The following is a 72,089-nucleotide window of genomic DNA, read 5'->3' as shown; positions in this document are numbered from 1 at the left end:
AACATAATATAAAGATTCTAACTTTCTTAAATTCAACTAAACAATAATTAAGATCTAAATTAACAACTAAGAAATCATTAACAAACAAGAATTGAAATTAGATCTAAGCAATTTTAAATAACAAAATCGAAATTATCAAAAACTAACTATTTTATTTATCTAATGAATCATAAACAATAATTCCAATAACTAATCTAAAACAAGGAATGAAACTAATTAATGGAATGAAAACTAATTAATTAACTAATTCAAAAACTCAAAACTAGATCTAGATTATTCTCTAATGGCTACTTTCTATCCTCAGCTAATTGATACTTAAGAGTTAAGTCTTGTGTGTGGAAATGGAGGAGACCAGATCCACATTTTCGTGCATGGGCTGAAGGTCCATGTTTTGGGCTGGAAAATCGAGCCCAAAGCCCAATTTCTTCAGTCCATAGGGCCCTTTTCAGCTGGCTTTGACTTCAACAAGCTTTTCGTCCACTTCTGCTCCTCTGATTGGGTCAAGGTTTAGACCATTGGTAATCTCTTTCCGAGCTGGTCATTTTGATATAAGGTACGCCCAATTCTGAGGCCTGAGTCCAAAGATACGATCTTTGAAAGTTCTGCTGACTTTTGTGTGCTGTTTCTGCCCGCGTTGACTCAGACTTTTCAGCTTTTGGCTTTACAAAGGTTTTTTCTCCTTGAATCTTGGCCTTTAGTCACAGAACTTCTTATCAACCAACCCTTGCTCCTTTATATTGCCCAAGTGGCATATTTCTGCATATAATTGATTTCAATTCCTGAAATACATAAAAGCACGTAATCAGCATTAACTCTTATTTATTACTCACATAATTAGTCAAAAAGTATTATTGTTAAGGGGTTAAAACTACAGTTTTGGGCTCTTATCAAACCACCCCCAAACAACATTTTGCTTATCCTCAAGCAAATTTGAGAAATTAGCATAAGTGACCAAAAATGGAGTTTTAACTAATCTCATTTCGCCGAGTGCGATTGCATTGACCATATGCAACAAGGCCTTAAACCACTAGAAATTCCCTAGTGGAAGAGTTATAGCCTCGGGAGAGTTTCCAGCTAAGTTACTCACAAACTTCATCTATACTACAACGACTAAGAAATAAAACTATTATTTCCTTATCTATGTCTCAATTATCTATACATCTCACTACCAATGAATTAGAATAATCAAGTCGAAACCTAAGCTAATTTCTACATAATAATCAATCATCTACGAATAAACATATATACAATGAATAATACTATGAGATGAACTAGCAGGTTTGTTTCTGAAAACTCGGAATAGCGTCCTTAAGTAGGTCCTCGCATAAATGTCAAGACAAAAACCACTCTGATTTTTTCGCTCAAGTTTCACTACTCCAGTGTGTAGTGGGCACACTTTACCTTACAATCTCAATGACACACAAGGAAGTCAGAGTCGATCAAACATATCTGTCACTTACTATCACACTAACATATTCCTAATTGAGCTAGAGGTCTTTATTAGGTGTTGCGGGGATTAGGAGATGGTTTAAGAAGGAAGGAAATGGATATTCAAAAGGACAAGTTCTGAGATAATAGAGTTTTCATATTATGTAACTAGAGAAAACCTTGTTTTTTAGTTTTGCTTCTACACTTTGTTTCCATCCTTAGCCATATATATATATATATATATATATATATATATATATATATATATATATATTGGCTTTTTACTCCTTTGATTCTATTTTTGGAGTTCTAACACTTTATTTTCTTTTTTTTATTTATTTATTTTATTTGGATGGAAACATTCTTTTATTATCTAAAGCGACTATCAAATTCTTGATTTCAAAGGTTCTTCTCTTTTCTATTCTTCATCTCTATTCTCAGACTTATTCAAAGAATTGGGTAGGTTGATTTTTTTTATTTTGTTTTGTTTTGTAATAGGTTAAATGATTTGCGGTTTATGAAAGGCTAAAGAAAGGCTCAGAGGAGCGACTAGCGGAAAATAATTCATAGGTTTGAATTTCTGGCTATATCGATCCAAAGAGGGTCTAATTCTCGCTTAGGATATGGTATAGTAATCAACCAAGTGGACGTGTGATTTCTCTATCCGGATTTTACTTCTCCCTTGTGTCATTTCTCACATGTTTTACTCATATAAGGCTTTACGCTATATTCTCACAGGATTTGTAGAATAAGTACTCTAACCTAGATTTCATAAACTTACTGCCAACAATCATAGATACTCATGTAACATATTTATAGATAGATGTAAGGATCATTACCTACATATTAACCTATGTTTCTAAAAACTATTCTAATACAAAAGCTACGTGAGATTTCTAGATTATCAAGAGCCTAGAGAAGGAAAACAATACCAATATTTCTAAGTGTACAGCATAAACTTTTTATTAATATTTTTAAATTTTTTGAATTTTTTTAACTAAAAAACAAGTGCATATTATACATATCTATATCCTAACAGATGCCTTAATTACACGTGTTTCTATGCCCCCAAACAAGAAGCATGCTTTGTCCTCAAAGTATTTAAATAAATAGGGTAGAGAAATACCTTGGAAACGCATGAAATTCTGTATAATCTGCAAAACAAGGTTAAAATATACTAATATAGAAAATAAAAACTGACGCAACTCTATAAGAGTTCCACTCATTATGGGGTTAATGAGAATTAAATTGCGTGGGACATAAGCAGACACTAACTGAAATAAAAACTAACCTTAACTCCCATTTAAGCATTTTCCTCCTCATCCTCAATAAAGAAATGAGGTTCCTTCGCATCTTGCCACGCCATGGTAATTTGCCAGGCTTCACGCCACTTATCGTCTATTATAGCTAACCTGTCAAGCACCACTTGGTCGGATGGGGTGTAAGGCACAACCTGATAAGGTTGTATCCTCCACCCTTGCCAAGTCATTGCACATAACGATCGAATAATGCAATTGGTGGGTCTCACAATGTCGACCCCAACCCAATCCGTGAAATGGGCACAAAAAATAGGGAAGAAACATAGCATTATACGACAAATTAAAACAGGCATAAGAAGGTACTTATGCCTCTTACTATGGGCTCGGGCTAAACTAGACATTAGGGTCTAGGGAATATCATAGAGTGTACGTCCCCCAGCTAAAGCAAGGAAAATATCACAAGTTTCGTCATTCATAGAAGAATAATGTCATTCCCCTCTAATGTTTAGCATGAACCAAAACATAACAGTGCCCATGTTCATAGATAGGCTACCAAGGGTGACGTTATTAGCTAGCCAAGGGCGACGTTATTAGTTTTGAATTAATTTGAATACAGTTTGAATTCTTAGACTTTTTCAATTAGATTAATAAAGAAATTATTTTTCTTTTAATAATGTTTTATTCTTATTGTTCTTATTTTATAAATGATAGTTTAATGACTTAAGGCTAAACCTCCATTAGAGGGGTTTGAGGAAGCCTTGATGAAAACTTGATTGTGTTAGTATAGATATAGTTGTGATAATCTATTCCACTCTAGAAAGTAATTAGTTCACCAAGAGAATGGGTTTAATTGCTTCATGTGCTAATTATTAGTTGGTAGAGATTGCCATGAATAATTAGGGATTAGAAATATCCAAGATTTACGTGAAATCGTAAAGATTAGGATTACAACAAATTCTATGCTAGTTTATTAAGTCGAATCAATGTGGAATCAAATTCCCCTAATTCCTTCCCATATTCACATCGTAGTTTGAATTGTCGTAGTTTGATTTATAACATCTAAATTAATTAAATCACCATCTTAGTTAAATTGCAAATCTATTACACTCATCGTTTTGTTAGAGTACATGAACTAGGAAATGTTACATCTAAACGAGCTAGGAGTGGAACGAAATTTCTACTCCAAATATTGCATTGATAACGAAAGTAGAACTTTGATACATTAGAGTAAAAAATCATTTAGTTTTACTTATTCTTGAGTTTAATTAGTTAAGTCTAGGTAAAACTATCATTTTTATGTTTATCAGGTGTCTCTTGGTTGACATTGGTGAAGTCAACGCAAAGGCGAATTGTGTTATTCTTCTTTGGAATCGCTACTATGTTAGAGATCCAGTCTGGATAATCGACTTTCCAGATGAAGTCGACTTGTTTGAGTTTGTCGACCTCATCATTTATTGCTTTTTGAAACCTCAGGGATAGTCTCCTAGGTCGCTATCGAACTGGCCTCGCATTAAGGTTGACATTTAATCTATGACATACAACATTAGGATCTATACCGGGCACATCGATATACGACCAAGCGAAAACATCTTTATTCATGGATAAAAAATTCAGTTGGGCTTTAAGTGTAGGGTCAAGGTTAGCCCCTACATAGAGGAACTTGGGATCGTCTTCTGTTCCTAAGTTCACTCGCTCCTTTTCTGTAGTCTGAACTGATGCTTGTGACGATGAGGCGACCTCTGGGGAACTGATGTCTGGTGGTGCATTGTCGATCTGAGGCATGGAGGTCTTAGCTGCAGGAGTTAGAGTGACCTCTGTGGTTACGACAATAGGGGCTGATGTGACCTCTGTGGTCATGACAACAGGGGCTGGAATGATCTCTGGAATCGGTACTGGTTGATTAACAAATTCTGGGGCGACCTCTAGGGTCTTGACTGGTGAGGTAACCACTGCTGGATCGACCTCTGGGGTCCTGACTGGTGGATGCACAGGGAGTTGAGCGACCTCTGAGGTCTTGACAGACGAATGGACTTTTTTGTTAAAGCCCCCAGCGTTCTTCTTTGGTGCTTTAGATCTGACCTCAGCGACCAAATCTTTGGCCATCGTGTAGCTGATAACCCGTAAAAACTCAACTAAATTACTCTAACTTCATTCTTATGGTATCAATTTTTATTTCCTACTCTCACATATATATTCATTCAATATATAGAATATGGAATCGTTCCACTCTTAAACTAGCAAGACATAAGTAAATTCAATTAATCAAACACAAGGAAACAATGCTGAGAACAATGAGAGTACTGTTGTGATTTATTTAAACTTAAAACTAATTATAAATTTAACTAATTTAACTAAGAAATTAAAAGGTGAATTTAATGAATTGGAAGAACATAGAGGAGGGAAATTCCACCATGCAATTCGATTGGTTATTAGTTAGTCATCGAATCGAATATTGATCCCTAGTGAATACCAAGTCCTCTCAAATCAAGGTTCCACTAGTATGAGAGTTTTGCTCCACTACAAATCTCTTTGATGGTGGCTCTAAACTCTAGTTCATCATTACGAGGTTTATCTCTAAACACTCATAATAATGAACTTGAAATTCTATTCTAAATAACAACTACTCTAACAAGCAATCATCCTCACATGGCTTTTTTAACCTCCTCTAATGGAGTTTTTAGCCTAGTTTTATTGGATGAACAATATCAAAACAATAAGATGAAGACATTAAATTAAAGAGACAAGAATTGAATATTAAACTAAGGGTTTTTATTGAAGGATTTAATGGAGACTACAAACTAAATTATTCTAACCTAAACTAAACTAAAAGAGAGAGAGAGAGAGAGAATCCTAAACTATATTAAACTAAAGTGGGAGTAGCATTTTCTTTGTTTTAGCCTTAACCCTCTTTATATAGGAGAGGGTTAGGTTACAATTTCCTGCATGGGCTTTTAGGATAGGTTATGGACCCATAAATCAAGTCCATAACCCAATTGGGTAAATCCCAGACTTCTAATTCTGGTTGTATTACTGTAGCATCTAATTTCACCAACTTATACTACTCAGATCGAGTCAATGCTTAGACCATTGGAAAGAGATTTCTGAGCCGGTCATTTTGATATAAAATGGGCCTAATTCCGAGGCCTGAGTCCAAAGCTATGGCATTTTGAAGTTTTGTTGACTTTTCTTCAGCTTTCTAATCCGGTTTGACTTTTACTTAACAGCTTTGACTTGGGCTTTTTAAGGGCTTTTTCTCCATGAAACTTGGGCTTTCTTCATAAAACTTTCATAGCAATAACTTTAGCTCCTTTTAGCGCTTACTTAGTAACAAATTAATATTTATTCTACTCCAAAGCTTAAAATACACAAAATCACGATAACATTACTAACTCTTACTTATTAATCACATAATTGGTCTAAAACAATATTGTTAAAGGGGTTAAAACTACAGTTTTGAGCTCTTATCAAACCACCCCCAAATAGCATTTTGCTTGTCCTCAAGCAAATATGAGAAATTAGAATAAATGACCAAAAATGGAGTTCAAACTAATCTCGTTTCGCCGAGTGCGATTGCATTGACCATATGCAACAAGGCCTTAAACCACTAGGAATTCCCTAGTGGACGAGTTATAGCCTCGTGAGAGTTTTCCAGTGAAGGTACTCACAAACTTCATCTATACTACAACGACTAAGAAATAAAACTATTGTTTCCTTATTTATGTCTCAATGATCTATATATCTCACTAGTATTTAAACAAGAATGATCATTCTAAAACTTAAACTAATACATGCATAATAATCAAATCATCTTAAGATAAACAACTATACAATGAACTATAATATGAAATGTAATGGTAGGTCCATTTCTGAAACTTTTGGGTAGCGTGCCTAAGTAGGTTCTCACAAAGAATGTGTCAAAACACATAACACTCTGATTTTTCCACTCAAGTTTGCTAACTCCAGTGTGCAGTGGGCACACGTTTTCTCATAATCTCAATGACAATCCAAAGAAGCCAAGATCAATCAAACACATCTACCACTTACTATCACACCAACATATTCCTAATTGAGCTAGAGGTCTTTATTAGGTGATACGGGGCGCAGGTATTGGTTAAAAAAGGAAGGAAATGGATATTCAAAAAGACAAGTCTGAGAAAATAGGGTTTTCATATTATGTAACTAGAGAAAACCTTGTTCTTTTGCTTCTACATTTTGTTTCCATTCTTAGCCTTTTTATTTTGGCTTTTTGACTCATTTTATTCTATTTTTGGAGTTTTTACTTTATTTTCTTTTTCTTTTCTTTTCTTTGGATGGACACTTATTTTCTTTTTTTTTCTGAAGCAACTAACTAATTTTTGTTTACATTTCTCTTCTCTTTTCTTCACTCATCCCATTTCTCAGACTTATCCAGATAGGTAGGCTGATTTTATTTTTTCTTGTGTTTTATTGGGTAAAAGATTTGTGGTTTGTGAAAAGGCTAATGAAAAGCTTAGTGAGGCGACTAGCGAATATAAATTTCATATAGGTGCGAATTTCTGGCTAGATTGATCCAAAGAGGGCCTAAATTCTCGCTTAGGATATGGTGTGGTGATCAAGCAAGTGGATGTGTGATTTCTCTACTCAGAATTCACTTATCCCTTATGTCATCACTCGGATATTTCACTCCTATGAGGCTTTTAGGCTAGATACTCACAGGATATATATTAAGTACCCTAACCTAGGTCTCAGAAAAATACTGCCAAGTACAATCAAAGATGCTCATGCAAGATGTTCATGAAAAGATGCAATAACTATTACTTATATATTAATCTATGTTTCAAAAATTCAATCATAATTCAAGTACTACGTGAGATTTCTAGACTAATATTATCATGGAGAAGAGAACAATACTATTATCACTAAGTGCCTAGTATAAACAATATTTTTAATTTTTAATTTTTTATAAAGAAAAGTGCGTAATTTACATCCTAAAGTGCCTAATATTTGCAAATGTTTCTATCCCACCCCCAAACAATCGAACGCTTTGTCCTCAAAGTGTAAAAAGATAAGAAAAGAATTTACCATAGAAACGTGGCAAAAATTGGCAGTACCTGTAACAGAAATATTGTAAAGATGATATGATAACATGAAGCACAATTAAACTGTTATGTACTAACTAACACAAACTTTACTGGAGTAAACATGACAGGCAAAGGGTGGCAAAAAAATTTGAAATGAAATATCAAAATATGTCACCCCCAAACAAAATTAGAAAACTCTTTTTAAGTTTGAAAATGTTTGTTTGGCATATACTCCAGAAAGGTAGTATGTTATAAAAAATTATATGGGTCTTTTTAAGTCAGATTCCCCTAGACTTAATGTGGGGTCATTTTAAGTCAAATTCCCCTAGACTGTGCACACCCCCAAACAAGCAAGAACTGGGGTGGCACAAAATAGATGATGCATGATCAATTATAAACTAATAGCCGAAAGAGTTAGGTGTCTAGCCATAAAAACATGACACTAAATGCACCCCCAAACAGAATGAAGTTGTATAATTGGAAGCAATTATGTAAAAGAATGAAAGAAAACTTATGCAACCCATCAAAGAACATATGCAAACCATCATGTTGTAGCTGTTTTAAAGAGTTAGAATGACCCAAAAGATGAATTAGTGATATTTTAAGTGAGAAAAGAATGAAGTATGGATCTTGATGTCTTTCATGAGGCTTAGATGAGGGAAAATAAGATAACCTAGGTTTCTCACTACACTCGGTTAAAGCTTGGCTCTCAACTATAGAAATGGTGTACTCATGGGATTGTGTACTAGGCAAACACTCTTCACCGTGAGGGTTGAAAAATTTATAGAGGGTCTCTGAGGCAATAGGCTCAAGTGCAAATTCGAGGTTCTTCTTAAATGTTGGGTGAATGGATGGCTTAGTTATGCTAGATGGTTGGATTGTAGGAGGTGGTAACTCAGGTGGATGGTGGTCAGTTGATGGTTCATCAGTTGGTGGATCCTCACATGCTCTTAAGAAATCATAGAATTCTGCATCTAGCTTAGTTGAATCTATAAAGTTGTGGTTCGTGGGTTTATCTGTAAGAATTTCATCTATGTTTTCCATTGTTATTTCCTCAGTTGCCAAACTAAATTTAGATTCACATTACTCTAAAGATGTTACTTCCTTTAATTCCTGCACATTACCTTGTTCATGCCTTATATTAGAATTGTTGATTTCTATTTCCTCACTCTCGTCCTCTAAAACAATATAAGTTTCCTCAATGGCATCATGGTCATCCGAAACAAGTCCTACAGAGTCGTCTTCAAGAATGTCCTCATCCAGGTTATGTGTGGAGTTAATATAATGGTTAATGGGAGGGTCATGGGAAGGTAGTGGTTCATCTTGTGTGTCGCTCTCTGGCAAGGTTGAAAGTTCTGTGTTAGGTGAGGGGATCATGGAAATCATTTTGGCTAGATTCTAAAGCATAGTTTGGGTTTCTGCATTTTGTTCTCTAAACGTTTTTCCATTGTTGGCTATTTGTTAGGAAATTTGGTCTAGGAAAGGTGGCGAGCTAGATAGGTGGGTGATTTCTGGCATGGTAGAAAGGTCTGGCGTAGGTGAGGTTAGCATCAATCTTGTCTGTTCTAGGTTCTGAAATATTATTTTGTTTTGGGCCATTATTTTATCAAATGTTGTTAGTGGAGGGGAAGCTTGGTGGTGTGGTTTTGGTTGGTACGGTGTTTGATAGTCATAGTTATTAGCGTTTTAGTAACTCTGGTTGATTTCGTACTGTACTGGGTTAGGTTGACTCCATGTATAGTTTGGATGACTAGAAAACTCTTGATTGTATTGGTTACTATGAAAATTTGAAAATTGAGGCTCATAATTATTATTATATTCTATAGTAGGTCTAAACTCTTGGTATGATGGGCAATGAGAAGCCTAATGGTAAGGACCACCGCAGCATGAGCATGGTGAAGGGTTTACATAATAATCACATGATTGTTCGTCTACATATTGATATGCCATATTGGTTTTAAAAATATATTATAAGACAATTAATATGCAAACGAAACTCTAACTATAAATTTCTAGATAGGTATGTGCGTTGACGTTTACGAAAAAGAAGCCTGATTTTACTAGAATTAAACTCCTCTTACAAAATAGGCGAGGAGTGGAAGAAGGAGTACCTAAATGCCTCCTTGCTACGAGTTTGAATAGTGTCTTGTACACACGATCTCAATGTTTGTATAATGTTAGAAACACTGAATAACTTGAAGAAATGAAAATTTGGACTGACCTGTGAAAATCGGGCTGCTCTAGAAAAGGGAGCGGGTCGCGCTCAGAAATGACCTTGGTAGGGCGCGGGTCGTACTCCTGTCTAACTCAAGTTCTAGATGGTTGAGCGCGGGGCGCGCTTGGAAATAAGCTATCTAGGGCGCAGGGCGTGCTCGTGCTTGACACAATGTCCAGGCGGTTAAGCGCGGGGCGCGCTTGGAAATAGGCTATCTAGGGGGCGGGGCGCACTCCAAAAAATTTGAAATTTTTACAGTAGTTTGCTAAGATGTCTATCAAGTAGCCTGTAAATTTGAGATCAATCGGAGCTATGAACGTTCTTCTACTGCCCTTCAATATTTGTGGAACAGTTTTCGGACAGAATACAAACAACTGAATGGTTAACCAATCAAAATAGAGACAAAAATCACCAAACTTTTACTGGAGACTCCTGACAGATCATGGGTATTCCTGTAAAAAGTTTAGAGAAATTGGAATTCTACAAACCCTCTATTGGCTATTGTTCCAAAAATTAAATGTTTGCAAAACTGCAAAAACACACTGGAAACACTCCACGAGTTAGGAGGTAAAAACAAATAAAAAACTCATCAAATATTTATTGCAAACTCCTAACTTAGTATAGATACTCCTGTAAAAAATTTAGAATTTTTGAAACTGCCTAAGTAACCTTACTCGTCTGTTTTTCAAGAACTTACGGTTTGAAAACTGAAATGTAGCACTGTAAAGATCGTATTTGTTCACAAGGTAAAACAATTAGGAACATTCTGAAAATATTCCAGTAAATCAATAACACCTTAAATATTATACCAAACAATTTTCAAAATTTTCAGAAATTTAAAAATACCTTTACCGCAATATTCTTCGTTGTGATTCCGCAGACACAAGGGAGGGATGGCGCGCTCTGAACAAGGCAAAAGGGATGGCGTGCACCCCTGTGCTTAAAACAGTGAACAGTAACGAAAATATGAGAAAAAAAAAGAATGAAAAATGAAAAGGGTGGGTGGGTGGGTGGGTAAAGAATGGGGGATTGCCCCTTGGATTCAAACAATTGAATTCTTGTCTTGAACAAGATTAAGATGGCAGCGGCGCCATTTGATATCTCGTATAATCTCAACTAGATTACTCTAACTTCATTCTTACGGTTTCAATTTTTATTTTCTACTCTCACATACATATTCATTCAATATATAGAGTACGGAATCGTTCCACTCTTAAACTAGCAAGACATAAGTGAATTCAATTAATCAAACACAAGGAAACAATGCTAAGAACAATGAGAGTAGTGTTGTGATTTATTTAAACTAAAACTAATTATAAATTAAACTAATTTAACTAAGCAATTAAAAGGTGAATTTAATGAATTGGAAGAACATAAAGGAGGGAAATTCCACCATGCAATTCGATTGGCTATTAGTTAGTCATCGAATCGAATATTGATCCCTAGTGAATACCAAGTCCTCTCGAATCAAGGTTCCACTAGCATGAGAGTTTAGCTCCACCACAAATCTCTTTGATGGTGGCTCTAAACTCTAGTTCATCATTATAAGGTTTATCTCTAAACACTCATAATAATGAACTTGAAATTCTATTCTAAATAACAACTATTCTAACAAGCAATCATCCTCACATGACTTCTTTAACCTCCTCTAATGGAGTTTTTAGCCTAGTTTCATTGGATGAACAATATCAAAACAATAAGATGAAGATATTAAATTAAAGAGACAAGAATTGAATATTAAACTAAGGGTTTTTATTGAAGGATTTAATGGAGACTTCAAACTAAATTATTCTAACCTAAACTAAACTATAAAAGGAAAGAGAGAAAGAGAGAGAGAGAGAGAACCCTAAACTATATTAAACTAAAGTGGGAGTAGCATTTTCTTTGTTTTAGCTTTAACTCTCTTTATATAGGAGAGGGTTAGATTACAATTTCGTGCATGGGCTTTTAGGCTAGGTTATGGACCCATAAATCAAGTCCATAACCCAATTGGGTAAATCCAAGACTTCCAATTCTGGTCGTATTACTGTAGCACATGATTTTACCAACTTATACTGCTCAGATCGAGTCAATGCTTGGACCATTGAAAAGAGATTTCTGAGCCGGTCATTTTGATATAAAATGGGCTAATTCCGAGGCCTGGGTCCAACGATATGGCCTTTTGAAGTTCTATTGACTTTTCTTCAGCTTTCTAATCCGGTTTAACTTTCACTTAACAGCTTTGACTTGGGCTTTTTAAGGGCTTTTTCTCCATGAAACTTGGGCTTTCTTCATAAAACTTTTATAGCAATCACTTTAGCTCCTTTTAGCGCCTACTTAGTAACGAATTGGCATTTATTCAACTCCGAAGCCTGAAATACATAAAAACACAATAACAGTACTAACTCTTACTTATTAATCACATAATTGGTCTAAAGCAATATTGTTAAAGGGGTTAAAGCTACAGTTTTGGGCTCTTATCAGTAGATAGTGGGCTCGTTGCTAGTGCTGATATATAGGTCAGCGACTTTGTTTGCTGAAAGGATCTAGTTGCAATGATAAGCCTCAAGCTGATTGCTGTAAAGGTCCATCATTCCCCTAGGGCCAGGAAAATGGAGCACTTGGTGCAGTGTGGATGGTATAGCTTGTATTTGGTGAATCCAACGCCGTCCTAGGATGGCGTTGTAGGACGATTTTATGTCTAGAACGCTGAAACGCATATTGAAGCTGACTTTGTCTTCCTTGGATCCCACAGAGACTGGGAGTATGATATCACTAATTGGGTCGGCCCTGGAGCCATTGAAACCATAGAGAGGAGCTATTAGGTCTATGAAGACCGACTTGGGCAGGTTCATCTCTTGAATGGTATGTAGACAAGATGTCACACGAACTACCAGGATCTATCAATACTCGCTTGATTGTCCAATCGCCGATTTTGACATGGACAACTAGTGCATCATTATGAGGGAGGCAAACCTTGTTGAGGTCAACCTCTGTGAAAATTATATCACCTGAACTACGTGGGGCAGGTGTGGCCTGTGAAAAATAGGGGTATACTTCTTGAAGGGCGCCTACGTGCCTTCTTTTTTCTCTGGAAGATGTAACGGAATCATCTTGAAAAGTGATTATATGAATGGTTCTGTCATTATCTTGATCTGATGAGTGCTGATGGCGCTTGTGGTGGGAACGGTCTCTGGGACATCCTCTACTACAGGAGCGAGCTTGGACATTGTGGCGATTATGGCAAGGTGGAGATCTACTTCGCACCCTGCGAGCCATGAGTTTATGGTGCAAATCACCATCGACAATGTTGGTGTATTGCTTGATATGTCCTGATTCGATAAGGTCTTGGAGGTAATGCTTGAGCCCAAAGCACGCATCGGTCTCATGACATTTGGCTTGGTGAAAGGCACAGTAAGGCTTGCCAGGTCGATCTTCTGGCTGTCGTACATCAGGTCGGTAATATGTGACTTTCTTGATCTTGTCCAGTATGTAACTGGGAGATCGTGTGAGAACAGCGAACTCACGGTTATTGTTCATTCTATTCCCAGACTTTTGGAAGGTGGGGCATCATTGGATATTGCTGCTACCTTTTGTTCTTCTGATAGGCCTTGACGCTTCAGGCCTTCCTGTAGCTTAATGTATTTGTCTACTCGAGCATATAGCTCGGATAAGGTTTCTAGGCGTTCTTTCATCAGCGATCTGGAGAGCTCCGTGTTACGCACACGGCATGCATTAGAGAATGACAAGGTGGCAAATGACTCGTTGAGACCGCTTTCCATGCCTAGCAGTTCGGTTTTGAACTGACCTAGAAATTCACGAATGGTTTTACCGTCGCCAAGTGAGAGCTGGAATAGTGAATCAAGATCAACTTTTTTATGCCTGTTGTGGACATACTGACTAGCAAATAGATCTGTGAGTTGCTCGAAGTTCTTTATCGAGTTTGGCTCGAGTGAAAAGAACCAATCGAGAGTGCCATCTTTGAGACTGGCGGGAAACAAACGACAATGAAGGTGGTCGAACTTCGACGCACTGTAGAGTGCAAGGCTTTGAATATAGCGAGCCATGTGTGGACCAGGACATGTGCTACCATCATACATTGGAAAACGTGGTTGGATGAAATCTGGAAGAGAAGCTTTGCTAAGTACCTCAGCAGCGAATGGGGACGCGCTGTTTGTCATCAGCATCTTTTGAATAATCTGGGTGGCGTCTTTCTTAACTTCTTTTTGGTCAATCCTTTGTGACAGTTCGTTAATCTGTTGATTAACCTCGTTGATGTCGTCTTCTACTAAGGCACCTGGTGGATTCTGTGTGTCCACTTGCGTGCATAACATAACATTCTCCTGCCTGAGTAGGGTAATTTGCTCGTTCATCGTACCTAACTGACCTGCCAAACTCTAGATTTGAGCTTCGAGGCTTGCCATGCTTCGTGGGCTTGAGGATTTTTCTGTTTGGTTTTAGGATTTGTGAAGTGGTTTCTCAAGAAATCGAGACCACAGACGGCGCCAATGTAAGGAGCATTTTAGTCTTCCCTTACATACAAGATTAGGAGGAGAAGGGGGGTTGAATATTGGAAAGACCGAGTTTGTTGTTGAGCGAACTACCTACATATCTATCTCTCGATTCTGGGGAGAGAGAAGAATCAGGTCTGGCGTAGTTCATATGGGAGGTATTTAAAGATGGTGAAAGTGGATCCTTCTTCAACACGTGTAATGACAAACACAAATGTATGGTTGAGATCAAGAAGGAGTATTAAAATGGTGGTGGTAGGAATTTTGTAATGGTGGGGAGTGGTTACAGTGGTTCATAATTTGCGGTAAGTGATTGAGTAAGTAAGGCTTTAGTAATGATTGCTTCTAGAACATAGGCTGAGTCATGTAGTAGAACGTTCTATGTGAAGATGAGCGAGTTGATCTGTTATAGAACGATGTAGTAGCTCGTGGATGTGACTTGATGATGTAGGTCGCTCCATATGTAGTTCGGGGAACTAGGTCAGAGGTCGGTGTGATATTACTGCTATGCTGAACACATGCTTGATATTCCAGAATGAGGATATCACTCCCTCACACTTACAATACCATTCATCCTACTAGCCATGCAGCCCGACCTGTGGTCGGGCCTGCTATTTTAAAACTTATTATGTCTGGGCCTGTTAATTTTCAGGCTAAAGTATTCTGGTTGATGTACTTACTGCAAAAGCGCATTTGTATAATGAACACGCGGTAACAATTTATCGTCAGTTGTTTGACACTTCGAGTTATTCAAAATTTCAGACAGAAAATGGGCCAAACGCATCTTTTCATTAGAAGAGGGTCATTTTTTATGTGCTTAATGCATAAGCCCATTTTTGTATGATGAACAGGTGGTAACATTTTTCTATTTTATTCTGTTGGATCATGTTATAAACCTACCAAGATAAAATCTGACGCAATGGAATTACAAAATGAAGCAAGACATTTAATATTTCACAAAATCAAAATTACAAAACTTGCACTGAAACATAGTTGAGAGAACAACCATATATAACATTCAACTTGTGACTTACAAAATGTAATAGAATTATAAACACCACAATGAACAAACGTTAGCAAATGAGCTGCCTTGTTTGCTTGTTGACCCCTATAACAAATATCAACTTCCTCAAAACCACCCGTTAGCAATTTACACTCTCTTAATAAGTTTTCATACCAATTCTCCTTACTAGTAATATGTGCCACCTCAAGCGTATGGCCCATATCTCTGCCATGGAATTAGTAAGATTGCGAAAGTTTTACCTACGCCCTGCACTTTCCAATGCATCTCTCATCCCAATACTGATACCTACATAATTAGATGTAGCAACAACCATCAATGATAGTTTTTACCGTATCATGTGGTGGGGAAATTCATCTTTTATATATATTGTTTCCTTGCTTCGGCAGGGCAGTCAGGTACGTCCACTGTTTGACAAAGCTACTCCTTAGGCTTAACAATTACCCAATAGTAAACATTATTTGAATGACTTGAACAACATATTTAACACATACCATTTACAAATATTTTGTAGAGAACGCAAGACATTTTCATGACATTTATTTAAACTTATTGGAATAGTATCAATAGCAAAAGCACATAATTTAGTAAACATCGTAATGTGGTTCTATCAATTAAGTTTACCATTCATGATCAGATGATCTATATCCCTAGAACATATAATAAATACAAAACTTAAGACAGTGAAGCAATCTACATAAATTTCTGCATACAACGGAAAATAATTGGCTGCATATTCTCGATATGTTCTTTAACAGGCAACACATTGACTGTTTCCTTGGACAATACTGTGCCATGGCCGCTGGATTCTCCATTGCTCCATGAAGACGTCGTATTGTTTGTACTTTGATTGTATTCAATATCACTTGTACCGTTGTTGTTAATTGCTGCTTGTTCCTGCGATAACTATAGAAGATTGCAGAAGGAATTCACTTTTGTCATTAGCTTCTGTTCATCAAAACATGTGTGTAATCTGTTCCTGTGCAAACTGGCGGAGATTGAACATGGAGTTCACTCTTACCTTCACCTTTTGTTCATCAGAGAAGGTTGATGGCATTGAATCACCAAGTAGGTGGTGGTGGATCTCTTTTAGTAAAGTGTTGCTTGAAGGAGGCCTCTTTAATCCATTGCCTACCCTTAGTGGATAAGAATAATGATTCTGAAGAACTTGGTTGGTGGACTTCGCTGCATATATGTTCTGGCTGTTAATTGTTATACCCATGCATAAAGTCTTTGGGTGCTCAATGTCTTGGTTTCCACCATGATTTCCCACTCGAACACTATACAACTAAGTATCATTGACTGAGGGTCTTGGTGTTGGAACGAACATTTAAGCTTGCAGAAAAGGAACATAAGCAGGACCTTGGATACCAACATACTGTGGAAACTGGATGATGGAGGGAAGTTCTAGTTGTGGTCTATTGAAGTCAATAGTGTAGTCTTGATTCCCAGACATGTTTAGCTGGAAGTAAGGAGATCTGTTAACAGGGAAAGGTTGTAGGCTCAATTTCCTCAAGTCTGTATCACATTGTAGAATTTTTTCATAGTGTAGCTGGAAGGTACCCTCTTGGAAATGTAGATAGTGCCTCCTGAAGAAAGATCATGGCAGCCATGGACATTAGCTTAATAAACATACATTAAACATAACAAAAAAATTACATCATAAATAAAAGGCTACAAAGTTGAATTCTAAATCTAATCACCCAGAGACAATAATATGAAATGAATCCCTAATTCAAAATTGAGACAAAATACTAAACCGACTTAGCTAAATATCTAAAAACTTGGCTGAAATTATTTGGATTCAATTATAGAACTTAGTTTCTTCAGAAACCCCAAATTAAGAAACATCAATAACTAACAAAGTTACATTACCTGAAATGGAGGAGACCTTGAAATCTGCAGCAGGATTTCTTGGTTTATTCGACTCTTTCTTCTCAATATCAGTATGAATAGAGGCACTGCTCACTATCAAGGTGGGTTTTGAGAAAAAGAGAGTTTTTTAGAGAGGCCAAAAGGCTTCGGTTTATGTTTCTTTTTTTTTTTTGTTTTTAATTACTTAATTACCCCCGACGTACTATTCAAATATGGACGTGTATTTGGTTTTTTATTTCCTAAACATGTGCAAAGACTAAAAAGTTTTTTTTATAAATTACTAAACACACTAATAATGATGCTAACTTGGTCAACAACATAGTAATTATTTTTTAAGTGGGGACTTTTTTAAAATATTTGCTGACGTGGTCGGCCTATGGTGAGGCATGTTATAGAGGCATGATGGTTGGTGCATATTCAATTTTGCTGATGTTTTTGTAAAAGAGAACAAAAAGAAAAGCATAGCCTAACCATCAGAGAAGTTTATTGAGGTGGACTCTTGTTCAAACGCATGGTATCAACATAGTTCAAACGGATAAGATGTTACTAGCATGGTATCAACATAGTTCAAACGCATAAGATGTTACTATGTAGCAATTAAAATAAAAGGAAAAACAAAAAGTTAAGAAAACCTAAGTTTCTAAGCATAGTACTATATATGGTAATATTGGCTGTATTTGAGTCTTTGATTTCAAACCCAGGATTTTAGCCCAGCTTACCAATGCCTGTATAAATAATTGTATTTGGCTTATTAGGTATTCAGGTCCTAAAGTTTGGTTCAAGAGTCACTTTAAAGTTTTAAATTAAAATTATAGCGGTGTACAACCTATTTTCATCTTAAAAAGGGGAGCCTCATGGCGCCAGCCATTACGTTTGTCAACTAATACATTGAGCCGACTTTGGCACTGCTCTAGGGACACCATTCACAGTGACCAGTAACTGACACGCTAAAAGCTACATTGACACGGATACGTGTGTCCATACCCGACACAATATGTCTGACACAGCAAAACATCAAAAATTGAGGTATATCACATGGATACTTATTAGACCATGTAAAATAGCTTGTAACTATTTTCACTAAAAAATGCCTTTGGCGACCTTTTGACAACTTAGGCGATAATTGCAAGCATTTAACTCATTTACAACAATTTGGCAAACAAAATAAGTGGATTTAAATTGCATCACGATGGAACATCATTTTAGTCGACAAAATATCATCTCAGTTTAATTCTACACATAAAGAAATCAGTCATAAGAGTCGTTTATTAATCGATATTAGAAGTAATTAAAGGAAAATACCGCAAATGTGTCTTGGTCTATAAGAAAGTTAACTAGAGCATTTTCATAAAGGTAACTTCATAAGAAAAGCAAAATGAGAACTGATAAAAGTTCACATTGGATGAAAAAAGGTGCCTGCTTCATTTGTTTATTATTGTATAAATGTGCACCAATGTTGTAAAGGGATGCAATAAGGAATTTCATCTCTTTCAACGGAATCTAGCAGCTTAAGAAGATACAGTCGATGTGATGTACACTTTCTGAAATGAATGAAATAGAATTACATATATGACCAACTAATAACAACTTAATTTCTCCCTACAAAGCATTTCAATTAACAAAATGAGAACAACCTCAAGATTTTTATCTGTCCTGAGGGATATTGTGAAAGCTGCGATTGCTACATATAGCAATATGTTTCTACTCTCTCTAAACTTCTCTCTCTCCTTTTCAGATGTACAGCTGCAATTATTCACCAAGAATAAAGATATTTTGCATTCACACATTTAGTCTATGAGCATGGATTCATTAACAAAGGTCTCCACTGTTAAAATAAAAGTACAAACTACAAGATTACTTCTAGTGGAAACTGATTGAATGAGACTACCTGCAACAAATAAAGAACGCATCACAAAATTGTTGGAATGCATCCAGAATAAACATTAGCTTAGTCAAAAGCAGATTGAATTTCTCTTCAGCGAGAATAAGTTGGCTTGCTTTATTGACTATTTCAACCAATGGATGACAGACGAATGTTAAAGCATTCAAGTATGATGGGAAAGAAGACCTCGCCTGCTCACTCTTGCAACTTCTAGAACACTTGTGGAAATAAGTTTCCAAACGATGAAGCACGTCAGCTAAGTATAGCATATCTGCACTACCGGTTGAAAGTTGGAGCGGTGAATTAGTAAATCGAACTTTCAGATTTGTTACATTTCGGATGAAAATTTGTTTCCATAAAACACATGCCAACTGCATAAAGCCTCGAGAATTGAATCAACAGTACCAAAACCCATCGATAGTTTTGACAGTTAGATTCATCGAAATGCATAATTATCCACCTATAGAAACAAAAATGAAGAATCTAATCGTTTCCTATGATGGGGTTCACCCAAAATCCTAACTGCATATGATTTTCACCCAACGGTTGGAAATACTATTTGCATTTTGAAAAGATGGGGGGGGAGGTAATCACAACGGTACACCACCCTCCAGTCTATAAACGTCAATTATGGTTACAATTCTGGATGATATCTTAAGTTGAGAATCTCTGAGCCCCTGGACTCTGTTGCACATGCATATACATAAAGAAGATAAAACATTCAGATATTAGGATCATTTACCTTACTAAAATCACTTGCTATTTTGTGAGGACTGCTACCAACATCTTTACAATAATCTATGCTTGCAAATTGACACTTTCTTAGACAATAATCTACAATATCAACATATTCATTTACATTGTCTTCCACCCCAACCTGAAAAATTGTAAGAAAATGTTATGCTTCATATTCTACATCCATAAAATGGTTCAAACTTTGCACACTTCAAGAGATAGAGTAGTTAAATAAAATGTCATGTTACCTCCCAGTCATTTCTAATAAAGTCCATCAAACACTTCAACATATCAACAATAAGCAAATATTTACTTGACCATTGAGAGCTCAGAGTATAACAAATATTCCTCGCAATCTGCACATTACAAATTCCAAACACATAAGACCTAACTAAATCCACGTGTTAATAGAGAGAAAACATAAATACGTACATAAAACCTATTAAATTCACCTTAAAGAAATGATCCTTCTCAGATAACTTCCAACATTGTTTAAACACCGTCACACAACCTATGTACTAAATCTCCATCCAAACACGACTCCTCCTCTAACACAAACAACATGCATCTATAAAGAACATTCACAAACTCCAAGTTCCATTTCTCACACGCTTTCTCGTCTAGAATCTTAAACCACGGTTCAATTTGCTCAACCATTCCAAGAACTCTCCTATAAACACCATCTTCTTTTCTCTTACTATCGAAATTGTCAGAATCGTCTTCTTCAATTGTTGTTGATTTTCTGGTTCCATTTCTTCATCTTTCTTCTTCTGAATAATGTTGATAGTAATGTACAATGATTAGAGAAATAATGTAGAAGTCTACCTACATTCTTCAAATTAAAATTATTATGTTAACTACTGACATACTTGGTACAACTTTGCTTGAATCTTCCTTTTGGTCAGCAAAAAACGTAATCTGCCCCTTACCTCACCATATCTGGCACTTTCGGCGCATACAAATCCCCATCAGCCAAACTAATATAACATCACCTTCCATATATCCTTGAGAAAAAAGAGTAAAGATATAAAGAAATTCACATTAGATTACCTTGGTATAACTAAAAGAGATGGGAATGAAATACCAATAATAAATCCAAAGACAACTCCAATAATAGTTGTGAGTGCAAGCCTAGCACCATCACTTGATTTCTTATTTACTCCAAAGTTAATGTTAAAAATAGCTTTAAATGAATACAAACCTATAATCAGATTATAGTACTCGCCTTGGTACTGCTTCATGAATTTTTCCCGCCTCAGCATATCCTTTTCCATTTATGTTATTCTAGGCAATTTAAAAGTCCCCTTGAGAAGATGTGCCAGCCATCTACACCTCATCTCAGATGTAAAAAGATTTGCTATACTCTCGGAGTAGCCAATAATCGCTCATTGTGGAATTCGAGGATGTATGCATTCTCTGCATTAATTAAGATGTATAGTTAGTAATTATTTTGCACTAATCTATGTTACATAGGGCTGAATGCCACATTTTGATGACTTCAACTTAGAGACATAATACCTGTAGAGTAGGATTCTTGTCCTTGATGATCGTGTTATGTATTTCTGAAATATCGATGATGCAAAAATGTTTGGTAGCTTCTGGTCTCCCCTGTACCCAGTGGCGAGGATCACTATATCTGTTTCTAAGGGAGTAGTCTTGCCGTCGATCATCAACCCATCTTTGGAGGGACGGACCTTTTTTTTTTATATTGAAGTGGAGTGTTTCACGAAGAGTGGGGTTTTGAAGATGAAGATGGCGGTTAGGTAACGAAGGGGGTCGGGTTCTTTTTTTATTTGATAATTACTAAAATAGCCTACACGTAGAATTGAAATAACGGGCGTAGAATTGAAATAGCAGACGTAGTTTTATTTTATTTTTTTCCCCACACACATGAAAAGACAATTTTGACTTATATTAAATTAGAGAAGACACCAAATTAAGGGTTGTTTTGGTAAGAAGACAAGTAATTACTTTTCAAGTAGGGACTATTTTAAAAACTTTGCTGACGTGACTCACTGTGAGTCTCTTGGAAAAACCGATATTAATGTAGGTAGGATTGGGTCGTGCTCTAAACTTCCATAGTCTTCCGGGTCGGGAAAGACTATATACATACCCCATATCTCTCAAGGCTGACCCTATTTTTTCTCAAAGCAGACCCAAACTTAAAATTGTCGTTGGGCACACCCCTCTGGGCCTCAACCCAAAAACAAAAAACATTGTTTTCACTTTTCACTTTTCACTTTTCACTTTCTTCGGTTGTTCTCTTTCTTCCTCCTCCTCTAAAAAAAAAAAAAAAAAAAAAAACCAATTGTTTAAGCTAACATCATTTCGACGTGTTTAAGGTAACTTGTTTATCCTTTAACTCTTCTTCTCTAGTTAATATCATCGTTTCGACACTCACTTTGTTGGTAAAAAAATTGACTTTTTTATGAACTACTTTTTTCCCATTTCATGTGTTTTATTATGTTTTCTATCGTTTCTATTGAATTTGAGTTTACATTCGGTGATTTGAAGTGAATTTAGTGTTTCAAGTTTGCATTTTTATGGACTTCTTTTTTGATGATTGATGGTAAAATTATTATGACATGGTGCTGCATTTCTTTTATTTAAGTCATTGAATGTAAATTTGTTTGATATTTTATGTTGGATGCAATTTTGTTAGTTTGAGAAGTGCTTTTAATTTTTCCTTAGTAATGGCATTTACTTCTTATTGGTCAGTTGTATTTGTGCAGAATAGTTTGCTGCATTAGGAATTTAGGATCTTGAATTGCAGTAAAATGCTATTGGCCTTGTTATTTGTCTCTTGACTGTTGTGAGTGTTTTCGACTTTTCGCTACGTTATCTTCTGAGGTTTAGAAGGTCTCAAATGTGCAAAATCAACGTATCCCCTCAAAAGCTTCTCCGACACTGTTTCTTTGAGTAAGGTTTTGTACTCAACAAAATACTTCATTCTTGTTTTTCTTTTTCTCTTTTAATACTTTTATAATAGTGGCAACAAACCATGAATCTTCAAATCCTTGCTCATGACTTGATACTTCAACTTCTTGTCCTTTGATAAACACATACTTCTTCTTCATTCTTGCTTTTTAATGTTTTACTAATTACCATTCTCTATGAAAAACATCAAAGGAGAGAGAGTTGGGGAATGGGAAGAGACAGAGTGTGGAGGGGTGTTTTGGAAAAATAAATTGCAGTGTGTGAACGTGCGTTGGTGGAGTGAACGGTCACTTCATTGAAACTAATGTCTGTGGATGCATCAATACTGTGGTTTCATTCGATCTGTTATGTTATTCTGCTTAGTGATAATACTTTATCTGTTTTAATATGTTTATGTTTGGTTGCCAAAAGCACACCAAGCAGAAAGATCAAATTCTCCTAATTAGTGAAGTATGTGAGTCATCTCTCCTATCAATTAGGGTATTCAAGTATGGCATTAAATAGGAATTAAATAGAAATGTCATACTTGAAATTAAATAGAAAGTATATGTATTTTAGCTTTGCTGATATTATATATAGTTGCTTTCATTTTATCATAAGTCCATTGTTAACTTGTTGCTTTCTTAGAAACGTTTACTTTGAAGTTTTGGATAAAATTATGAGGATGTTGGGATTGTTGTATCATTTGTCATTTAATAACAGTCTTTGATTGAGAGACTCCGAGTGCTTATAGTTAATATATAGTTTACAAAAAAATCATCGGTTTTTCATGGCATAGTCAAAAGCTTACATTTTCTGTCTTGCATCATAAAGTTTGGGTTGTACTTAAAATTTGACTATTGTTAGCTATTGACGTATTACATGAATAGTCATGCCGCCCCGAAAAAAGAAAGGGAAAGTTGTCTCTAGCCAACAGCCTTCAATTAGGGTGCCCCAAATGGCATCTCATCGAATACAAAAAATAAAAAAAGCAATGGTTGTAGAAGACCATATTGAAGAAGACAAGAATGTTGAGTTAGAAGAAGAACATGATGAAGAGATGGAGGTTTCTAATGGGCAAGAAGAAAATTTGCAGCAAGTAGATAATGTTGAGTTGGAAGAAGAACATGATGAAGAGATAGAGGTTTATAATGGGCAAGAAGAAAATTTGCAACAAGTAGATGAGAACGAGAGCGATGGAGAGTCTAAATTGGGAATATATTCCGGAGGTCCTATAGATCGCAAAGTTTTAGTCAATTATAAGAACCATATTACTCGTAAGATTTTGGCTGGAAAGGTATTTTTTTTACATCTATGCTTAATTCATTTTATAGTCATGTTTTTTTTTTATTATTAAATTAAAATCTTGTTTAATTTTGTAGGAAGGGGGTATTCTAAAATTGCACCACCATACCGTCAAACTAAAACAATGGGACATAAGTGAATAACCACCTCTTTTCCAAAAGAAGCTAGAAGCTACTGGGTTGTTAAACTTAGCCTTGTATTCATGGAAAAACTTCAATGCAATAGTGATTTCAGCATTTTGTGAGAGATGGCATCAAGAAACAACTACTTTCTATCTCCCATTTGGCGAGATGACCTTTACTCTCGATGATGTCAGCTAAATTTTGGGGATTCCAATCAAAGGTCTTCCAGTGGAGGGAATCTATTTGTTAGATAAAGGAAAAGCAGAAGAATTGCTTATACAAGGGCTTGGTTTGACAGCAGAAAATGTACCCAAAGTGAAAAAAGGGCATGTGACTCTAGAGTGATTAAGGAAGACATTTTCTAACACGCCTGAAGATGCTACGGCTGAAATTGTTGATTGTCATGTTCGAGCTTATTTGTTGTTTCTTTTGGGGTGTACAATCTTCAATGACAAGTCAGGAGTTAGTGTACACGTTGTCTACTTGCAGGTGTTGCTGGAGGTTGACAATGTTTCAAAGTATGCTTGGGGTGCTGCTGCATTGGCTTATTTATATAGAGAGTTGGCAAAAGCATCTCAACGAAATGGGAGACAAGTTGTCGGGTGTATGACATTGTTGGAAGTAAGTAGTATTTTATTATTGTAGGGAGTTATCTCATTTTTAAAATTTGATTTGTTCACAAAATACTTTTGTAGGCTTGGGTGTATGAACACTTTCGTCTTCAAAATTCTTCCATGATCAATATGGACTTTAAAAGGGATATGCCTCGTATGAGACGGTGGATGGTATATCCCTCACTTTCAAAGGCCACAATGTCTTCTTTGATCTACCTTCGGGAGGAGATAGACTTATTATCAGCTAGAGAAGTAAGGATATAAGTTTAATACTTTCTTATTATAATTTGTTAGTTTGTAAAATGATGGAAGAGAATAACAATTATGAATTTTTGTGTGTTAGGTTTATTGGGACCCTTACAAAGATGTTCGTGACATCCGACCATTAGACGACGTTACTTGTTTTAATGGCATATTGTGTGTGCTTGATATAGCTGAAGGCTACAATATTGACCGAGTTCTACGTCAAGTTGGATATGTTCAAAGGATTCCTGGTAGGCCGATTCAGCCTAAATATGGTAGTAAAAAAAAATGTGCGATACAATGTGAATCATTACACTTTTTCCCGATTGTGGACGTCGGGGGATAATCATGTTGTCTAATTTTGAACGTGGTGAACGTGTTGTGGCTTCCTCAGATTACGTTAATAGATACATAGATTGGTTCAACAATATTAGCCATCCTCGTATGCGGAATCCGAAGCACATTTCACAAGTTCATAGACTTCCACCTGTAAATTGGGTAAGATGTATATATATTTTTTATTCCTACTCGTATTCGATTTCATTATGTTCAAAAAATATAATATATCTAATGTTAGTCATATTTGTGATATGCATTTAACTGTCAAATTACTTTATATATAGGAACTTATTGTAACAGAAGCGACAAGGTTGCTTAAAGAATCGTTGGACATAGGAGGAACCCAAGACGTTCATGGGATGTTAGCACGTGAGAAGATGATATACAACATTCTCCAATTCAACACAAATCATTCAAGAAAGTTCACAAAGTGGAGGTGGGGGTGAAAATAGTGGAGATGTTGGTGAAAATAGTAGGGGTGGTCAAGATAATGGTAGAGATGGTGGTGAAATAGTGGAGATAACATGGACATTAACACAACAAAGTTGACAAAACGACAACTTGCAATGAGACAGAAGAGAAAGAAATGATGGTGTTAATGTTGGTGTTTCTATCTAATTTTTTTTTTTTTTTTATAATGGAACATCTAATATATGCTCTCATTTTGTCTCCTGTCTAAAACTTGTGTCTTTGATGACTTTATACTAGGGGTTTTGTAGTGGGTTGGGATGATTCTTCAGGCTGGGGGATTTTATCTCTTATTATATTATCTAGCTAACTTAACTGTTATTTAAATGTTTTATCTCTTATTATCTGGATAACTAAACTGTTATCGGGCTGGGGGATTTTATCTCCCAATCCTTTGTTCTTGCTGACATGTCCATTGGACTCAACCACCTGCTAAGTTGGGGAAGTTGTCAGCTTATGTTTTTTGCAGGATTGCTTGGAGAACTACAGACGGTTTTGTATTTGTATATGTTGCAGTCAAAGCAGCCCTTACAAAGATTGATAGAAACATTTTTAAGCATACTTCTGATTTTTCCTTGTTTTCTGTCAGTTTCGTAGTAGTAGTAACTACAAACTAGATTGTTACAAGAGGCCAGGAAGAGACTGTGTAACGTCTGTGTACCTTGTCTGTGTACCTTGAAACATTAAATCCAAGTTAAACTTGGAGGGTCTGCCAAAGCCCAACTTGCTTTTTGAGGAAAAAATAAAGGTTCCTTGATATGTCGCCTCTTTGAACTTCAAACTTGTTCTCAAATGGAATAGAAATTGGAAGTTAGAATTCAGAGAATAAATTGACTATTTGATAATAAACTCATGATGGATCACTGAGTCGCTAAAAAGTTTCGATTTTAATTGAGTATTTGGTTGTTGTAATCTCTTCCTAAATGTCGTAAGTGTTTCAAACAAATTTTGGTGGAGAAAGAAATGTGATATCCATCTTTACAGAAATGTGATAACTTACTAATAACTTGCTAGAAAAAAATTCCCCAAAAGATTCATGTACATTATTTTGGTCTCCTGTAATATTTGTATTTAGTTTCAAAGATTGATAGAAACAGTTGATTTTACTCCTTTTGGTTTTACTCCTTTCGGTTTCTCCACTAAGAGTATCAATTTTAAGTCATCCCTTTCTGTGTAAGACAGTCCAGTCCAACTAACTAAAGCAAAAACGCTAGCCAGTTGAGAACATCTTTTCGCTTTAAGTTAGTTTATTTAAACCAATCTTAATATAAGACTAGCAAAATCTAATCTAAGTGTAAGACAATCCAGTCCAACCAACTAAAGCAGAAATGCTAGCCAGTTGAGAACGTCTTTTCGCTTTAAGTTAGTTTATTTAAACCAATCTTAATGTAGGACTAGAAAAATCTAATCTAAGTATAAGACAGTCCAGTCCAACCAACAAAATCAAACAAGGCTAGCCAACAAAATCTAATCTAAGTGTAAGACAGTCCAGTCCAACCAACTAAAATAGAAAAGGCTAGCCTCGTTAGAACGTCTTTTCTCTTTAAGTTAGTTCAGTTAAACCGATCTTAATACAAGACTAGCAAAATCTAATCTAAGTGTAAAACATTCCAGTCCAATCAACTAAAGCATAAAAGCTAGCCTGGTGCGAACATCTTTTCGCTTTAAGTTAGTTTATTTAAACCGATCTTAATGTAGGACTAGCAAAATCTAATCTAAGTATAAGACAGTCCAGTCCAACCAACTAAATCAAACAAAGCTAGCCAGCAAAATCTAATCTAAGTGTAAGACAGTCCAGTCCAACCAATAGAGACATAAAGGGATAGTCTAACTGGAACATCTTTTTTTATATAAGTTAGTTCAATTAAACCATTCCTAATGCAGGACCTACACATTTCGTCTATGTATAAGACGATCCATTCCAACTAACAAAAAGGGGCATAGAGTAGCCCAATGTGAACATCTACTCTTTTTAAGTTAGTTAAATTGAACCATTCTGACCAACACATCTCTTTTCATTTGAAATTTGAAATTTTGACAAAATATTTCGGTCTAACTTACTGAAGGTCAGATTTCAAAATTCAAATTCAAATTTTGGGTGGGATTCGAGATTTCACCGAAATTTAAAATCCAATTTGAAATTTGAAATTTTGGGCAAAAAATTTCAATTTAAATTTTGTGTTTTGAATTTCAAGTTGGTTTTGTGTTATCACTAACTTCAATTTCAATTCAATTCATGTTTTCATATTGTATTGAACATGAAATGAAGAATACAAACCAAATTACCAAAATATTGTGTTCGAAATTTTACTAAAATTTAAAATTCAAATTCAAATTCAAATTTTAAAATTTAGGTGGGAAATTTCAATTTAAATTTCATATTCAAGACTTCAAGACTTCAAAAAAAAAAAAAAAAAAAAAAAAAAAAAAAAAAAAAAACTACAAATCAATTGACCAAAAATTTTGAATCAAAGTTTTCCTTCACTATATGCTCTGAACCCAAAACCCAAAAACCTAAATCCTAAATTGAGTCATGTATTTAAATTCCAAAAATAATTTTGTGAGCCAAAATTCAATAATAATTTTTGAATTAATCTGAATTAAAGAAAAAAAAATGTTGTTCAAATTCAATTTCATTCACATTACAAAACCTTACTCATAAACCTTAAACCTTGAACTCATATGTACATCTATAGGCTATAGTGTAGTGGAGAAAACCATAAAATAAATATATAACATTTAGGTGTACAAACAATGGTTAGTAATGTTTTTTTTTAATTATTGTCTTAAAATAAAGATTTTGTGAGCCACTGTGAACCAATTTTGACCAACTAAACGGTTTATAAACCCAAAACCCTAAACTGAGTCATTTATTTAAATTCCAAAAATAATTTTATGAGCAAAAATTCAATAATAAATTTTGAATTAAAGAAAAAAAAATATTGTTCAAATTTAATTTCATTCACATCTCTGTAAAGTACAAAACCTTACCCATAAACCTTAAACCCTGAACTCATATAATGTAGTGGGGAAGACCATAAAATAAATATGTAACATTTAGGTGTACAAACAATGGTTAGTAATGTTTTTTTTTAATTATTGTCTTAAAATAAAGATTTTGTCAGCCACTGTGAACCAATTTTGACCAACTAAACGGTTTATAAACCCAAAACCCTAAACTGAGTCATTTATTTAAATTCCAAAAATAATTTTGTGAGCCAAAATTCAATACTGAATTTTGAATTAAAGAAAAAAAAATATTGTTCAAATTTAATTTCATTCACATCTCTGTAAAGTACAAAACCTTACCCATAAACCTTAAACCCTGAACTCATATAGTGTAGTGGGGAAGACCATAAAATAAATATGTAACATTTAGATGTACAAACAATGGTTAGTAATGTTTTTTTTTTTAATTATTGTCTTAAAATAAAGATTTTGTCAGCCACTGTGAACCAAATTTGAGTGAGTTACTAAAAATTGACCAATTTTGACCAACTAAACGGTTTATAAACCCAAAACCCTAAACTGAGTTGTGTATTTAAATTCCAAAAATAATTTTGTGAGCCAAAATTCAATAATAAATTTTGAATTAAAGAAAAAAAATATATTGTTCAAATTTAATTTCATTCACATCTCTGTAAAGTACAAAACCTTACCCATAAACCTTAAACCCTGAACTCATATAGTTTAGTGGGGAAGACCATAAAATGAATATGTAACATTTAGGTGTACAAACAATGGTTAGTAATGTTTTTTTAATTATTGTCTTAAGATAAAGATTTTGTCAGCCACTGTGGACCAAATTTGAGTGAATTACTAAAAATTGATCAATTTTGACCAACTAAATGGTTTATAAACCCAAAACCCTAAATTGAGTCGTGTATTTAAATTCCAAAAATAATTTTGTGAGCTAAAATTCAATAATAAATTTTAAATTAAAGAAAAAAAATATTGTTCAAATTTAATTTCATTCACATCTCTGTAAAGTACAAAACCTTACCCATAAACCTTAAACCCTGAACTCATATAGTGTAGTGGGGAAGACCATAAAATGAATATGTAACATTTAGGTGTACAAACAATGGTTAGTAATGTTTTTTTAATTATTGTCTTAAAATAAAGATTTTGTCAGCCATTGTGAACCAAATTTGAGTGAATTACTAAAAATTAACCAATTTTGACCAATTAAACGATTTAGATTAGCTATCCAAAACGAGATAGGTTAGTGTTTCGACCCCCACCTACGTGGCAAACGTCCATTAGTAGGGGCCTCTATTTTATTCGTTTAATCAACAGGGCTAAAGCCCAATTTGCAATACCATAGATAAATGTACAGGCCCATTAACTCATGTGTCTAAGGCTGAACCTTAGCCACATGGCTTGCCACTAATGTACATTGATTTATGTCCAGATTCATTTCTTATCAAAGAGATAGTTATCAGTTGACAGTTATGCTCTATCACAATTACTCAAGATACAAGATTACTTGAGCTACAAGGACTCTCTACTCTATCGATATAAATACCAAACCATTTTTCATAAGGAACTACGTGGAAACTTGATCCCTAGAGAATAGATCTTGGGTACGTAGGCAGCCATTATTTGGTTCGGTTTCATCTCCCCCAACATCACATTCCTTTGTTTCTTAGTGTGTTCTTTACCATTGCTCGTTGTGTTGAAGCGGTTCTTGCCCGAAAACATAATTGGCGCCCGTCGTGGGGAATAGAGAATTCATTATCACGCGTGAAACAATCAAGATGGTAAGCACAAGAAGCAGACCAAATAGTCAACATATTCCTCCTACTAACAAGAATCGCAACCCTCGAAATTCAAATCGGCCGATGCATGAACCGTTGAACAATCAAGTTGCTCCTAGTAGTAGGATCAATTCTCAACATCCGACTGTAGCAGCGCATCCGCCACCGCCTCCGCCTCCGCAAAAGGCTGTACAAGTGCCACCACCCTTAACAGCCTTGCAACAAGAAAATCGACAAGTCAGTAGTCCTCCATGCGGTCCGCCGTCTGTCCATGTCGATCCTTCAGTTGACATGGATATGGACATGGACATTACTCTCATGCCAACTAGCGGAAAAGGTGATAGTAACAGCCAATTCACCCCTAATACGGTTGAGCGGGAGTTACGACGAGTCAAAAATTTAAACAGGAATTTGAGAAGGAAGCTAACAAAGAGGCAAAGGCCGGTGGACGATGTTGCAAATTCAACAACATCAAGGCGACCACGAAGGGATGCAGGCCATTCCAGTGTATGGGACCGTCTTGACGATCCACTTCGCCGTCGATCCTCGAAGCGTGCTATTTCTCAAAGCACAATCAACCCGCACGCGCTCAGGAGTAATGACCCTATTACCCGTACTTATGGGGAGAATCGGATTGGCAGGGATAACTACTACCCTAGACATGTCCGATCTCAAAGGGAAGATTTACCTCTGAGAAGCAATTTCAGGGAAGACCGCCATCCGAAATATGTCCGACACGACTGGGAAGGCGGGCATCCCAGACAAGATCAACAAAACATGGAGAAGTGGTATAATTATTCCGACCACCCGGCCAAGGGTGACTACCGGCCTAGATAGGCTGGTTACAGGGATAGACAAAGACAATCACCGGTCGGAGCTGATCATGCATACCGCCAAAGATCTCTAACTCCAATAAGAGATAATGGAAGATATCCTTCTCCACATGGGCACTAATCGTCGGTTGTTCGAGCCAATAGTTTAACTCTAACAGAACAACAGCTGAAAGAGTTGATTGCAAAAGAACTTAACGATAGAGAGTCAAGGGATGTAAGAATGAAAAACTTGACAGTCAATGATGGCGTACTTGATAAGTTTTCGGTCGACATTCAAGAAGCTTACCACCATCCCGACTTCAAACAACCCGATTTTGAACTTTATGATGAGTCGGAAGGAGATCCTGGCTTGCATGTTCTATCGTTCAAAAATAAGTTGGTGTTATGGGGTGGAGATGATCCGCTCATATGTAAGCTTTTTCCATCGACTCTAAAGGGAGAAGCATTACGCTGGTTTAGTGAGTTGCCTTCAAGATCAATTCACCAATTCAATGAACTAGAAAATCAGTTTGTTAATCGTTTTCGCCACAATTGCAAGACGCCAAAGGATGTCGACTCACTTCTGAACATCAAGCAACAACGTGGCGAAGTTACGTACTTTTGTTACTAGGTTCAAAGGCAGCAGCAGATGTTCGAAGTTTCGATGGGATGCTTCTTTTAAGCCTTTAAAGAAGCATTATATTATGAAAGAGACGAAGTTCGAACTTCATTGTAAGGGATCTTTACCACTCTCTAATTAAATATGTCCCTAAAACTCGATCACGATCGTATGTTAGGGCTGAACAACACATCCGTGTCGAGGAGAACCTATCGGAAAGCAAAGGGACAAAGATATTGAGTAAAGATTTTTCCGAGAGCAAAAATTTTAAGCCCGAAGCAAGGGACCGTCGGATCAACAACATAACGATGGAAAGAGTGGCGGTCGGAAGCAAGTCAATTTCAATCATGATGGAAAAACTCTACACGAGCTAAAAACCGACCCATTTCAATGCCAAGTACTCGTTATATATGAGAAGTTGAAAAGTGGGAATCTTCTTTCCCCGCCTTATCCACTTTCAGAAGATACCAAAGCGACAAGGGACAAAGCTTTGTGGTGTAAATTCCATAATGACTATGGCCATGAGACAGAACTTTGTCTCTCTCTCCGGGGTCGGATTCAGAAATTAGTGGAGAAAAGGACTTTTAAATGAATATCTTATTAAAACTCTCAACTTGGCGATTCTTTGCGCAACTTATGAGCATGTCATTAATGTTTCCCATTCTCATGTTGAGTCTCTTTCCAAAAGTTAGAGTAAGAATCAAAAGCGTTTGAAAGTTAGTTATGTTGGTGAGTTTAACCGTATCAACAAAGTCGATTTTGTCAAAGGAATCCGGACCGAAACTTCGAAGAAGAGCCCTCCGATTCAGCGATGATGATCTCCGTGGTGTATATCACCCTCACTATGACGCAGCTTATAATTTCTGTGTCTATAGGTGCTTCTCGTGTTCAACGGGTAATGATCGACACAGGGGGCCACTTCGGCGTCATTTTCGGTGGATGTTATTCTCGGATGCAACCGCGAGGGTATGATCATCGCCCGAAGACAATCCTATCATCGGTTTTGCGGGATAACATCTTCGGCGGTTGGAAAAATTACCTTACCAATCAAATTAATGAACAAAGAAGTTGAGCTCGATTTCTTATTGATGGATTTGTCGATCCCACTATAACGCAATTTTGGGTAGAGATTGGATACATTCCATGGGGTCGAGTCTCCACATTTCATCGGTGTGTCAAGTTTCCATTCTCACGGGCATATTTGCAAGGTTCAGTAGTGACGGTATCTGCCCATTCTGTCATGACAAAGCAATGGATGACTATAAAAATCTGAAGTTCGAGGTAATACGATCCTTGCAAGTGCCCTGCCCCAAGTTACACGAGTTACCAAGCGTGCCCTCCATCTATAATATTGAGGCTCATGTGCAAGGGCGCCCGATAGTGGATCGACTTTTGGAAGTGCAAGTAGGAGATTCAAATGGAAGAAACCACTTTTATTTCGGTGAACTTTCGGCGATAGAACAACAAGAGTTTGTTTCCTTTACTTTGAAATAAAGCGTATCTTCGCTTGGAAAATTGAGGAAATGCCGGGGAATCGACCCTTACATTGCACTGTCATAAACTTGACATTGATCCAAGTTTCAGCCGGTTAAGCCAAAACCAAGGAGAATGGCACCTCGATCGGGCTTCGAGTTAAAGAGAAGATTGATAAGTTACTTGCGGTTAACTTTATCCGACGAGTTACTTACCCTAAATGGCTTGCTAATGTTGTCGCAGTGCCAAAAAAGAATGGACAAATCAGAATTTGTATTGACTTTACAAACCTTAATGCAGCTTGTCCGATTCATCCGTATCCATTGCCACGAATTTCCGAACTAGTGGATGCCACTTCGGGATTCCAACGCTTATCTTTCATGGATGCTTTTTCAGGGTACTACCAGATCTCTTTGAATGTGGATAACCAAGAGTTCACCGCTTTCATTACCGACCAAGGCATTTTCTGCTACACTGTTATGCCTTTTGGTTTGAAAAATGCCGGTGCAACCTACCAAAAGCTTATCAATACAATTTTTTCCGATCTGCTGGGAATAATAATGGAGGCTTATATCGATGATATAGTCGTGAAATCAAAGCTTACTGGTGATCATCTTTCCGATCTTCAACTTGTTTTTGATAGGATTAACAAGTATCACATGAAACTTAATCCCGCCAAATGTTCTTTTGGCCTCTCTTCGGGAAAATTTCTGGGATACTTCATGACTCGTAGAGGTATTGAGGCTAATCCTGATCAGATACGTGCCGTTATTGATATGCCATCGCCAAAAAATAAGAAGGAAATTCAACGGCTTCTTGGGTCGACTTGCGCTCTTCATAGATTTATTTCTAAATATTACGATCGTTGTCATCCCTTCTTCCGGACTTTAAAGGGGGGCAACTTGGAACATTGATTGTGAGATAGCATTGCAACAACCGAAGAAATACTTGGTCGATCCGCCTATATTGACAAGTCCTTCAACGGGTCAACCGATTGGCATGTACCTAGCAGCTACAACTCAAGCCGTTAGTCTTTGTTCTTTTCGTCGATGATGGTAGACCGTCTTTTTATCGATAAGGCGTTAACCGAGCTGAGTCTCATTATTCAAAGATGGAAAAATGGCACTTGCATTGGTTCATGCCATTTCGTCGGTTAAAACCATACTTCGGGGAGGTTGGTCGAGTTTATACCGAGTATCCCTTTACGCAAGATCTTTAAGAATGCACGGGAATCAAGCAGATTAGCCAAATGGGAAAGTTATCTTAGTGCATATAGCATTGTCTTTGAAAGTCGTGCTGCTGAAAAGGACATGCTCTAGCTTCTTTGATAGCTGATTTTTCGATTGATGATTCTCCTATTGCGATTTCTTGCGCCAAGAAGAATCTATGGAAGACATTCTGCCACCAATAACTGGGGGCGACGAAGACCAACTTGCAAACGCAATTCCTAATCCAATTGACCTATGGATTGTTTATTGAGATGGCTCCCATAATAAATCTGGGTCTGGAATTGGATGCGTTTTTGTTAAACCCGGCGGAGAAAAGATTGAGAAATCTGTGCGACTTGGCTTCACCGCTTCAAATAACGGCCGAAAGTATGAGGTCATGTCGTTTTTGTGCCTTGAGAACGACTTTGAAACTGGGGGCGCGAAACCTCCAGTTATACACGGATTCTCGCCTTGTAGCCAATCAGTTTGGCGGGTCTTTTGAAGCAAGAGATGACCGTATGGCGGCTTATCTTGTTTTGATACATAGCCTTGCTCGACAATTTGATAGCATCTCTATCACTCAAAGACCGAAATGACATACGTCATCTTGCTGATTCATTGGCTTATCTATCTGCCGCCGTTAGAAGCGAAGAGTCAAGACACATCACTGTGGAGTTCCAGAAAGAGCCAAGCATTGACTTTACCAAAAAAGAATTGCATGACTTGTATGTACATGAAAGCAATTACTTGTTTTGCTTGTATGCAACAAATAAAATCGACCACGATATAATCGCACCAATCATGACTTCGAGGCGGAAAAGGGAGATGGAAAATTCACAACATGACCATACTTTGGATCTTCTATTAGAATCTGTAGATCCATTTGTTCCTCCTGAATTAAGCTCGAAAGCGGATAGTGAGTTGGTACATGAAGCGGATGATAGTCTGAAGTTCCCAATATGATACTATCGAGCGATTGATGATCTCCGATCGCATAAGATTGGCGTCTTCCTTATATCCACTACTTGCAAGTTTCTTCGCTTCGCCCGGAACCAAAACTTCATTTGAAAGAATCAAACGCGATGCATGGAAGTTTTGGTGATATCCATTCTTGACGGAAGTTTGCAATTATATCATAAAGGCTCGGACTTAAACCCTATGTTGCGATGCCTCTCAAAACAGGAAGGACTTCAAGTTTTGGAAGAGATTCCTCCGGCTTATGTAGAAGCCACTCCAAAGGGGCCAGCTTTAGCTCATAAGGCTATGACACGGGGCTATTGGTGGCGAGATGCAAAAGATGCAAAACACCTATCGAGAGGTGTGAGCCATGCCAAAAGCACGACAATATGAGTAAAATCCACATTCATCGAGTTGCATCCCATGCTAAGCCCATGGCCATTTGCCAAGTGGGGTTTAGACATTATTGGCCCTTTACCTAAAGCTCCAGGTAGTATACGATTCCTTCTTGTGGCAACCGATTACTTTACCAAATGGGTAGAAGCAAAGCCTTTGGTCCAGATCCATGCTTCCAATGTCAAAATGTTTTTGTGGAGAAATATTGTTTGTCGTTTTGGCATCCCTGCGGCACTTGTATCAGATAATGGTAAACAATTCGATCTTTGAAGAAATTAAAATTCGGGTTACATTGCTAATTTGAAGATCGCGGCATAACTTCTCCGCACCTTATCATCCGTAAGCCAATGGGCAAGCCCGAAGCCACCAATAAGGTGATTTTGGCCAACCTAAAGAGGCGTTTGGTGCGCCAAAGGAAATTGGGTCAAGGAGTTACCAAATTATCTTGTGGGCTTATAGGACAACGCCAAAATATTCAACCGCTTTATCACCTTTTAACCTTGCATATATGGTTTGAAGTCATCTTACCTCTGTAACTGATTTCGGTACATCTCGGTGGATTCGCGGTTGAAACAGTTCCAATGACACTACTTTGGCTCGGTCAAAAGCTCTTATTGATGAGGTTCGTTCGAGGGACTACAACGACTTATTAAGTATCAAAGTACGACATGAAAGCGAAACTTCGACAAGAAGATCCGTCCTAAGTCTTTTGCTCCTGAAGACTGGGTTCTTTGTAGAAACCCACAGCTTATAGAATCAGGAAAATTTGGCGAAAATTGGCAAGGACCCTACATCATAGATCGTCCAGCATCTAAGGGGTCATATTTCCTCCATACTATTTCTGGAAGAATAATAGAGAAGCCATGGAATGCTTACCACCTTCGCAAGTTTTACCGTTAGGAAATTTTTTGCAATTTTACATTACTCCATCAATAACAAATCTATCCATCTATGTAGTTCATTCTATTTTATCCATCAATAAAGCATTCAACATCCATTCTCTTAGTTTGGTTGTCATTTTACATTTCTCTATTCGTCTGTACTTTTACTTTCAACAATGTCATTCATTAACGTTCATTCTAGGGAGATCATTCATATTATGCCTTTTTCGGTTCAAGTAAGTCGCATTCATACCTACTTGACGGAAACCGAGTCAATAAGATGGTTATTCTTGCTTTCGGAACAATTATTGCAATACTCCCACAATACAATATCCGTGCTAAATCCACTACTAAGGCAATGGCGTTGTATAACGACTTTGAACCCTGCGGACAACTCCAACGGTTTGGGGCCGTGCTTCACGTTCGGTACAAATATTTTAACACCTGAATAGCTAGGTTCATGGAGGGCGATCATGTCCCCTTTGCCTTTCAATAACTTTCTCCAATGGTTTTATATTGGGAGGTTTTTTTCTCTCTACATGGGGCGCCGTTCTTTTACATTCATAAATCAACAACACTAAGTTTTATACATGTATGTTATCGACATCACAATAATATTCAATAGCCAACACATACTTTAGTTTTATTTTAATAAAAGAGTGTTTAGCTCTACGATATTACATACTTCGCAATCACATGATCATTGGTTTGGGAAAATCCAATGGTTTCTTCCCAACTTTTCGCGATATACAACTTCATTACAAATCCTTGTAATTCATCTTCTCACGTTCTAGTTCATCGCCCGTTTCTATTAAAGTCTCGTCGGTTGTCTTTATTTAGCGATTCACGATTGTGCCATTTACGCGTGATCTTGGCCGAGCCATTTCGTTTAAATCGTCATTAAAGCTTGTTTTTTCTCTACCTCTTTTTGCGACGATTAAATTCGATCTTTGATCGCCACGAGGACTTCAATTCTATCACATCTGCTTTTAAGTGTTTGTGCTCCTCCATTATCTCACGGGCTTTCCCAAATTCTTCAGACGATCTCTCTCCCGCTTCTTCCGTCCGTCCATTTCGGTTAAGTTTTTGTTTTCGTCTTCTAACTCTCTCGATGGTTCCGCTTAATGCTTTGTTTGCCTCTTCCAATTTTTGGTTGAGTATCTTCACTTTCTCTATCTCTTCTAAGGCATTGACTTCAATTGGAACAATATTTTTCTTCGCGACTTTTTCATGAATTTCTTTGGTCCCATTACTACGCCCGTTTTAACCTCAAAAAAAAAAAAATCCGATTTCATCATCTTCCAGACTTAAACACAAGTTTGCGATAACTGATAAAAATAATACTATCATACCTGGTTTACTACTATCGAAGATCATTGACATTGCTTTGTCATATTCTCCGAGGTTCTCCGTATTCTGGTCACATTTTTTATACTTTTCGAGCCCTTCCATTGCCATAATCCCGGGCGATCCCTTCACTTCGTCTTCCAAACTTGAACATCTCTGCTTCATCTGCCATTTTCATCGGTTTAGGTTTGGACACAAATTTCTTTACCGTCCTAACGAAGTAGTAAAAGTCAACGGTCAACTTACTGTTAACAGATTATGTGGTTTTCCTCCATGAGTAGTATTATCCCTGACAGTACTTGCCAGTGGTGGTTGGTTTTTTTGCTCCTGCATTTTATTTTCTTTCACCGACTTTGTGTTCTTCGCTGCACTATCTTTTGTAAGTATCATTATTTCGCTTTTTTCCCCGCCATTCTTTTCCTGTGTATACCAAACCAGAACGAGATATTACATCTCACCACACTTTTACATTTATATGTTTTCTACGGTACATACCTTTTCCTCTTGATGTTGCGTATGTATTATCTTTTAAATGCAGGATGTTTTGTGCATTGTAGTCTCATCCCTCGAGGCATCATACATTGTAACATTGGTTTTTTCTCTTGATCTCCGTTCGCCCGTTTTCTTGTGGCACATCTTCTTTTGTACAATTCACTTTTTTGCTTGGCAAACTCAGCACTAGTTCTCACTGTGTTAATTCCGTTCCATCTTCTTTTTCACTATCGCTATCGCTGCCAAATATTGCATTTCTGAGACTCTTACTCTTCTTCGCCATTTCACTATGTGCCTCCTTGGACCTATTGGGTCGTTGTTCAAATACCCCCATAATGTCGGAAATCAATGATATCATCAAAGTAGCTCAGATCTACCAATCTTTCATCAGAGCATTCATGAAAGAAGAAATGAAGATTGTTCTCCACTTCCTTGTCCAATTCAATGTCTGGTAGTGTACTCGCATTTTCTGTTAGACACAAAAATAACTCGTGTTAGTCAACAGTTTACTCATAGTACTATTTTCAATACTTATGTTTTGGCTTACCTCGAAATTTGTTCGGCACTTTAAACTCTGTCGGATTCCACTTCCCTCACAAGCGATGCAGAAATCCTATCCCATCCGTGTATACTTTTGGGAACCCTTTAAAACTTCTGTTGGAATCCTTGAATTCAACTTCAAATTTTATGTACCCTTTCGTCAGTATGGCTTTCGGTCGTATCAACGCGAAGATTTCTTGAGCCCCGAACCTTCTGTTAAATTCATTTTGTAAACGGTGCGCTCTCGTAAAGATTAGCCAGAAAGATATTGGCAGTTGTCCCGGTGCTATTTGCCACCACTCCAATAATTGCGCAATTTCTTTGCTCAACGGAATTGCACTCCTGCAATTTAATTGTGTGTAAGCCATTACTACTTCATCTTCTTCGACTTTCGTTTCAAATTCGTACACTTCCTCCATTTCAAATTTCTCGAGTCCTAGTATTTTTTTTAGTTCCTTAAGCGACCATCGACGCGGTTCCAGGTAGTCGCTGTATCTGTCACCTTCTTTCCACCTCACCAAGTCTGCGATCGTCATTGAGTTTCTTCTCGAGTATTTTTCGCCCGTGTAGTACAGTCGTTCTACCTACAAAAAACAAACAAAAAACGGGTCAGAGAGCACGAAAACCGGGTTCACTAAGTCCACAAGGACGAACTAGGCCAGCTCATCGGGACACAGGTACGGTGCCCTTCCTTGCAGGGCGTTTCACCGTATCTTGTTTGGTATTCACTCCTCATAATGCACCGGACCCGGGTTATTAAGTCGCGATTCTGATGCCCCTCCTTTACTGGCAATGCACTATATGGTGTTTAAAGTTTCACTTTTTGAAACCGCCAGCAAGACACTGTGTGACGAATGTAATGGCGCAGCCATAGCAATTATTTGGTGATCTGGGAACAGCAAATCTTGCGAAACCAGCGTGTTATCGAATGTTTTCGATGCGGATAACTCATCAACACCAAGCCCGAAGCCCCAGAGTTTGAGCGCTTTTTCGACCGGAATCAAAAGCAGATTTGCACTTCTCTCCATATAAGACACCAAAAGAGCGACTTTGCGATTTATCTTGCAAGAAGGTCCGGGCAAAGAGACCATCATTTCTCGGATGAGTCTTTTGTTGAGAGTCTATTTCATTCTCACCAATCTTTGGAGACAAGCTTAAGTAACGGTTTTTTAAAGCCCAAAAAGTTGTTGATATCTCCTATGAGTATTTTTCGATTCGACTCAATAGTGTTAATCCTTTCTTCATGTCTTCATCATTCTCCATGGTGTCAAACGAGAAACTAGGCTTCGCCATAAGATTAAATTCATAACGCCATATTTCTTTGTAACGCATTCATTGCAAAGGAAAGAGTCCGAATTCTCATAATTTATATTCGCGGCACTGTCGCGACCGATATGCGTTTTCATGGCAATTGCTACAAATACCATGCTTATCGGGTGTAAGCGGCTGCAACGAGGGCACTACAAAGACTTCGAGGGAAGAAGCTTGAAGATTCTCATAAAAGAGTCAAGCTCAATCATGGCGTTACAAGCAATTATTGGGATAGGAAATTCCACTTTGAGCTCTGTTTGGTTAAAAGCAAGATGACAGCTCTTGGCACGATTCCACAAGGACCAAGTATTCTTCACCTCCGACAAATCGCCCGCGAGGTCTATTATTGTAATCTGATTCAAAATTCTCCAAATGAATATGCGAAAAAAAAAAAAAAAAGAGAAGAAGATGAGGCGAGGGGTTACCTGGAAGTAGAGGAGACAGAAGAAGAGGTTGAGTATCAGATATAAGATGCATGTATACATAAACAGCAAAACAGTACTAACCTTTTCTTCGTCTACACGCAGCTTTTCTTCGTCGAAACTAATGGCCGGTTTGGATCGAGCCTCTCTGTTCTCTGTTTATATATTCTTTGAGCTGCTCCCGTATTTCAGTCCATGTGTAATTCTATTAGCTAAACCAAACCAACTTCATGTACAAGACTTGATGATAAGCATTATCCAATCCGGATTTCATTTTGGAGTCCTAGTTTCTGTGGTATTTTCACGTTCACATCTTCTCGTTATTTCGGACATATTTCGAATTCCAATTATTTCGTTCATAGTCATTCGCGAATTTTTCTCCATAGTTTTCAACGGTATAATCCGAGTATCGCTATTCCGGGGCACGCTTCATCGCACTCAAATTTCGTGTTATCACGTGACGCGTTCGGTACATTTTCGCCAATCAATTTCTATTGCAATTTTATTTATGTGCATCTTTTATTTTATCTGTGCATTTTCGGCCATTTTTTATTTAACTACGTCATTGCGTCTCGTATACGTTAATTTGACATTTTTTCATTTCCGCTAATTCACGAATTTTTTCCGATTGTCCATTTTTCTTATCGTTTACGTTCACACGACATTTTGTTATACACTCCGCTTACTCTTTTATTATTTCAAGTTTTCCATGATTTTTCTTCTCTTCTTTGCCATGTGAACTTTGTTCGCATGACAAAGAGGGGGCGGTGTTTCGACCCCCACCTACGTGGCAAACGTCCATTAGTAGGGGCCTCTATTTTATTCGTTTAATCAACAGGGCTAAAGCCCAATTTGCAATACCATAGATAAATGTACAGGCCCATTAACTCATGTGTCTAAGGCTGAACCTTAGCCACATGGCTTGCCACTAATGTACATTGATTTATGTCCAGATTCATTTCTTATCAAAGAGATAGTTATCAGTTGACAGTTATGCTCTATCACAATTACTCAAGATACAAGATTACTTGAGCTACAAGGACTCTCTACTCTATCGATATAAATACCAAACCATTTTTCATAAGGAACTCATTGGAAACTTGATCCCTAGAGAATAGATCTCTTGTAATGCGTAGGCAGCCATTATTTGGTTGGTTTCATCTCCCCCAACATCACATTCCTCTATTTCTTAGTGTGTTCTTTACCATTGCTCTCGTTGTGTTGAAGCAGTTTACTGCCGAAACAGTTAGTCTAGTCCAACCATCCAATGCAGACGGAGTTAGCCTAATCTGAACGTCTTTTATTTTAAAGTTGGTTCCAATGAACCGTTCTTAAGATAGGTCCAACACAATCTCCTATCTTTCTAAGACGGTCCAGTCCAAATATCCAATGCAAACAGAGTTAGCTTAATTTGAACGTCTTTTATTTTAAAGTTGGTTCCAATAAATCGTTTTGAAGACAGGTCCAACATAATCTCCTATTTTTCTAAAACGGTCCAGTCCAACCATCCAATGCAGACGAAGTTAGCCTAATCTGAACGTCTTTTATTTTAAAATTGGTTCCAATGAACTGTTTTTAATACAGGTCCAACACAATCTCCTATCTTTCTAAGATGGTCCAGTCCAACCATCCAATGCAAACGGAGTTAGCCAAATTTGAACGTCTTTTATTTTAAAGTTGGTTCCAATGAACCGTTCTTAAAACATGTCCAACACAATCTCCTATCTTTCTAAGACGGCCCAGTCCAACCATCCAATGCAGACGGAGTTAGCCTAATCTGAACGTCTTTTATTTTAAAGTTGGTTCCAATGAACCGTTCTTAATACAGGTCCAACACAATCTCTTATCTTTATAAGACGGTCCAGTCCAACCATCCAATGCACACAGAGTTAGCCTAATTTGAACATCTTTTATTTTTAGGTTAGTTTTGATCAAAATTAAAACTCTAACTAATTTGAAATTTTAGCAAAATATTTCAGACCAATACATGTAAACAATGAAAGTCGAAACATCAAAATTAAAACATGTAAAATGTTTGGTTCCAAAATATATAAGAAACTCAATTCCATTCTATCAAAGTCTTTACAAAAATTCTTCATCGCAAAAAATGTTTCTTCATGTATCTTCTGTAAAAGTATAAAATATTTCAAACATCTATTTGCCCAACTACACTAATTAACAAAAATTGGATCTCCTTCGAAAGCCTCCGCTTGAGCAATCCCTTGAACATTCAACCCTTGGAATGCCTCCACACGGGTTTTCACTAGAATTTCCCAGCCTTTTGCTATTTCTAGACTATTCCTGCTCCAAAACAACACTATTTTTGGAATTGGGCAACCATCTTCCAAATCTAGTTTAATGTAATGATTTCTATTAACATAACTGATCCCAAACACATTAACATTGTTTAGATCTATTGGGGATCTCATAGGGAGAAAGGTATAACAATATGATGTAAAGAACTGTACAAGCACAACGTCAAATCTCGATGCAAACAAATACCCAGTAATAGGCATATCCATCCATTTGTTCATCTTGGCACGAGTTCTCTTCTTTTTCCTTATCCTTTTATTTAATCCATTAACAGCTTCCTAGGAAAATATTCTCTCATAATATTCCTCATTTGACATTAACTTACTTAATAACTCTTGTCTCATCCAAAACCAGTCGGTTTCTTTTCTTCCCAAAGCCAAGCAGAGAGCCCTAAAACCACAATTTCCATCGCCGACAGGGTCTTCAAAACCAACAATAAACTGTAGCAATTCACGCGGAAAATACATTTTATATCTAGATTGAGCAATGGAGCAACTGACATCAAAACTCAGTTTCTTCTTCCCCTTTGACACATATGGTTTGGCCTTGGGCTTCGTTATAGATTGTGGAGTCAGAGGTGGAGCATCTGGAGGATGCTCAATTTCATTAATGGAGCAACCAACATCAACATTTTGTTTCTTCCTCTTTGAAACATATGGTTTGGCCTTGGGCTTCGTTATAGATTGTGGAGTCACAGGTGGAGAATCTGGAGGATGTTCAATTTCATTAATAGAGCAACCAACATCAAAATTTTGGTTTCTTCCTCTTTAGAACAAATGGTTTGGCCTTGGGCTTCGTTATAGATTGTGGAGTCACGGGTAGAGCATCCTGAGGGTACTCAAATCATGACGGATCTCGGATAGTTGACCACTCTTCTTTTGCTGGCCTCTTCTTAGTACTGCCCTTAGGACGACCTTTTGGTGTAGCATCCTCCTTTGGTGGCTCCAATGATGAACTTTCAGGCGTTGCAAGTTCCATAAGCATCTTTATCATAGATCTCTGCTGGTATTCAGAAGTCGATCCTAGTCATTGAATAAATAAATCCATAGCTAGTTTATAATCAACACCAATGGGATCACTGGCTCTCGGTTTAATAGATAACTTTTTTCAAAATTTATCAATTTCAGAAAGAGGTATTCTACACCCTTTTTGTTTGAGTATCACTAGCTCATGCGCACACGACAAATCGTGTGAAGTACGCAAAGTGTGGTCGCAAACACTATCATCTACCCCAATAACATCTATATGTCTCATCTCTTCCAAAATCAAATCTAAAGCTTTCTTTGAAATAAATCCTCTGAGCTCACTAAAAAACTTGTCATTGTACTCGTGCTGAAATCTAGTTAAACTCCTACCAAAAGAGGCTTTAATTTCGCTCATCTCAATATTGATAACTGGATGGATCAATTTCCACATTCCAAGAAAATCATGTTTGCATGTTCCCTTCAAGCTCGACTTCAGTCGAGCATGCAATCCTTCCACCCTATTCGTTGTAGTGTTTCCATAGTGCTTTTGTTGGTCTATCCAGTAAGCAACAAATGCTTTTTTGTAAGGAAACCATGTTCTACGCAAATATTGGATGAGCACAAGATAGTCTTTAAAAGCTAATTCTATAGAAGCAAACTTTCTCAAAAAACCCTCATGTGTCTTTGACTTTACCACATTAGTCTACATGGCACAAAGTTTATTTATGTTTTGCTCGTCATTGAGAATATTTTTTTCCCATTTTCAAGACACATTGGGAAATGTGCCATCGACACAAGTGCTTCTTTGCATTTGGAAAAACTACATTGGCCGCATTCTTCAAAACTAGCTCTATCAGTCACAATCAACACTGAAACTTCAAGCATGAGTATCTCTCGAAACCTTTCCAATGCCCAAGTGTAGTCATACTCTTTTTCCTTTTCCATCAACACATGACATGTAGTGAAAGTCATATTGGTCGATGTCACTCCTGCAATCTCTAACAACTTGAAATGATACTTGTTTGTCCTATACGTACAATCCATGAGAAAATTTTGGTTAAAAGTCTAAGCCATTTGGATCGAACCCGGATGGGCCCAAAACAATTCACAAACCTCATTGCTACCTTCTCAACGTTTACTGTACTCCACATATCTATTTTCCCATAACAATCTACCCAACTCTTGCAACTGTATTCTATTTTCCATTTCACCAAGTCTAATTCTGTGTCTTGCGTTATACATTTGTCTCATAGAGGACGACTTTAATATATTTCTTGCTTTGACATCATTCATGACCTCTTTTGGTTTGACTCCAACTCTACTCATCTCAGATACAAGAATCATTTCCATCTTATTAAACCTTCCCATATAAGAGTGACCTTCCATAGTTTTTGCCATCCCATGATTATGACGACCACAATCAACTCTTAGTGTCCATCTATATAAACTACCACATTCAAAACATGCTTTTAATTTAAAAGGATAATTCATTTTTGGGTGAACTAGTATTACCCACTAGATGAGCCAATTAGGATTCCCCAGCTAGATGGGAAATTAGGGTCTCCCCCAAATACACAAAAAATTTCGGTCAACCCACTTTGACTTTTTTTTTTTTTGTGTGTATTTAGGGGAGACCCTAATTTCATCTGAGAGAATCCTAATTGGCTCATCTAGTAGGGGGGTAATACTAGTTAACCCTTCATTTTTTTTGTTCCAGTCTTTATCACTGCCTTCTCGTTTGCTTCTATCTTTTTATGAGATCGAAATTTACCACCATGCTCACATATGAAAATAAGTCTAGGAGCCTTCCAACCAATTGCATTTTGAGATTTCCCAGTAACGATAATAGCTCCCACTTCACTTCCTTTATGTTGTGTCCAATCAATCAAATCTTAACGACTATCAAATACCTATAAATCAATTTAAGTATTCATTAATCCATGGGTGAGAAGGTATTAAATCAAAGAAGTAAGTTTCAAAATGTATATTCATCCGTGCATACCATGTTGGTGTTAAAATGTTCGGTTTGATCTATGTAGTGCTCCTCCGAAGATGCATTTGAATTTTGTGAAGTCCGAAGTGCATCAATTGGTACCTCATTGTGATTGTATAGAGGATCCTATAACATTTACAGTGAATTATAATGTTAGCTAAAAATTTGTCACAAGAAAAATATCTATAAAAGTAACTAAGAGACGGCCAAATTAGACTGTCTAATGCTTCATAGGTCGCTCTAGTTGGGGCGCCAGAGTCTTAGAAAGTTAGTTGGCCTGGGACGTCTCGAATGTAAGACTATTCCCATTTCCCAACACTCACTATTAAAATCAACCATTAAACGGAAGAGATCGTCCTCATATATTGAGTTTGCATAAATACTTTGTAATCACATTTTGTACAAGTCGTCCTCATAATGATTTCATAATAAATTGATATTGGAATTATTATGAACAATAGTTGTGTATGAAGTTACCTCGTCTTGGTCACTTGATTGAAATTTCTCTTCATTAAATAGTTTATTTTCCACATTAAAAACATCATATGCCCATTCCATTTCACTCAATGTCATAAAAAAAATGAAAAACAAAAAGATGGGTTGTAAATAGAAATAGAACAAAAGAATTTGAAAAAAAAAGATGAATATGTGTAGAGAAAGAAGAGATGTGTGGGTTAAGTTTATTTGGATTAGAAAATGAGAAGAGTGGAAAAAAAAAAAGTGTGGGTTTAAGGAAGGTTTCTTGAGAGAGAGTAAAAAGACAAAACTTGAGTAAAAAGACAAAAGTTGAAATTGATGTGTTTTCACTTTTTAAGTGGAGTATGCCATAAGAGATTATTTGGGGACATATCCGGTATTTAAATTTTTTAAAATGGGGTCTGCCTTGAGATATATGGGTATGTATATAACAATTCCCTTCCGGGTCCCATGAGGTTCCAATCTTGCACAACGGCTACGCGTACTCGCTGAACCCATCCATGATTCGGACTGTGCGTCCCTTGTGCCCATGTTCAAGTTGTCAACCGTTAGCGGGCACGGGTCCACTTATTTTGCAACCCGAGCCCGGAATTTGATTGCTCGGTTAAATATATAAAAAAAAATAAATAAAAAAGAAAAAAAAAATCCACGTCATCATTTCGTGCCTCCAAATATCTCTCTCTCGTGATCTCATCTTCTTCAAAAGATAAAGAAAGAAAAAAAGAAAGAAAAAACGTTACGGTTTATTTCAAAGATCCATTTTCTTCGCTCCGGTCCAGGTATTAATTACTAGGTTTGCCATCCATTCTAATTTCAATTTCAATTTCAATTTCAATTTCATTTCAATTTGATCACACACTCTTACTAGGGTTTCAAAAAATGGATTAAAATAGAACCAACTGGACAACGTAAACCGAATAAGTATGCCCACAAAGTTTCCGATAAGAAGAAATTAGTGTCTTCTGATTATACATGCAGTTGAAAAAATGGATGACTCTGAAGGGTTTGGTAGTTCGGGACGAATAGTAGACTTCGAAATAATATCCCAGTCTGGCGTTTTTGGTGTACCTATACAAGTTATTTCCGTTACTAGATTGCGTAGGGCGGAAAGGAAAGAGTTGTTATTAAGATTACGGACTGAGTTAGAACGGGTACAATTATTTTGTAAAAATATTGTTTCGCGGGCTGGTGTTGTACATGAGTATGGTGATGAGGTTAAGAAGATTGTGCGCGTTGACAAATTGGGGAAGAAACGAGTTTCTTCTTTGGGGCAGAGTAGTGGTGGGGCTTTATTGACGAGGGATGGTTCGGGGAGATTTGAATCTAAGCAGGCTGCGTTGATGAATAGTACGTCGCATGCGATGATAATGAAACAGTGTGCGTCGTTGTTACAAAGATTGATGACACATCAGAATGGGAGGTTATTTAACACGCCCGTTGATGTGGTGAAGTTTAACATTCCGGATTATTTTAATGTTATTAAGCATCCGATGGATTTGGGTACTGTACAGAAGAAGATTATCTCTGGTGTGTATATGAGTCCGTTAGAGTTTTATGCTGATGTGAAACTTACTTTCTCCAATGCAATGACTTATAACCCTCCTGGTAATGAGGTTCATAATATGGCTGCCACACTTGCCAAGTATTTTGAGTTGAGGTGGAAGTCTATTGGTAAGAAACTTCCATCAGCTGATTCTAAGTCTGTACCTAAAAAATTAAGTGATCCCGAGGAAGCGGAAACTCTCAAAGTGGCGCCACTTGCAAAAAAGAGGAAGGTCTCTTCTATGGAAAGTAAGGTAAAATCAGATCCTATTAAGCGAGTTATGACACATGAGGATAAGCACAAGCTAAGCAGAGATTTGGCGTCTTTGGTGGAAGACATCCCTTTGCATATCATTGATTTCCTGAGAGAGCATAGTTCTAATCAAACCCAAACTGGTGAGGATGAGATAGAGATTGATATTGATGACTTCACTAATGACGCGTTGTTGAAACTACGAAAGCTTGTAGATGACCATTTGATGGAGATGCAAATGAATCAGAAAAAAACAGAACCTTGTGAAATGGAGGTACTGTTATTGAGCTACAAAACTCCATACATTTTTATGGCGTTTATTACATTTTGTCAAATGCAATAACATGTATGTGATTAGTGACCCTTTTTTTTGAATGCAGATACTGAACGATTCAGGGCTTAGCAATTTGTCGGTCCAGCCCTGCAGAGGTTTGTAGTTATCCATTTGTTGATTTTTACCATAATTATATTAATATCACCTAGATCTTGTGTGGTTCTCCATTGGGGATGTGGATTCTGCCCTACATTAGGTAGGAACTGTGCGAGATGTGGATTTAAAAGTGATGTAGAACATTAGTCGAGTCTGTCAGTGTCATTGGTGTGCGCCTATGTTCCCTTTACATGTTATGGGTGTGAGCCCCTTAGTTGAGTCTAAGCCCATGGTTCAAGTCCATTAGTTAGTTGGACACATATTGTGTTCCTATTGGTTTATGTTTTCTAGGTTTACTTTAAATAACGGGCTTGTAGTTAGGGTTTCAGTAGTTGTGTTTATGTGTGTGATTTGTGATTGAGAGATTTAATAAAAGAGTGATTTTTAGGTCGTCTTTTAATTGTGTTTCAATTAAAGTGTAGATTCAATTAAATTGAAGCTTCCGCCAGTAAGATCTACATTATTTGGTATTGAGGTGATTAATTCCGAGGAGGTTACTATTTACTTGATCTTGTTCACCGAAAAACACCGCTCGCGTGAAACACCGCTTTTATCGGGTACTATTCACCGCGTCACTGTTCACCAGGTTACTGTTCACGGCGATTTTTTTTTGAAAAGTCAATTTTTTTTGTGTTATTATGGTGAATAACAAAGCAACTCGAGGTCGTTCTCCATCCATAGATATTCGCATGTCTTGTTTAGAAGAAAACATGAAGAACATGACACAGATGTTCCAGAACCTGATGAAAGCAAAGTTTCCAGTCCAAAGAGAGGTGCAACAACCACTTCCACCATCACAGAATAATGGTTCAGTGGCTATTACTGATGTTGCATCTCAGGTTGATGGTTCAATCCCTCTTCTAAACCCTTTTGTGCCTACAGATCCAGAAAACAACGGAGAGAACATAGTTGGCATGAAAGATAACACCAACAGGGAACTTCTTCTCAATGAGGAACGTGAGGGTGTACCCCTCAATGATGGCGTCGCTCGGCTGCCGGCAGGTGTTGAAGCCCCCCTATTCGGCGCTTCACCAATCTTTGATAAGTATGAAGATGAGTACTTTTTTGAGAAGTACGAAGATCCGATTTGGGAAAATTTTGTGACTCACTTTGACAAACGAAGACTCACTTTGACAAACGAAGTGATTTGTTTTTCATAAAAGCACGATTGCAGATTTGGATTTCCTTAAAGAAAGTCACATATGTTGGTGAAGTTACAAGCTTTCAAGATGAGCCATTAGTATCGAAAATTTTTGGTGCATCTTCTGGTTATTGTTTTTATAATCTGTGTGCAAGAGCATGTTGTGGGCTACTGATTTTAAGCCAAGGAAGCTGCTACAAAGGAAAAATTCATGGTCGGATTCCTTTCAGCTTGGGTATTGGCCGATTTCCTAAAGCTTGTGGACATGGTTATCTTTACCTGAAGTTTTTGTTGATTAGAAATTCGATGACGAATTTTTTTTCGGTTGGGGAGAGTGATGTAGAATATTAGTCGAGTCTGTCAGTGTCATAGGTGTGCACCTATGTTCCCTTTACATGTTATGGTCGTGAGCCTCTTAGTTTAGTCCAAGCCTATGGTTCGAGTCCATTAGTTAGTTGGACACATGTTGGTTTAAGCTTTTTAGATTTACTTTAAATAATGGGCTTGTAGTTAGGGTTTCAGCAGTTGTGTTTATGTGTGTGATTTGTGATTGAGAGATTCAATAAAAGGGTGATTTTTAGGCCGTCTTTTAATTGTGTTTCAATTAAAGTGTAGATTCAATTAAACTGAAACTTCCGCCAGTAAGATCTACATTAAAAAGTGATTGACCTTACTCTAATTAGCACTGTGGCCTTTTCAGCAGATCCCCACACCTACAAAGTAGTGGTGGTCAAGTGGGGACAGTTCGGTGGTAGTATGGGTTGGTAGGTCAGATTTTTGTGTATGATCATTTTCTTCTATTTTCTCTATCTACAGGGAATGACACTGTTGATGAGGATGTAGATACTGGAGGGAATGACCCTCCTGTCTCCAGCTGCCCTCCAGTAGAGATAGAAAAAGATGCTGCCCACAAAAAGAATAAACGCAGTTGTTCAAGTAGTTCTAGTAGCGGTTCTGGTTCTTCATCTAGTGGTTGGTGTTTGAATTTTCTGTTCTGCTTCCATACCTTCCTTCCGATATTTTAGCTTCTGAAATCAAATGTGTTCTGTTTATAGCTGTTGGCTTCATATCATTTGCTGTACATGCTTGATTTGATACTGCATACTTCTTAGGTGGTCTGAATTCCTTCATATGAAGGTGTTTTCCGGGATGCTGTATTGGTGTTCTTGTTTTGTCATATTATTAATAGTACTAGTAATAGTTGTAATAGAAATTATAACATATATTACTATTATTATTCCTGTTGTAGTTATTTTGTATTATTTCTTTATTGTAGTAGTAATAGTAGAAGACTGTTTGAATTTAATATTATTTATTTATTTATTTTTTGAAGTAAGCTAGGGTTAGGCAGACCCTCACCTGTATTAACTAAGAATTTCTTACATAGACTTGTCCACTTGCATCCTCATTCACTATAGATTGGAGTACATGATCTACAGGAGGGACAAAAAAAATAACATCATTACAATTTTCCTCATCAAGCGAAGCCAAATAATCTACTGCCCCATTTACCTCTCTGTACACATGGGAGAAAGAAATATGTGAAAATTCTTGATATTCAGAATTTTAATGTTGAATAAACACCTATGTTAAGCTTGAAATGCTGACGAAGACAAAATCTTAGAAACAATTTTTTTAGTTGGTAAATTAAACTATAGTAACAACAGCAAAAAGTGCCATAATATGTTGAGGTAATTCATTTGTGGGGAATGAGATATCAAAAAGGTGTTAAATTGGAAGTTCCCAAGCCACTCACATGCAGGTTGTAAATCCTAATCAATATACAGTGAGAGAAGAATAGTTCAGCCAATGACCTCATTTAGGTGGGCCTCATTTTACTCATTTGTTGATGTACTATAGCCTTCTCTTTCATTCAATATATATATATATATATATATATATTTATATTTATCCGCACACAGTGCAGATGGTCTTAGTGCAATCAACGTTGGGTACAGTTACGAGAAAGATCTAAGTTGCTTTGACACGGGTATGTGAATCTGTATTCGACACGGCACAATTGATAATTGAGGTGTATAATCTTCAATGTGTCTGTTTTGGATACAGCGAGACATATCTCACACACAATTTTTCTATTTTCTCTGATAGGCAAATATAATTTATTGATATGAATCGAATTAAAAGAGGGAGGTTTGCTACCAGTACAACGACAAAGAAATTAAAGAAAGACAAAAACAGGAATCTACAAATGCAAAGGTCCTTTATCAACACATTAAGGAATCCATCTAAACTTAAAATGGTTGAAGGGTATAGCCCTCATCTCGTCATGCACCTTGGACCGAAAGAATAAAAGGACTTTGATAGACATGATGACCTCCTTTATAGTCTTCACCTTTCCTTCGAAATGCCTACAATTCCTTTCCAACCAAATTCCCCTCAAAATCACGAAAGGAATCATACTGCAAATACATCTTTCCTATCCTGTACGAACTCTCAAATCCCACAAGGAAAGTAGCACTTTCAACCGAATCCAGCCACCAGGGCAAACCCACTGATGAAACCCTGACATGCAAATAGAGGTATTCCAAATACCCCATTGAACTCTCAAACCATGACGCTTTTTTCGTTGAATTTTGGAGTACCGATGTTACGTAAAGGAAGAATAATTTTGTCAGGCAATGACTTCATTTTTAGAAGTTGAGTTAGTAGCTTAAGTTTATGTCAAGCAAAATGCTCCATAGAGTTTTCATTTGATCCTAGCCAGAGGAAGGCTAGATTGGCAGATTGGCGTCTTCCAAAGACTTGCGAGATAAAAATGAAACACTTTATAAGAAGTTATTCTCAGGGGAGGAGACTTGTCTTTAAGTTTTATATTTGTTGATGAATCCATCTTGGACTCTGGGTTATCATTCAAGTTTCCCAAACATGAACCGTAGGACTCCACTTTACCTAGTTTTGTGCTGTGAACAACGTGAATTTTTGCATCACAATAGTGGTGGATTAGATTTTTTTTATTGTTTTGATCACAATAGTGCTGGGTTAGATTTATTTATTTATCTTTTGTTTTGATCATATAGATTGTATGAGGTTTTGAATGTCTTTTGTTCACAGAGGAACGTGTTATATCTTTTTTACGGGATATTTTTTTATTCCTTTTTCTGGATCAATGAAAGTTATACTCATTCCAAAAATTGTTACATAAACTGGTAAATGTTAGCAAGTTGCTTTTGGTAGCTAATTCACAATCCTCACAAAACAACTCAGTTACATGAATTGATTTACAAAGCTAGAGTATCCTATTACACAAAATATTGAAATCTAAGTTCTTTGAATAGATTGATTCCCCTCGACCAATCGTATAATATTTCCTTGATGTCCGTCGCAATCTTATGCACTTCCTTCTCCTTATTTTTAGAAACTCTCCGATTGCACTCATTCCATATCTTGCACACTATTACCTTAGGCTGAATCCAATGGCTCCCTATCCCCTTAAAAGTAGAGCTAAAGTCAACATATTTTACTCTCTATCATTAATTCCCTCTGCATATATGCAAAGGATTTTAAGGGGATAGGGAGCCATTGGACTCAGCCTTAGGAAGAACAATCCATTTAGCTTTTAGAGCAAGGTCCTGAATATTGAAAGACGGGTTGCGGACGTAGTTATCTTAGTGAGCTAAGTCTTGGAATTTCTTACTTGGCTAATGGTAGTGATTATAAAGCATATAATATGCCCTTGCTGGTTATAGTGGTGGAATGGTAAAGTCTCCTCTAGTTTTTAGAGGTAAAAGGTGTACGAAAGTATAAAAACAAGTTTTTCATGGTTTTAAAGGCAACCCTTGTCACATGCCAGTCAAGATGTAAGTTGAACTTTGAGGGTTGTGTCTTGCTCGAAGATATTGTTTTCCAGAAAATTTTAGGTTAATTGATTTCTTATTATAATTAGTTTCTTATTTGTTAAAGGCTCTTGTAGTTTGTTAGTTTGTTTTTTATATTTAAATTGAATTTGTATATTGTTTTGAGAATTGAAGAAGGCTATTGCGTTTTTTTTCCCTGTTAGAGAATAGAGTTGATTTGTTATTGTCGATCTTTGTTTGAAAAGTATTTTGCATATCATTGTTATTGCTTCTGCCATCAACTTTAAGTCAGTTGTATCTTCGAGTAGCTTTTCCCTGTTTTCATACTTTGTTTTATCTGTTTTTGTTGCCTATGATACCCTCACATGCCATTTGTTAGTTGGATTTAATTGCATTTAGTGTGCGCGTAATAAACTTTTTATTGATAATACAAAGTGTACTTAATAACTGATGATGGATCTATTTTTGTTAATTACTTTGCATTATTAGAACTAAAATAAACAAGAGAGACTCTTTTGCTCCACTTATTTGTCAGTTGGTGTCTTTCCCATTTAGGTTGCTTCTTTTATTGTTGTTTTCTCACAGACTCGGGCTCTGGAGGTTCCTCTGAGAATGAATCAGATGGCACTAAAGTTTTATCTCCAGCAGCTAGGGTTAAGGTATACTCTGTTTTCTGCAAGTACTAACTAAATGAAATTGATGCTTGTATCCTTTGGTTAATTAGTGGTTAATTTGAGCATTGGTGTTACTGCCTTGCTGTGGAGGTTTATATTTGTAGGGAATCATTGGTTGTGAGATTGTGTTTCTTCCATTTTTCCGATGCAGGAAACAGTAGGTGCTGGAGAAGTTTTAGACCAAAAAGCAAGTGACCTTATCGATCCCAATGATGGAAATCGTGAGTTTCTTGGCTTTATTTCAGTTGCATAATTCTACTGAGTCAGAACCCTAATCATGGCTTTCTTCTATTGAGAAAGCCCGTTTAGAGTGTCAGGCATGATATATTATTGGTGCTGTTGTGAACTGGCTGTATACAGAAGCTGTTAGTGGTTTGGATCAACTTGAGCAGACTTCCCAGCCTAGGACAGTTTCTACTGAGGCAGATAGCTGTCAAGAGGGTAAGCATGAATTTAAATGTACTGTTTACTGGAAGGTTTAAATCTCTCAGAACGAATCATCTCATGCTCTGCCATGACAAATTAGGGGAGATTACACCATCTGAGAGGCAGGCCTCGCCAGATAAGCTCTATCGAGCAGCCTTGTTGAGGAGCCGTTTTGCTGATACCATCCTTAAAGCTCGAGAAAAGACTCTTGCCCAGGTGTGTTGAAGAGTTGGCCCAGTCAATAATCATTTGATACGATTTCTGCTGTACTTTTCTGAACACGTTTACTCCAATTCAATTCAGTCATTTTTTTTTTTGATGTCAGGGAGAAAAAGGGGATCCCGAGAAGTTGCGCCGTGAAAGGGAAAAACTTGAGAGGCAGCAAAGGGAAGGTTCGTTTTTTATGTCTTAGATTCTCAGGTTGTGCTATTTAACTAACTTTAATCCATCACCCCGTCCTTGTTTATGATCAGTGAAAGCTCGGTTGCTAGCAGAAGCGAAAGCTGCAGAAGATGCTCTGAGGCAGGCTGAAGTGGAATCTGCTGTTGAAGCCAAGAAAAAGAGGGAACTCGAGAGGGAAGCAGCACGCCAAGCATTGCTGAAGGTAGAGGACAAATTATATGACGCGAAAATAAACTTGGTAGTTTAGGTTTCGTTGGCCCTTCTAGCTAATTGTTTAACCTGCAGATGGAAAAGAGTGTTGAAATCAATGAGAATAGTCAATTTCTTGAAGCATTGGAATTGCTTACAGTTGCTCCTGCTGATAATATACCCAGTTCTGTAGATGAAACAAGTCCAATTCACTCAGAAGATGGCATGGGTGGCTTTAAGCTCCAAGGATGTACTAACCCCCTGGAGCAACTTGGCTTATACATGAAAGAGGACGAAGAGGAGGAGGAAGAATGTGAGCCCAATAGTTTTCAGGACCCCTTAACGGATGTAGAGGAAGGAGAAATTGATTAGTTGAGGTCCTCCAATCGTCAATGGCAGTTAGGAAAAAGATTTTCAGAAAACTGGTTTGGTACTTCCATATTTCGGCAAAGACATACTTTCCTCAGCAGCTTGAAATTGTCAGACTATTGCAGTAACCAGGCTTGAGAAAGTTTATTTATCATAATTGCCGTCAGGTCGGATTGGAATGGCTATTGGCTTTGGACTGACAGAGTGGAGTGCTTACCAGAAGAAATATAACCCTTTTTTTTTAAAACAATTGTTTGCTTTGAAATATTTATTTCTACATTCTATACGGGATCTCTATTTGTGGAAGGAAAAAGTTGGACGACAGGCACTATGCATGCTCAGTTTGTGACTGTTAGAAGAAAGTAATGTAAAGATGGCTGTGCTGTGAGCCCATTTTAATACCTGTAGTTATAAGGAGGTAGAAGCTGAGTTACTTGGAAGTTCCAATATAATTCATTGTTCTAACAACCATTATTCCTTTGTTTTCTCTTTAATTTTATTAAAGTCTCGTGCCGATATGGAATTGATTTCAAAGAATGAATTAGAAATGGTAGTATGGTATAGGGTTTAGTTATGACCCTCCATTAGGAGTTGCAATTAGGGATGACCCTGTTTTCCAGAAAAATAATGGGAATAAACATTTTGCTTCTATAAAAACATGCTGGAGTTCCACGGATATCTGCGATTATGTAAAACTGATGATATTGGGTTTGTTTCATTTACAAAGATGCTATGGCGACCGATCTTGTATCTAAGCTATCTCCATCTGTTTTCTCTATTCCCCAAGCATTCTTTGTTGTTCCATTAAACTGGTATACTCAGAAATCGTCTGCCCAAGAAGCTGATCAAGATGTTCATTAAGAAAACTCTATGCAATTCACAGAATCTTTCTAAAATTTAAATATCAATTACTGTCAACTTGTGAAATGAGGAAACGTTAGTCTCAAATATCTAAAAATACAACTCTCTTCTTCTATATCCAAAGAACTTACGTTAATAAGAAGCTTCATCCCAACCTAGTGTGTAGGCAGTCATCAGGTTCAGTATCATCACCAATCACCATCTTCCTACTTTATCTTCTTAGAGAGTGCCGAGAACAACTAGTTGAAAGATTAGTGTTTCAGGGCATCCCATATATATCCAAGAGACCTGGATGGACTCAGAAAATCTGAATTCATCAAAGACTAATTCCAGCTTTTATCAATGCTCCTGACCGCAGATTATAAAGGAATAGGTTCTTGTACAGTACAAAAATAGCAAACTTTCGTCGTACATTTGTATCATTGTAAGGGTTCATAGAGTTCGTAAATATAAGTACACCCTATCTTCATTCTTGAGGATCCATATGACTAGTTTCTGAATTGATGACTTATCGGAATAACATAAATGTCCATCCATTTACGTGAGTTCCTTAAGATCGTGTTGTCCTGGGTGTGCCATTGTGTGAAATTCCTCGCAGTCCACGTTGAATAGCGCAATTGAATCTGAACAATGCGGCCAGGCCCTAAACTGAAACTTATGGTGAACATTGCTAATCATCCAATGTAGAGCTCCATTTAAAATTATAGGAGCTCGAATAGGTTTGGGAGGATGAGTTATGACACTTGGACTCAGTCTTGTCACTTTAGTATCCAAACTTGTTGTATTTGATTAAATCTCTTAAGATGTCCCATCATGTGACACGTGTCATACTGTCATTCTAGTCGATGTTTTTAAAAACATGGGCTTATGATCAACTATCCATATTTATATAAAGAATTTTGGGGCAATTAGAAATTGTTTCCAATTTTAATGGGAAATTAGAACTAGTGTCCAATTTTAGTGTCCAATTAGAAAACCATTCTCTCCTCTTTTTCTCTATATATACACATGCCCATGCCCATACCCATAGATATTTGTGTGCTGAAAAAGCTTTACAAAATGTCTCACACAAATTTTCGAATCAGAATATATTTTTATTAAAAATAAATCAAAATACGTTAATGAGCAGTGATTATGGTGCATAAGTACTTGGAAACTAAGGGATCAAATTGAGATAGCATATTCACTTTGTGGTTTAGGATATTAATCCGTAATTTTTAAATAGAATTATCTTAAACTCGATCTAGCTTGTATAATAGTTTTCTTAGATTTATAGTGATTTAGCGGCAAATTTTCGAATCAGAATATATTTTTATTGAAAATAAACCCAAATATGTTAATGAAAATGATTATGGTGTATAAGTACTTTGAAACTAAGGGATTAAATTGAGATAACTTTTTTCACTTTATGGTTTAGAATATTAATCCATAATTTTCAAATAGAATTATCTTAAACTTAATCTAGCTTGTATAATAGTTTTATTAGATTTATGGTGATTTAGTCAGTAAATCATCACCATTCAAATTTTATGTACTAATGTGTACAAATCACTAAAAAACAGATTGATTATTTCCATATCATCAAAAAATATACTACTCTCATTTGAAAAGATTTATCACATGAACGTGTCCTATGAACGGGTGTCATTATATGAAATTATTCTAAAAAAAATTAGCAACTATGCAGAACTATGAAAAAATGAAAATTATATTAATTACTCATTTAAATTTCTTGCACCATTCTTTATAAAAAGGAAGCACCAAACCTTGATAAAACTCATCGACTTCTTTTTATTGTTAGGTTTAATAATATAAGTTTGATTAAAGTTTTGTGAGAATGTCTAATGTGGCCAAAATAATATTGAAGCTGCTTGAATAGCAAGACATTCCCAATCACAATAAAAAAAAAATTATAATAAATACTATTTAAAATGCAAAACTATATTTGTCGAGACATTTATTCTCTCTACATATAATACAAATATGTTTTAGGGTTATTAGTTTAATGCATTTGCATCAAGTTTTTAATTTTCCATTAATTATATATTCTTTGAGATTAGTTTAATGTAGTATGTTGCATCCAGTTTCTAATTTTTCATTAATTATTCTTTAAGGCTAGTTCAATGCAGTTGCATCAAGTTTCCAATTTTATGTTAATTATTATTTGAGGTTAGTTCAGTGCAATTGTATCCACTTTATGATTTCCAGTTAGTTATTCATTAAGGTTAATTCAGTACAGTTGCATCCAAATTTCGATGTTTCGTTAATTAGTCTTTGAGATTAGTTCATTGTATTTGCATCCATGTTCCAATCTCCCGTTAATTACTCTTTGAGGTTAGTTTAATACATCCAGATCCAGCCGATTCTATTAATTGTTTTTCTAGGTTAGTTCGATAGTTTACAATTTCTATACAGTTTACATATATGTAAGGGTCTGTTTTTATAAATTCACTTTCGTTTTGGGTTCCTAATTACTCGTAATTATTCATGTGAGAAGGCTAAAAAAGTGGACATTTATGCTTTGAGGTCAGTGCGATGTAGTTACATCTGACTTCCGATTTCTAGTTAACTATTTTTTGAGGTTATTTCAATGCATTTGCATCCAATTTTTGATTTTCCGTTAGTTAATATCTGATTTTAGTTTAATGCAATTGCATCCAGTTTTTGGTTTTCCGTTAATTATTCTTTGAGGTTAGTTCAATGCAGTTGTAATAGCCATTTTCATAAGATGGGCCTTTGTAGGTATTGGCCCAGAGAATAGGCCCAAGACCCTACTAGGCCCCATGAGGTAAACCTAAAGAGGAGATATAAAAGTGAGGAGAGGAGGACTTGAGAGGGGGGAGAAAAAAGTGAGGGGAAGGAGAAAAGAAGAAATGGAGGAAAGAGGCACCAGAGAGAGAAAAAGAGAAAGGTTAAGGGGAGGAGGAGGGAGGAGACAACCAGAGTAGGTGGAGACGACGACCAGATGAGACGTCGGCCAGAGAGGAGGAGGAAGAGGAGGGGAAATCTAGAGAAGGGGAGTATGGAGACGTCGGCCAGAGAGGAGGAGGAAGAGGAGGGGAAATCTAGAGAAGGGGAGTATGGAGCGTCGCCGGCCGAGAGGAGGAGGAAGAGGAGGGGAGATCTAGAGAAGAGGAGAAGATAGACGTCGGTCAGAGAGGAGGAGGAAGAGGAGGGGAGATCTAGAGAAGGGGAGTATGGAGACGTCGGCCAGAGAGGAGGAGGAAGAGGAGGGAGATCTAGAGAAGAGGAGAAGAGAGACGTCGGTCAGAGAGGAGGAGGAAGAGGAGGGGAGATCTAGAGAAGGGGAGTATGGAGACGTCGGCCAGAGAGGAGGAGGAAGAGGAGCAGGGAGACGACGGCCAGAGAGGAGGAGAAGTAGTGAGATGATGTCCCGAGATGAGGAAGAAGAGAGGAGGAGATATCTATAGTAGAGAAGGGAGAAGACGATGGCCAGAGGAGACGACGGCCAAAGGAGACGACGGCCCGAGGATACAACGGCCAGAGAGGAGGAGTAGGGAGATGATGTCTTGAGAAAAGGAGGAAGAGAGGAGGAGATACCTATAGCAGAGAAGGGAGAAGACGACGGCCAGAGGAGACGACGGCCAAAGGAGACGACGGCCAAAGGAGACGACGGCCCGAGGATACGATGGCCAGAGAGGAGGAGTAGGGAGATGATGTCTCGAGATAAAGAGGAAGAGAGGAGGAGATATCTCTAGCAGAGAAGGGAGAAAACGACGGCCAGAGGAGACGACGGCCCGAGGATACGATGGCCAGAGAGGAGGAGTTGGGAGATGATGTCTCGAGATAAGGAGGAAGAGAGAAGGAGATATCTATAGCAGAGAAGGGAGAAGACGACGGCCAGAGGAGACGACGACCAAAGGAGACGACGCCCGAGGATACACGCCGAGAGGAGGAGTAGGAGATGATGTCCGAGATAAGGAGAAAGAGAGGAGGAGATATCTATAGTAGAGAAGAAGGAGAAGACGACGGCCAAAAGGAGACAACGGCCCGAGGATATGACACGGCCAGAGGAGTGGGAGATGATGTCTCGGAGATAAGGAGGAAGAGAGGAGGAGATATCTATAGCAGAGAAGCGGAGAAGACGACGCACGGCGAGGAGGATACGATGGCCAGAGAGGAGGAGCAGGGAGATGATGTCTCAAGATAAGGAGGAAGAGAGGAGGAGGTATCTAGAGCAGAGAAGGGAGGAGACGACGGCCATAGGAACGGCGGCCAAAGGAGACGACGGTCAGAGGAGACGCCGGCCAAAGGAGACGACAGCTAGATGAGACGACAGCAGAGAGGATGAGGAATAGGAGGGGAGATCTAGAGAAGAGGAGAGAGGAGATGACAGCAGAGGGGAGGAGGAGTATGGAGATGATGTCCCCAGAGAGAGAAAGAGAGGAGGAGATATCTATACAGAGAAGGAAAAGAGAAGGTCGAGGAGACGACCGCCAGAGAGGAGGAGGAGAGTGAGATGATGTCCCGATGAGGAGGAAGAGAGGAGGAGATATCTATAGCAGAGAAGCGGAGAAGACGATGGCCGAGGATAATGACGCCGAGAGGAGGAGGAGTAGGAGATGATGTCCCGAGATGAGGAGGAAGAGAGGAGGAGATATCTAGAAAGCGAGAATGGAGGAGACGACGGCCATAGGAACGAACGGCCAAAGGAGACGACGACAGAGGAGACGCCGCCAAAGGAGACGATGCCCGTGAGAGGAGGAGGAATAGGAGGAGAGATCTTGAGAAGAAGAGTAGGGTGACGACATCCAGGGGAGGAGGAGAAACCTAGATAAGAGGAGCCGAATGAGGAGACAACGAGAGGAGAATAGGGAGACAAACCGTGAGGAGATGACATCTAGAGAGGAGGAGAATCCAAGAGCAGATAGAGAAAAGAGTGGAGAGAGGAGAGAACTACGGTGCGCCTTGATCCCCGATAAGGGGTACGAGGGCAACCCAAATGGGTTCAAATTGATGAAGTCGATTAGGTGTATTGTTCGGCTTCAACATCTAACCAAGTAGTCGAATTATAAAAATAAAAAATCGCGGAAATGGGTTGCAACAAATGGGCTCGCCTCGGGGGGACAAGACGAAGTTATCCCTCGATATAGTTCGCGACTACCCGAAAGCGAAAGCGTGGGGGGATGAGCTCCGCGGACCCTCGCGGTCCAAACAGTCAAGGTGGGGCAGCAGAGCTATCCCGACCGGGCGGTCCGGGCCTCGAAAGCGAGATAGGATCCGCGGACCTCGTGGTCCAAACACCGCGATGTGGGGCAAGTGCAGAGTCGCCCGACCCTCGTGGTTCCGATGCCCGAGCGAGATAGATCCGCTGACCCTCGTGGTCCAAACAGCTGCGGTGGGGCAGGCCGAGCCGCCCTGCATCGGGCGCGGTCCAAGCCTCGAAAGCAGATAGATCCGCTGACCCCGCGGTCCAAAAACAAAGGCAGGGCAAAAGTGCGAGCCCCCGACCTCGTGGTCCGCCTCGAAAGGGATAGGATATATGGACATGAGATCCGACCAAGCCTTGGGCAAGCGGAGTTGCCCCTCATCGACTCCACCCCGAAAGCGAGACAATGGGGATGAGCCATCCGGAGATGAGATCCAATCAAACATGGGGCAGCCGAAGTCGTTCCCTCATCGACTCCACCTGCAGCGCGCAGGGGGGGGAATGAGCCCTCCAGGCAGAGATCCGACCAAACATGGGGCAAGCCGAAGCCGCCCCTCATCGACTCCATTCTAGAGCAGAGACAAATAGGGGATAAGCCCTCCGCGAGCCGGAGTTCCAAATTGCAATTGGGGAGCAAGCAAACATATTTAGAAGGAATAATACTATTGAAGTTCGACAAAAAGAGAAATATGGGATGAGGCCCTTTCAGGGAAGAGATATCGGTCTCCATGAAAGTAAGTGCAAAGCGGGAAGAGACCCCGGGCGGATACAATGTTGAGTTCTATGAAAGGGAAATGAAAGGGTGAGACACTCGCTGACATAGTGGCGAAGTTTTTCGAGGTGGAGAGATGATGGTGGTCGAGGCTTAGACACCCGCCGCATACATAGTAGTAAGTTATGTGAAGGAGAGTTTATGGCGGGCCGAGACACTCCGGACGAAGTGGCGAGTTTTCCGAGGGAGAGATGCATGGTGGCTGAGGCGAGACACTCCGCGGACATAGTAGTGAGTTATGTGAAGGAAAGCTTATGGCTGGGCTGAAACACTCCGCGGACATAGTGGCGAGTTTTATAAAGGAGAGATGGTGGTCGAGGCGAGCCAAGGAGGAGGATATAAGAGGAAAGCACCGGAATGAGAGCTTCAGGGTCGGGCTGAGACACTCCGCGGACATAGTTGTGAGTTATCTAAAGGAGAGATGGTGGCTGATGTGTGACACTCCGCGGACATGGTAGTGAGTTTTGAGAAGGAGAGCTGGTGGCTGGGGTGAGGCGTTCCACTGACATGGTAGGGAGTTCTATGTGAAAGGTGCTGGCTAGGTTAAGTTGAGACACATCATGGGCATTGTATTGAGTTGAAGAGTGAGAGCGAAGAGGATGAGACCCTTCGTGGATACGTTAATGAGGTATATGAACGAGAACCGATGGATTGAGACAGAGGGACATGATAATCGATGGTGAAGAGAGTGCCACGGGAAAGAGACACTTCGAGGAATGGAAGTGAATTCTATAAGAAGATCTAATAGGAGAAAGAGGGACTAAGTACCTTACAGACATACGATCCAGTAGCAGAGTACATGGATACGAACGTCCTGAGGAGAAGAAGACTGCAGACAGTCTTAAGATAAGGAGGGATATCTAGAGTTCAGAGGGAAAGACAATGAAGTTCGGGAGACTTTCGGGTCCGGCCGAGGCCATCACCGCCAAGGGAGCAAGAGGGGCAAATGTAATAGCCATTTTCATAAGATGGGCCTTTGTAGGTATTAAACCTAAAGAGAATAGGCCCAAGACCCTACTAGGCCCCATGAGGTAAACCCAAAGAAAGGAGAGATAAATGTGAGGAGGAGAAGGAGGACTCGAGGGAGGGGAGGAAAAAAAGGAGGGAAGGAGAAAAGAAGAAATGGAGGAAAGAGGAAGACCGGAGAGAGAAAAAGAGAAAGGCCGAGGGGAGGAGGAGGAGGAGAGGAGAGGAGTATGGGAGAGAGAGGAGGAAGAGGAGGAGGAGATCTAGAGAAGAGGAGAGAGGAGGAGGAAGAGGAGGGAAAAGAGAGGGAAGGGGGAAGGGATGGAGACGCCGGCCGAGAGGAGGAGGAAGAGGAGGGAGATCTAGAGAAGGGAGGATGGAGACGCCGCCGAGAGGAGGAGGAAGAGAGGGGAGGATCTAGAGAAGGGGGAGGAGACGGGTCGAGAGGAGGAGGAAGAGGAGGGAGAGGAGAAGAGGGAGATGGAGACGATGCCGATCTAGAGAAGAGGGAGAAGAGAGACGAGGAGAGGAGGGAGGGGAGATCTAGAGAAGAGGGGAGAGGGAGACGTCGGGAGAAAAGGAGGAGGAGGAGGAAGAGGAGAAGGGAGACGAGCGAAGAGGAGGAGGAGGAGGAGATGATGTCCCAGAGGAGGAGGGGAAGGAAGAGAGGGGAGATGATCTAGGAGATAAAGGAGAAGGAGAAGAGAGGGCTAGCAGAGAGGAGACGACGGCCAAAGAGGAGGAGGAGGAGGATACAACGGCCCGAGGAGGAGGAGGAGGGAGATGATGTCTTGAGAAAAGGAGGAAGAGAGAGGAGAGCAGAGAAGCGGAGAAGACGACGGCCGAGAGGAGAGAGGAGGATGGAGAATAGGATAGGAGATCTAGTAGGGAGATGATGTCTGAGATAAGGAGGAGATATCTATAGCAGAGAAGTGGAGAAGACGACGGCGGGGAGGAGGAGGAGATATGGAGATGATGTCCGAGATGAGGAGAAAGAAGGAGAAGACGAGGAGGAGAGAGGAGGAGATGGGAGAGGAGATGATATGGAGATAAGGAGGAAGAGAGGAGGAAAAGGAGACACGGAGAGGTCGGAGGAGGACGGCGGAGAGAGAAGAGGAGAGGAGGAGGAGGATGGTGAGGATGGCGAAGAGGAGACGCCGAGGAGAGATGAGGGAGGAAGAGAGGAGGAGATATCTATAGATGAGAGAAGAGAAGGGAAGGGAAGATGATGGCCGAGGGATGGAGAGACGGGAAAGAGAGGAGGAGGGAGGAGAGATGATGGAGATGACAGAAGAGGGGGAGGAGATGAGGAGGAAGGAGGAGGAGGAAGGATAGCCAGAGAGGGAGACGAGGAGGAAGAGAGGAGAGAATGGAGGAGGCGAGAAGATGGCCATAGGAGGAGGCGGCCAAAGGAGATATCTAGAGCGAGAATGGAGGAGACGACGGCCATAGGAAGACGACCAAAGGAGACGACGACAGGAGAGAGGAGGAATAGGAGGAGGAGGAGGAATAGGAGGAGAGAGAGTAGGGTGAAGAAGACATCGACATCCGGGGGAGGAGGAGAAACCTAGATAAGAGGAGCCGAATGAGGAGACAACGAGAGGAGAATAGGGAGACAAACCGAGGAGGAGATAACATCTAGAGAGGAGGAGAATCCAAGAGTGAGATAGAAAAGAGGAGAGGAGGAGAGAACGGTGCGGCAGCCTTGATCCCCGATAAGGGGATGTGAGGGCAACCCAAATGGGTTCAGCTGATGAAGTCAGATTAGGTGTATTGTTCGCCTTCAACATCTAACCAAGTAGTCGAGAATTATAAAAATAAAAAAAATTGTGAAATGGGTTGCAACAGCAGTTGCATCCGATTTCCGATTTTATGTTAATTGTTTTTTGAGATTAGTTCAATGCATTTGCATCAAGTTTCCGATTTCCCGTTAATTATTTTTTGAGGTTAGTTCAATGCAGTTATATCAAATTTATAATTTCCCGTTAATTATTCATTTAGGTTAGTTCAGTGCGGTTTCATCCATTTTTCAATGTTTCGTTAATTAGTCTTTGAGATTACTTCATTGCATTTGGATCCAGTTTCCAATTTCCCGTTAATAACTCTTTAAGGTTAGTTCAATGCATCCGTGATCTAGTTTCTGATTATTTATGCTTTGAGGTTAGTTCGATACAATTATATCTGGTTTCTGATTTCCCGTTAACTATTCTTTGAGGTTATTTCAATGTATTTGCATTTAGTTTCCAATTTCCCACCAATTATTCTATGAGGTTAGTTCAATGCAGTTGCATTCAGTTTTTTATTTTTTGTTTATTATTTTTTGAGTTAAGTTCAATGCATTTGCATCAAGTTTTTGGTTTCCCATTAATTATTATTTGAGGTTTGTTTGATGTATTTGCATACCATTTCCGATTTTTCGTTAAATATTTTTCAAAGATTTGCATCCAATTTCTAATTTCCCGTTAATTATTCTCTGTCGTTAGTTTAATGCAATTTGTATAAAGTTTCTAATTTTCCATTAATTACTCTTTGAGCTCAGTTATGTATTCGAATCCAGTTTTCGATTTCCTTATAATTATCTAATGTGGTGTGTAATAGCAAGTTCTACTGATCCATCTGCAGTGTCATTGCAAACATGACATAAAAAGTAAATTATGCTTAATTTACTATGTGGGATCATCGAAGATTATTCAGTTTTCGATTTCCAGTTAATTATTCTTTAAATTATGCATGACTCACTATGTGGAATCGATTTTCAAAGATTATCTATGAACGGGTGTTATTATATTAATTATTCTGAAAAATATTTACAAATATGCAGAACTATTATATATTAATATTATATTGATCACTAAACCAAATTTCTTATAACGTGAAAACCTCACTCTCCATTAAAAAAAAAAACTTACATTTGATAAAATCCTTCAACTTCATTTTGTTGTTTAATAATAGAAGTTTGATTGATATTTTGTGAGATTGCCTAATAACATGACATAAAAAGTAAATTATGCTTAATTTACTATGTGGGATCATCGAAGATTATTCAGTTTTCGATTTCCAGTTAATTATTCTTTAAATTATGCATGACTCACTATGTGGAATCGATCTTCAAAGATTATCTATGAATGGGTGTTGTTATATTAATTATTCTAAAAAATATTTGCAAATATGCAGAACTATTATATATTAATATTATATTGATCACTAAACCAAATTTCTTATAACATAAAAACCTCACTCTCCATTAAAAAAAAAAAACTTACATTTGATAAAATCCTTCAACTTCATTTTGTTGTTTAATAATAGAAGTTTGATTGATGTTTTATGAGATTGCCTAATAAGGCGAAGTTCATATATATTGAAGCTACTTGAATATGAAAAGAGATAAGATAAATACCATTTTAAATACAAAACTATATTTATCGAGACATTCCCACAACATATAACCCAACTATGTTTTGAGGTTAGTTCAATGCATTTGCATCGGTTTCGATTTTCTCATTATTTATATTTTGAGGTTAGTTTAATGCAGTTGCATCCAATTTCCAATTCTCGTTATTTATTTTTTGAGATCAATTCAATGCCGTTGCATCCGTTTTCGATTTATCGTTAATTATTTTTTTGGTTAGTTTAATACATTTGCATCCAATTTCCACCCCATCATTAATTGTTCTTCAAGGTCAGTTCGATGCATTTGCATCCAGTTTTTGATTTCCCGTTAATTATTCTGTGAGATTAATTTAATGTATTTGCATCAAGTTTCTAATTTCTCGTTTATTATTTGATAAAGTTGTATTTGCATATAGTTTCCGATTTCCCGTTAATTATTTTTTAAGATTAGTTCCACGCATTTGCATTATGTTTCTAATTTATAATTAATTTTTCTTTGAGGTTAGTTCAATGCAGTTGTATTCAGTTTCCGATTTTCTATTAATTTAATCTTTGAGGGTTAGCTCAATGTATTTGCATCCAGTTTTCGATTTTATGACAATTATTTTTTAATGTTAGTTTGATATATTTGCATCCAAGTTTTGATTTTCTGTTAATTATTCTTTGAGGTTAGTTTAATGTAGTTGTATCCATATTCCGATTTTCTATTAATTACTTTTTAAGATTAGTTTAATACTTGTATTTGCATCCAGTTTCCGATTTTCTGTTAAATATTATTTGAGGTTAGTTCGATACATTTGCATCTAGTTTTTGGTTCCCCATTAATTGTTTTTTTTACGTTAGTTTCATTCAATAATATACATATTTTAAAATATTTGTCATTATTGCTTTGTCGTTATTATTTTTTTTTCATTTTCTATTATATATTTTGTGATGTTATTTTTAATATAATTGTTACGTGTTAAAGATATATTCGAAATAAGTCGGTGCTTTATCATAGTCTCATAGACACTAAAATTGTATGATTTGTAATATGGAATTAGTTTCTACAAATCACTTATTTTTTAGCAATTTTTTTATTTGATCAAATATATAAAAATTAGAACAATAAAAGTGTTTGATTCGTAATATGAAATTACATTCTACAAATCACCTATTTTTTAGCAATTTTTTTTTTATTTGATCAAATATATAAGAATTGAAAATACACTCAAACTCTCTAAATATAAGAATTAGAAATACACTCAAACGCTCCAAAGAGCTCCAAATATAAGAATTAGAAAGACACTCAAACTCTCCAAAGAGTTTCCATGTACGTAGGATTGTAGACTATTAGAAAATATTATCTTTCATATTATTCTGCCACATAGGATAGAGAAAAAGCTAACTCTCATATTAGAGTAACACATAGGAGAGAGAAAATCCTCCTTTAAAGGTCTCTGTTTTAGTATATAGATAGTAGATTAGAAAACAATTCTCTCCTCTTTTTCTCTATATATACACATGCCCATGCCCATACCCATAGATATGGATGTCCATCTTGCCCAAAACCCGCTCAAAATCTAAACAAAAAACCCGCACTGAACCCTGCCCGAACCCGAACCCAGACCGAAATACATAGGGTAGGGTTTGGTCACACTCTCTAAACCCGAACTGACCCGAGCTCGACCCGATAATTTAGCCCTAAACCCGTTAAAAGAGCTAAAAAAACCCGAAATCGAACCCGAACCCCAAATCCAGTTTCAATTGCATACTACTAATCCCATATAAAAGAATGAGTTAGATAAATATTTGAATTATGATCTCATTCATGTTTACAATGATGAGTTATTTAATATATTGTATTATGGAAAAAATTATGTAGGGATTTCCAACTTTTTCAGTAATTGCACGTGATTATGTGTCTATAGTTTCTTCCGAGTCCATTTATTTTAAAGCATATGAAAGAATTATGTCCGAGTATAAGTGATAATTACTTCCAAGTTCATTAGAAGTTTTATTTTGTTTGAAGGATTGGTAGATAACCGAAGAAAGAATAAAATATAGATATATATTTCAAAAAAGGTTTCTTATTATCTTCTTTCTTTATTTATACCGGGTTTTTTCCTACCCGAAACCCGAACCTGAGCCCGATGGGTACCCAAAATATAGGGTTAGGGTAGGGTTTGGTCACACTTCTCAACAAAATACCCGACCCGTTGAAAACCGATCCGGGTTCGAGTAACTTGATACCCGTTCAAAACCTGAAAAGTCGGGTTCGGGTCGGATACCCGTTTGGACATCCCTACCCACAGACCATATTTGTGTATAACGTTAAGTTAAACACGGGTTATAGAAAAAGATTAGGGAGAGAAACGTGTTCTGCTTTGATATTAGTTGTACAAATTTTAATCAACAAAAGCTTCGGATTAAGGTACGTTCTTTTACGTTCAATTATCAATTTATGATTATTATGGTTTTGGTTTATGTTAAGATTATTTTTAAGTGTGGTATCGTAAGTTTCCCATGAACGATATTATTTTGTAGAACTTTATAATCAGTAAAACCTTGTTTTGCGGTTCATTGCTATAATGGTTGGATTGCCGTCATGAGACTTGGACGTGAAGTCAACTAGCTAGGACCCTATTCGACTATCCGTATGGTGGGTAAGGGATTACTTTTCTGCTAGTGATGGTGGTAGAACCATAGTATAAAATATCAGGATATGGCAAAATATCGATCCCTGATTTATGAATATGTATCGTGAATATATCCTCTTTTTGGAGATATTTGACATTGTTTCATATGTAAATATCGTGGATATATCCAAAATATCAACAAATATCATGGATATTGTGGATATTTCTTGATATATCATGATATCTAATTTATATTTATTTGAAATATAATGATAAATATTAAATAAAATTGTTCTCTACACAAAATATCGCTAAATATCTCCAAATATCGCAATATATCCTAAAATATCAATAATATCATAAATATAGTCAATATATAATTGATATTTGTAGTTGTATATATCTCTAAGCAACATATCGTGATATTTACGTATCTTTTACTGAAATCACGATATTTATCACGATATATCGCGATATTTGTAGTATGGGTAGAACCATAGCAACGTTGAGGGTTTTATATTTATTATAATAACATTAAAAGTTCCAGATTTGTTTTTTAAATGCTGATATTAACTCCTTTAATGATAGAATAATATGTTCTTTGGACTGTTAGGTTTCCGAATTTAAAACCAAACTGTATGGTGGGAATCATGCCTGGGTCATTGGGTCATTTGGGTGGTACCTGATGATGGTAAGTTGACAGTGTTTCAATATTATTAATGCTAAAGAACACTAATAACATGCAAACAATCTATTCTTACGATTAAATCAATATTCCTACTCTCAATATGATATTGTAAATATAACAAGAGTACTTTTAAACGAATTCACGAATTGCAAACAAGGAAACAACATGAGAGTAATGATTTCTAAATAGAACTAATATGATGAAAGTTGATTTGAATCTATACTAATTTAAACTAAAGTAATTAAATATATTTGATGAATATGGAGGAGAAAATAGATGGAGTTCAAATCCACCTGAATGATTTCTTAACATGCTAGCATAGAGTTGTTGCAAAATCCTAATCTTTACGTTTTTACACAAGGTGCAAACATAAATGTTAGACCTTTATTCCACTTTTCATGAGGAATTAATTATCTTCTAGTCTAGGTTAGTTCTATTTATGTCTAAGTAGAGAAACCTAGACTTGAAGCTCTATAACAACTACTCTACACTAATATATGAAGTCATCATCAAAGTTTCAATTAAAACCCCTCTAATGGAGGTTTAGCTTTGACTCATTAGACTATAATATAATAAAGAATGAAAAAAAGACATAGTAATTAATAATAAGAATTTGTATTAAAAATAAGAACTTGAAGTGTTTAATGAAGTTGGAGGCTAAATATATAAAACCTAAATTATATTAAACTATGGGGGAAGAGATCCTATTGCTTTTCCCTAAAGCCCTTTGTAAAGCAAAGGTTTAGGTTACAATTTCGTGCATGGGCTTGGGAGATATGTTTTGGGCCACTAAATCAAGCCCAAAAACCTAAATACTTAAGTCTAAAAATGTTTTCACTACTAGAATTTACTGCAATACTCTTTTCGTATATATTTACTATTCTGATTGGGTTGAGGCCTAGACCATTAGAAAGCTCTTTTTGAGCTAGTCGTTTTGACATAAAATAGGGCAAATTCCAAGGTCTGAGTACAAAGATACGACCAATTGAAGTTATGTTGATTTTATGTTATTTTTCTATCCGAGTTGACTTTTACTTTCCCACTTTGACTAGGCTTTAAAAAGCTTTTTCTCCTTGAGCCTTGGGCTTTAACCATAGAACTTTTCTAGAAATCAATTTGACTCATTTCTCTTGCAAAATGATATATTTATTCACATACTTGACTGCAAGACCTGAAATACACAAAAACAAGTATATAGTAATAAACTCTTATTATTATAAACATAATTGACCTAAATGGAATACTATTAAGGGGTTTAAACTATAGTTTTGGGCGCTTATTCAACCACCCCCAAACAGTATTTTCCTTGTCCTTAAGCTAATATGAGAAATTAAAATAAGTGGCCAAAAATATAGTCCTAACTAGTCTCGTTTCGCAGAGTGCGATTATATTGACCATATGCAATAAGGCCTTACTTAAACCACTAGGAATTCCCTAGTAGACGA

The 72,089-nt window shown here is 37.5% G+C and overlaps 1 protein-coding gene and 1 long non-coding RNA gene across 4 annotated transcripts; one reads left to right on the top strand and one right to left on the bottom strand.

The window, feature by feature from the left end:
• Nucleotides 1–47,592: 47,592 nt before the first annotated feature.
• Nucleotides 47,593–56,647, top strand: LOC147493777 (transcription factor GTE10-like). Of its 3 annotated transcripts, XM_086565179.1 has the most exons (11): nucleotides 47,593–47,717; nucleotides 47,807–49,007; nucleotides 49,114–49,162; nucleotides 51,121–51,276; nucleotides 54,675–54,778; nucleotides 54,945–55,014; nucleotides 55,154–55,234; nucleotides 55,320–55,435; nucleotides 55,545–55,611; nucleotides 55,693–55,823; nucleotides 55,907–56,647. In XM_086565179.1, exons 2-11 carry the CDS (start codon nucleotides 47,925–47,927, stop codon nucleotides 56,180–56,182), a joined length of 2,133 nt encoding a protein of 710 aa, XP_086421305.1. In that variant the 5' UTR covers nucleotides 47,593–47,717; nucleotides 47,807–47,924; the 3' UTR covers nucleotides 56,183–56,647. The 3 variants fall into 3 exon arrangements, with proteins under 3 accessions (XP_086421305.1, XP_086421307.1, XP_086421306.1); XM_086565180.1 differs by having other exon boundaries at nucleotides 47,604–49,007; nucleotides 54,705–54,778; XM_086565181.1 differs by lacking the exon at nucleotides 51,121–51,276 and having other exon boundaries at nucleotides 47,603–49,007; nucleotides 54,705–54,778.
• On the bottom strand, nucleotides 55,901–57,734 carry LOC147493776 (uncharacterized). The gene is made up of 2 exons (XR_015198178.1): nucleotides 57,172–57,734; nucleotides 55,901–57,020 (listed from the first exon to the last, which is right to left on the bottom strand). It is a non-coding gene; the product is annotated as an uncharacterized LOC147493776 (long non-coding RNA).
• Between the last annotated feature and the right edge of the window lie 14,355 nt (nucleotides 57,735–72,089).

Source organism: Coptis chinensis, chromosome 6 (genome assembly GCF_015680905.1).
Source record: "Coptis chinensis isolate HL-2020 chromosome 6, ASM1568090v1, whole genome shotgun sequence".
NCBI lineage: Eukaryota > Viridiplantae > Streptophyta > Magnoliopsida > Ranunculales > Ranunculaceae > Coptis > Coptis chinensis.
The sequence above is the reverse complement of the archived record's forward strand: the minus strand, read 5'-3'. Positions and strand labels throughout refer to the sequence as shown.

What these genes read in the sequence shown, in the direction of transcription:
- LOC147493777 (XM_086565179.1), top strand. Translation starts at nt 47,925, where the DNA reads ATGGATGACTCTGAAGGGTTTGGTAGTTCGGGACGAATAGTAGACTTC. An exon ending in GTCGGTCCAGCCCTGCAGAG is followed by an intron (nt 49,163 to 51,120) that starts GTTTGTAGTTAT and finishes CTCTATCTACAG; the next exon opens with GGAATGACACTGTTGATGAG. An exon ending in CTCCAGCAGCTAGGGTTAAG is followed by an intron (nt 54,779 to 54,944) that starts GTATACTCTGTT and finishes TTTCCGATGCAG; the next exon opens with GAAACAGTAGGTGCTGGAGA.